Source organism: Sander lucioperca, chromosome 10 (assembly GCF_008315115.2).
Source record: "Sander lucioperca isolate FBNREF2018 chromosome 10, SLUC_FBN_1.2, whole genome shotgun sequence".
In the NCBI taxonomy this organism is placed as follows: Eukaryota; Metazoa; Chordata; class Actinopteri; order Perciformes; family Percidae; genus Sander; species Sander lucioperca.
The window spans coordinates 23488754-23554369 of record NC_050182.1 but is presented as its reverse complement, the minus strand read 5'-3'; the positions used below and the strand labels follow the sequence as shown (position 1 = coordinate 23554369).

General features: G+C 41.3%; 3 protein-coding genes and 1 long non-coding RNA gene across 8 annotated transcripts; 2 read left to right on the top strand and 2 right to left on the bottom strand.

Moving 5' to 3' along the window:
- The first annotated feature begins 5033 nt into the window (after positions 1–5033).
- atp1a3b (ATPase Na+/K+ transporting subunit alpha 3b) lies at positions 5034–26573 on the top strand. Of its 2 annotated transcripts, none has more exons than XM_036006650.1 (23): positions 5034–5304; positions 5439–5531; positions 15861–15938; positions 16579–16638; positions 16898–17101; positions 17323–17436; positions 17781–17915; positions 18054–18171; positions 18406–18674; positions 19095–19293; positions 20042–20286; positions 20391–20583; positions 21596–21771; positions 21884–22020; positions 22107–22257; positions 22937–23105; positions 23231–23385; positions 23525–23648; positions 23845–23990; positions 24090–24220; positions 24367–24468; positions 24590–24681; positions 25011–26573. In XM_036006650.1, the coding sequence occupies exons 2-23, from the start codon at positions 5526–5528 to the stop codon at positions 25037–25039; spliced, it is 3033 nt and encodes a 1010-aa protein (XP_035862543.1). In that variant the 5' UTR covers positions 5034–5304; positions 5439–5525; the 3' UTR covers positions 25040–26573. The 2 variants fall into 2 exon arrangements, with proteins under 2 accessions (XP_035862543.1, XP_031155574.1); XM_031299714.2 differs by having other exon boundaries at positions 15822–15938.
- Positions 26574–29243: 2670 nt separating this feature from the next.
- Positions 29244–32944, bottom strand: rabac1 (Rab acceptor 1 (prenylated)). Of its 2 annotated transcripts, XM_036006651.1 has the most exons (7): positions 32819–32944; positions 31667–31801; positions 31184–31396; positions 30821–30918; positions 30257–30358; positions 29877–29980; positions 29244–29839 (listed from the first exon to the last, which is right to left on the bottom strand). In XM_036006651.1, exons 2-6 carry the CDS (start codon positions 31786–31788, stop codon positions 29892–29894), a joined length of 624 nt encoding a protein of 207 aa, XP_035862544.1. In that variant the 5' UTR covers positions 31789–31801; positions 32819–32944; the 3' UTR covers positions 29244–29839; positions 29877–29891. The 2 variants fall into 2 exon arrangements, with proteins under 2 accessions (XP_035862544.1, XP_031155579.1); XM_031299719.2 differs by having other exon boundaries at positions 29244–29980.
- A 573-nt stretch (positions 32945–33517) lies between these two features.
- Positions 33518–48786, top strand: dedd1 (death effector domain-containing 1). 3 transcript variants are annotated; one of them, XR_004104895.2, is made up of 8 exons: positions 33518–33737; positions 34026–34204; positions 35054–35571; positions 35817–35945; positions 36820–36957; positions 45262–45636; positions 45942–46045; positions 47701–48786. XR_004104895.2 is itself a non-coding variant. In XM_031299721.2 (7 exons), exons 3-7 carry the CDS (start codon positions 35097–35099, stop codon positions 45953–45955), a joined length of 1131 nt encoding a protein of 376 aa, XP_031155581.1. In that variant the 5' UTR covers positions 33518–33737; positions 34026–34204; positions 35054–35096; the 3' UTR covers positions 45956–47220. The 3 variants fall into 3 exon arrangements, 2 of the variants coding, with proteins under 2 accessions (XP_031155581.1, XP_031155580.1); XM_031299721.2 differs by lacking the exon at positions 47701–48786 and having other exon boundaries at positions 45942–47220; XM_031299720.2 differs by lacking the exon at positions 47701–48786 and having other exon boundaries at positions 45262–47220.
- On the bottom strand, positions 47691–50706 carry LOC118495999. Its single transcript, XR_004898458.1, has 2 exons — positions 50330–50706; positions 47691–47825 (listed from the first exon to the last, which is right to left on the bottom strand). It is a non-coding gene; the product is annotated as an uncharacterized LOC118495999 (long non-coding RNA).
- Between the last annotated feature and the right edge of the window lie 14910 nt (positions 50707–65616).

The following is a 65616-nucleotide window of genomic DNA, read 5'->3' as shown; positions in this document are numbered from 1 at the left end:
ATATCGTGATTTGAGCTAGGTCTATAAAATCCAATGTGATCCCAACATTGCACAGCAACAGTTTGGCTGAGGTCCTTTGCTTTTTAAATATTGCAATGCAGTCATGCACAAAGTAAATTCCATAAATATATGGTCTTTTTTTGGTTTGGTGTGGAAAAATGAGCCTTTCCTGCACAGATCCCTGACTTTAACCCCATCAGACACCTATGGGGTGAACTGGAATGAAGACTGCAAGCCAGGCCTTATTACCAAACACCAGTGCGCAACCTCACATGGTGTTTTTGTGGCTGGATGGGATCAAATCCCTGCAGCCAGATGTCAAAATCTTGAGGAAAGCCTTCCTAGAAGAATGGAGGCTGTATTAACACCATTTTCATGCCCGTGGTTTTGGAATGAGTTGCTCAACAATCACATATGAATGTAATGGTTATTTTGGCTATGCAGTGTATTTATATATATATAGATACACTAACACTTACTGCACATATACTGACTCTATTTTAGTCTTGCCCATACATATTTTCCTCACCAACACACAGAGTCCATGACACTAACGCCTCATGACATATGATATTCATCAGCAGCTCTGACTCATACAGTACACCTCAAAGGGATAGTTCAGATTTTTTTTAAGTGGGTTGTAAGCACTGTTATAGTAAAGCAGGCAGAAGCCCCAACACGGAAGCTAAGAAACGTACTGCTGTGGTCAGGACCAGCAGAAAAACATATTTTAGCCACCTATAAAAGGCCTACTTAAAAAAATCTATATCAGTTTAAGTGTATGCCAAATTTCGAAAATGTTCACCACTTTACCTTGCCATCAAGCAGCCCTTTCTGATAGGGAACTGAAGCCATTATATCCATCTATGCTCTCTTCAAAGCCACCACACTCCTTTGACAAAAAAACAGTAATTTTACCTCGCAGAACACAGGAGTTGCTGTTTTAACGCTGCCTCCATCAGTTAGTTGTGCATCACAGATCCACACTATCACATTGACATCATACTTTCCAAAAGCACTGACTACGCATACTATCACACATGCACAGTGCCTTCTATCTCTCTTGGTTGAGTCGTGTATGGACAGCTACGCTTCAAGACATCTTGAGCTTCATGTAAATTAGTATGACACAGCACTGTCTACAAGCGCAGCATCCACAGAGCCAGAATCACTTAGAATAACCAGCTTTCTCTCTGTGTCATCCGTTTCTCCCTCTCTTTCTTTCTCCCTTGTATTCTTTTCTGCCTGCATCCCCCTCACCCATTCTTCAATTTCTGACTCAGCAGAACAAGTTCGAGACAAGGTCACCTGACTGCTGTTGCTGTGGAGACCTGTTTTTTTTTCTTTCTTTTTTCCGGCAAGGCAGGGAGGTCTGTGTGTGTGTGTGTGTGTGTGTGTGTGGGGGGGGGGACATGAAGGTATGAAAGAGGTTAAGAAAGGATACTACTGCCAGCCATTTTGGTTGAAATGAGATTGAGAAGAACTTTATTAGCAGCAGCACGGTGACAAAGTCGCCCTCATGTGCAGCACTGTGGGCTTCGGGATCAAAATCTGTTAATCCTTACAGTTTCCTATATGCTAAACATGTCTCAACACTTCTAGGATGCAAACATTTTGTAAAGCTATATAATTCAATATGCACTGCATATGCATGAGTTAACAGTCACAGGAAAACCGTCATACTGTAGACATTAGGTGGGCAAAATAATAGAAACTGTTAAAGTTGCCCTTCAAAAAATCTCCATCCATCGAATTAAACCTTCAATTAAAGACTTCATTCACACACAAAAAACAATTATGAGCTTTACCAAACTGTTTTTTTTTATTGAAAGGCTTTTTAGTTTATTTGGTGTTTCTGCTACTTTACATCCCTTGTATAGCTTGATTTAAGCCTAATACCCATCCCCACATTTTGGTGATGGTTATATAACATGAAGTATATTAATGTTGCTTTTCATAGTATTAGCAGTGACATTTCTACATAGTGATAGCTAGTAGCCTGCCATTCATATAAGCTGTGCAAAGTGTTATTTGGAAACCAGACCTGGGTATCACAGTAATGTAAAGTAAAATTGTCAACATTTGCTTTCACATCCTGTGAGTGCTGTATTGTTGGGATTTGCCACACTGGGAACAGAATGTGTATTTGAAAGTTTACACCATGGTAGAAGGTTACAAAATATAAACAAAAACATGATAGCTCACTGCTAAATTTAATTAGTGCTATTATTAGATGGTCAGCTGCAATATTTCAGATAGCTTAAAGGGATACTTCACCGATTTAGCATTAAGCTTTGTATCAGTAGAAACTTGGCAGTATTTTCGAATGACCGCGCTTCCCTCCCTCAGACGAGAGTTCTCTGTATTGTGTGTCTGGAAAAAAACCTCTGATGACGCAAAAATCGTCGTTTTGTGTCATCGTAGGCATTTTTGCCCAGAGGCTATGGACTACAGCCAGCTAGTTCTGCATGTTTTCAACTCGCCCATAGGGGGTGGGACTGTCACTACCCGATGCGAGACAAGTATCAGCCATCTTGAAGCTAAGCTAACAGGCGCTCTCTTTTCAGCAGCAACCTTGCAATTATGTGCATTCAAACTACAGCACGTGTACTACTGGGATACATTGGTACAGATCGGAGAATATGCAGGAAACTTTATTACAGACGGAATACTCAACACATTACGCAAGCTTCGCCTGCTACAGAGACCAGCACCTCAGCCTGCGGTGTTGCTCGATGCCGCTAGCCAGGGAAGGGGACATCGAAAGCGGTGTGCGAGAAAGCGGAAACGCGGAAAAAGGGCAGGAGTTCGAGCTAGGTGGAAAGCTAACGCTAGCCGGCCACCTGTCCCATCCATCCTGCTTGCAAGTGTCCGCTCATTAGATAACAAACTGGACTACATCCAACTTCAACGAAACTCCCAACGCAAGTTCAGAGACTGCTGTGTTTTTGTGTTTGTGGAAACATGGTTGAACCGGACTCCGCTCTCCAGCTACCAGGCCTGCTAGCCTTCCAAGCAGATAACGATGCTCTGTCGGGTAAGACTCATGGAGGTTGGCTGTATTAACATGGACTGGTGCAGAAATGGGGTGCTTGTATCCAACTGCTCACCGCTGGTGGAGTTTGTGACTGTTAAATTCTGACCATTCTACATTCCACGGCTGTGTTTATACTCGGTGTTTACAGCCCACCAAGCGCTAATGCTACCAATGCGTTAGCTGAACTTTACGGAGCCTATAATGTGTGTGCACTAAATGTAGCCTGTTTCGTATGTTGTTTTTATATATTTTAAATGTGTAACACCACTTGAGCCACGGTGAAACGTTATTTCGTGTATATGGTTGAAATGACAATAAAACACACTTGACGACTTGACTGCCTCTCTGTAATCGGTAGGCGTGGCTTGGGAGTGGCCTCGTAGGGAAGCGAAGCAAGTGCATTCTGGGAGTTGTCTTTCATCCACATGAGCCAAAAATACATTTTCTGGCTTTTCTCGGTCTTCTAAAAATCACATTACTACTACATAAATGACCCAATTTAATACATATTCATCTTAAATTAAAAAAAAAACTGCACTATAGCAACATGTTTAAAGACTGGTGAAGCTGACTGTAACTGTAACCTGGAGCTAACCCTGTTTTGATGCTCTGGAGTTTCATGGTGCTGCGTGGTCATCGTCTTGGCCTACAGCAAGGAAGACAGTGAGGCATGGCAACAATCTGCTGCAGGGACAGCAAGCGTGACTCTCAGCTTTCCTTTGCAAATCAGGCATGCTTTACATGCACGAATATGTGTGCTAGTGTGCATATGCAACTCATGGACTCTAAGCATTTGTGCTCTCACTGCTGCATTGTCCCTTTACTGAAAACCACAGAAGAAAAACGGCTTGCAATGGCAACTCACGGCCAGCCTCATCTCACTTGTCCTCTGTCTCTTTCTCTCATGCTCTCTGTCTTTGAATTTTTTTTAGCATTGTTACAGAAAAATACAGAATCTGTCAAATACTCATTTTCTTTATCATGTTTTGTCCTCTTTGCCCACACTGTCCTTGCCCTTGGCATACCTCCCTCTCTGTCTCTTTTCTATAATTTATATATAACTGTATATCTTTCTGCCTGTCTAGTGTTTAAAGAATGTAGTCTGATTTGTTAGACGAGATTATTCCTCTCTCGGTGTATGGATACTTGATGCAGCCAATCCCACGTCATCAGTAGATAACATTTTTACAACTGCCCGCACAAATGTCAAGTAGAGTAGAAGCTCCAAAGACCCCAGATTATAGTGCTGAAACAAACCAAATTTGATTCTTTACTTCCACTGGGGTAGGTCTATGCCCATGTCAGTATTTTACCTTTGCCAGTGAGTGCAAGTCTCTTCACATCAGCTAAAACTGCTGACTCTGCACCGTCAAAACTGTACACCTGATGCACTGGCAGTCAGGTTGACTCCGGCCGACAATGCCCTGCTGTGCAATAATACATCAATGGCATTACTGTGAAGTGTGAAGTAATAAGATTAAATATGATTCTGACTTCATGTCTTTTTATCTGCATTTTCTCTCTCTCTCTCTCTCTCTCTCTCTCACACACACACACACACACACACACACACACACACACACACACACACACACACACACACACACACACACACACACACACACACACTGACTTTATTGCTGCACCAAGGCCCACTACTGAAGTGACGAGGTGCACATCATGCTCATGACAGGACCAACACGGCCGAAGAGACATCCAAGGATGCTTATCACATGCATTAATGCACACAAATCCACTATTTTATGTTACATAAATACATTGCATGATGAACAAACAAATACACAACAACTAGGATCTAACCTTGTGCGTCCATTTATATGAAATTCAGCCTAGAGATTCGCGATGCTGCTGGCTGCAAGCCTCGGAATTCTGCAGTAAAGCAGGAGGGGCAGAATGGGCCTTCTATTGGCCCGCTTGAAGACTGAAACGAAACCAATTGGTCAGCCATGAGACACTCCGAATAATGATTGGCCAGCTGCGTGAGTCGAGTCACTCCTTTGCAAGGCGGCGCTTCTTCCACTGGCGGAGTGGTGTGGCTACAGGAGTACTGCGGTAACCGGCAGAGCCGCGGAGGGAGATCAAGTCCTGAAAAGGTAGCAGTGCGGCTCGGTAGCTTCGCCGGTCTTTCACCGCAAGTATCAGAGAGCAGAGGAAGGAAACCCATCCCCGCGTGATGCTCCGCTTGAGACCGCATTCCATTTGAAAGACGTCTTACGGGGGAAAACTGTAGTCTAACCTTTTGGAAGGTTTGAGAGACCGTTTATTTAACCAAAGAAAAACATTTTGTCAGATCTATAGGCTAGATAACTGCCATGACGTATTTTTAATTTTTCATTTAAGCAACCCTGAAAACTGAGCATATTCTCTTTTATTTTTCAAGGCAAGCCATTTTGATATAATTCAACGCGAGGGGCTGACACCTCTCAAGCCGTGCATCACCTGAGAGGAGAAGAGTGACTGCGTCAACATGGGGGTAAGACTGACGATTCCAACTTTTTAACTGCGTTGTAGCCCCCCCTGAAGTGGCCTGAGAAATGAGCGGTAGCCTGATATTTTACTCATAACGAGGAAGGGCTGATGTGATGCCATTTTTTCCTTTATGGGAATCTTGTTTGAGTGCCATTGACTCTAATGCGGAACTATGTTTTGCCCTGGTCTCCTAGACTGCGACAAATTGATGTAGCCAGTAGCTCCTGTCTAGTGCGTCTATAGAAAGCAGCGGAATTTAACCGCACACTTTAATTTGATATTTAGCCTGGTTTTGACTTGAATGCAATTATTGTTTTACTTGAATAAATATATTGACATTTTATTGGCTGATGTCATTTTCTCTCATTCACTCGGTCAATTTAAATAGGCACCGAGATCAAATATGAATGGAAGCCGATGCCAATGTGTCACAAGTACTAGAGTAGGTGTGTGGTTTAGAGGTTGTCAGTGTGTCATATGTATTTCAGGTCTCTGATAGGCCTTACTTTGACTATAACCTTGCCAGCCACGGTAGGCCTAATCGGTTTATTCTTACCGAGAGCTCTCGTGTGGGAGAGAGGGAGGGGGGCCCAGTTAGAAACCTATTCTATACCTACCATTGGCCTGTGGTTCAAAAAAATGATATATATTTTTTTACATTTGAAGGCACAAATTTAGCTACATTATGCTATATGACTTCCTCAGTGATGAATGAACACGATGTACTGTGATGTCCTTCATGCCCTCGTTGCCCCCCGTCATCCCTCTCATGTCATCTCCTGCTTTAAACCCCGCTGGCACTGCCCTCTCTCCGGTCTGGTCCAGCACAGGAGAAGCATCTGGCGTTGAACCGGGGAGATGCTGTGCCCATCGCGTCCTTACATTGGACGCTATTAGCGGAGGAGTCTCATCCTCAGCACCCTCAATGACCCATGCGTCATAATGCGGTTACCGGGAATAAGCGCCTCACCAGCTTATTTCCCCTTTAATTTGTGACATAACGGATCTTGATAATCACCGACAGTGAGCACATTTACACACTATAGAATAAAGAAACGATGCGTGCAGTACACCAGGAACACGATGTGCTTGTTACATTTAGGCTACGTTTGCCAGTATGAGGTTTCCTATCTGCTGTGCGCACCGTTATACGTTATCTAGATAAACGTCAGGCAAATTAATCAGAGGAGGCTAGTGGAAAAACACAGCGCTCTCGGAAAATGTCAAGGCGCGGACGCAACTCTCGGTGTGAGCCATTGCGCAATTTCTGCTCCATCTCCATCCTGCGTAAGGAGTTGTGGTTTTTAATTTCCGACCGCGGTCTGTCTGCTGAATGATGCGGTGGCAGGTCTCTGCAGACAAGGGACCGTGCTGTGCTGAGATATAGCTGCAGCTGTAGAGGCAGTACAAGCCGATGTCATTGCAGTTACACAAGCATCTCTGCCGGTAGAGACGTTCAAGATGTAGGATTTAGGGGGGACTGCGTCAAAAGGGATGGGACTGCTTGCGCATGTAGGCTACTGCTGCTGTGTGGAAGGGAATGGTGTGTCACTTCGGAAGATGCCGCAGCTCTCCAGAAATTGACATTATGAAACAGAATAAGAGCGTCATGGCGGTCTGTGAAGGGTGTTTCCTTGACTTTCACTCGATGCCTGCTGAGGTCACCCTGAAAGACAAAGGGGATGGATAAATGGATGAGGGGATGGCGTGATGGATGGATGGATGGATACGTGTACCGAGTATCACACTTCCTTCTCGCTCTTTCTGTCTTTTTTTTCCGTGAATTTTGCACTGGCGCACTGTGCATTGGCATTGCCAGCTGTCCTTTCCCAAGGCCGCAGGGGGCATAGCTTGCGACGTGCCTTCTGCGTCAAACCGGGGGCGGGGCCTCTGGTGTGGAAATTCCCTGTAAAGAGCTGTGATAGGCTGGCACGAGAAGCACACAAAAAAGAAAGGGCTTAGAAACAGCAGTGATGCTATAGAGCAAAGCTTGGGCATGTGTCAGGGATGCTAGGGAGACAACCAGTACATTTTGTCTGGCACAGAGATATAATCTAAATTTGGCAGAGTATCTCTAAGAAATGTCTTTTCACTCACACACCACTCATTGCTCATCCTTCCCTCTGCATTGGCGCAGCTATACATGGCTGGTGCTGATGAGACTATAGGAGGAGATTTTCACCTTCAGACACGTGACACTGATGGGGGAGGGTGCCACTGAGAGAGAGAGAGAGAGAGAGAGAGAGAGAGAGAGAGAGAGAGGAAGGGCAGTAGTGGCCGGTCTGCAGGTGTAGAGAGAGAAAGAGAGAGGGATTTAAAATGACAGAGGATGGTGGGGGAGAGCTGCCTGGCTGTGTCTTGTTACAGGATAATGACCTGAGGCTCACTTTACCATGGCTCCTGTTTCCTCTTGCTGTGCATTGTGGGATTGGTTATCAGGGGACAGGCGACAGATGGGATAGGGAGAGGATGTGGTTGGCTGAATGATCTTCATAGGACATTGACTGAAGGCTGAGCGTGATGGTGGAGAGGTGTGGTTTAAGTGGGCCGGTGCCTCAGGAGTGATGGGGGACTATAGAGAGATGAAGGTGTAGTAGCAGCACTGAGGCTTTGTCAGAAGGTCATACAGGCTGGTGACAAGGGTGTGGTTGAGCTGCTTTAAATGCATTATGGCTGAGGAGACGCTCCTGTTAGTGCCAAGATCCCTATAGGACTTCGATTAGACTCACTAATTCCCTGTGTCATGATGTAAAGGTTTCTAGAACAGCCTGTTCTTTTATATTGGCAGTGGCACTAGTGAGGTGTGTGCAGTGATAGAGAAGATGTTAGAAGGTGTTAGTGGACGGTAGTTCAGGAGTTGGATGTGTGTGGCCTCTGCAGAGGCCCAGCCCTCAGTTTGGTGCAGAGTACTGCACATCCCTCCCCACTGCACCTGCTGCCTGATGCTGATAGGCTGCACTGTACCACAGCTGATCTGTCCCACACGTTGCAGGAACCAATAGAAAAGCACGCCCATACAGGATCTAATCAATGATCTCTCTGACCGCACAGCCAGCTGGGATCTTTTTGCCTTGTGGCCTAGGGGTCAATTAAGGTCAATATGGTGACCTTTGAAATTATTCATCATTGTCCTCTTCAAGCCTCTTGTCGGTCTTTGATCAATAAAAATCCACTATACTGATGGCAATGTCCTTAGTGAGAGTACTTCTAAAGGATAGAGTGCAGATTTCTTTTGTGCCTTTGCAAAAAAACAAGATTTAGCCTCCTTGCTAGTAGAACAGGACAAAGCCTGAGCTGTGTGCTCAGTAGCAGCTTGCGTGATGCTAATAAAATGTAAAGGTCAGTGCTTTCTCCTTCATACATTACTTTGAAACAGGATTACAGTAGACACAGTGATTGACTAACAGTTTTCCACTACAGTTTTCAGTTTTTTCAGAGGGGTTAGGTTGCCTGACTACAACAACATGACTAATTCTGGGTGTTGTCCTGGAGATGTGTCTATGTTTGTTGTGTGACTGTAAATGTGTGCATGTGTGAATACATCAAAGTACAAAGTGCAGGAGGAGTTACAACTTGAAGTTTGGGTTGTGTTTGGTTGAGGAGAGAGCACAATGCATATGTTTGGAGAGCTTAAGAGAGTTCTTCTCTACCTGTCTCTTTGTGTTTATGTGGTTTAGAGATTAAGATTTTCTCTTAGTGCTCTTAAGCAGCCACAATCTTTTTATTTCTCTATATACTTATACAATTCAATCGGATTCATTTATTATGTGTAGTTGTTTAATTTTAACTGCCACACAGTCGTAAGAGAACGTCCCCCGGGGACTGTTGTACCAGAACAGTTTTACGCCATCTTTTCCCTTTCTTCTTTATGTCTGATATGTCTCTATCTGAAACCTCCTCCTTTTGATGTCTGCTCACTCTGTTAAATAGAAAGATAAGAAGCCTTCGTCTCACTCTCAAGGCTGATACAGATAAGTAAAAAAAATACTATTTTAACAGTCTCTTTTATAATGCAGTCAAATCCTAATCATCTGTTAAAAGTATGTTAGATATATAATAGTATATCTAATCCATTAGTTTACTCAGTACTGTTAGAAGACATTCACCAACAAACCCAAGACCTAATGATGAATGTGGAACTATTATTTATGCATTTGATTTTTTCCTAAGAGAGAATTGTAGAAAAAGAAGAATTGGAAAGACAAAGAGAGGATGAAGCGCATGGGCTAATCCAGTGTAGTAATCAGACTAGCTAATCCCAACAGCCCTCGGTCCACAGCCTGAGCCCCCCACTGTGGCCCAGAGCCCAGAAATCCTGCTGCAAGAAACAGCAGATGGCCCGATGACCTTGCAAGGTCTCGCACGCACACACACACACACACACACACACACACACACACACACACACACACACACATATACACACCACATGCATATTAGCATATCTACAACTGCCAGTGTTGTGTCAAGTCATCTTTGCTCACGTCCCAAGTAAGTCTCAAGTTATTTTTTTGGGGGCAAGTCAAGTCACAGGTTATGTCAAAGCAAGCTGAGTCCTTAGTTAAGGCAAGTCCCAAATCAAGTCACTTTTTTTTACACCCAAGATAAAGCACTCTTACCTGTAGTATCCAGTCTTTATAAAGAGAAATGACAAGATATTAGTAGCCCATCTAATAAAATGATTGGCTAGTTTGTATAGCTAGTACAAAAGGTATGACAATCAATTTAATCAAGTCATCAAAACGGTGTCAAGTCTCAAGTCCACATCTCTGACAGATGCTAAAATGAAATTACAAACAAGCACTCATTTTAACATGCAATATATGTTTGTTAAAATTGTATGTTCATAACTTTTTACCTTTTTACATTTTGAGGGTCCATCCCCCCACACACTGTTAATTTAACAATTCATAGAGAGGGAGAGCAACATGTGGTGGAGATCCAGTTTTAATAAATTGAATTGTCAACGATGCATTATTAATTTAAAAACATAAATTGCATGCAATACGCTGTCATTTATAATACTTCTATTCTGAATGTGCATAGGCCTTTCTGACAGACAGACCTATGCTGGCCAGTGTGCAGGCGTTGGACGGTGAGCTGGATGGCCTCCGTGCCTGCGTCGGTTTCCAGCGGGATGTCGGTAGCTTAGCTGTAGTGTCCTTTCGCCTAAACCTGGCTGGATCCTGGAGTGCGGGCGCCATTCAACCGGGTGACTCTTTTTCTGTGTGCCGATCTGGCGGCCACATTGTGCTTTATGATGAATCTTGCACAAGTTGAAGGAGCTGGAATTGTACCTCCTAAGATTTTATGTGACAAATAAAAATTGATTGATTTAATTGATGCACACAATGGCACCATTTACCATTTCTCGTGAATGAGCTAAGCAACGGGCCAGACTGAAGACAGAGGGCCTTCAACCTGCAGCCTCAGTCGTCTCGCTGAACTACAAGAGAAGATGACATGGATGAGACCTTAATATACATCATTGGCTTAACATTTTGTAAAATAGTTTCCAAGAGCCCAGAGCACAAGTGAAATTAGCAAGGATGACACAATAAGGCCCAATGTAGCTCTCACGTGGTCAGTGCAGAGTAGCTGATGAGATCCATGCAATTGGCTGCTCTGTACAAAGAGGAAGTATAGACTCATGATGAAAAATACTGTGGCGGATGAAAAATTATAAAATGGAGCAGGGTGGTATTTATTCCACCTACAAACCACTTCCTCATATGAGTTCCACATGAAGAGAAACAAGCATTTGTGTATACAGTATATGCACATCAGCTCTTCCTGTTAAAGGAGTCCCTACGCGTGCGATTAAAGGGGAAGAAAAATATGCTACATGCCAGTCCCAGTCAAACCCATGCCTCGACCCTAAGTTAAAATGCTTGACATGATAGTTCTCTCAGGTGCCACTGCTTATTTGAACAAGACTCTTAGTAGGTAAATGATGTGCACAACAGAGTTGTATCATTTGATTTCAGTGTAGTTTTATGGTACGTAAGAAGTCCAAGTTTGACTTGAACATAGCCAGTTCTCATACACTGCCACTCTGCATTTCTTCCTAAAACATGGAGTGGCAGCTCTTTCCTTCTCAGGACTATCTTGTTGTATTATTTCACAGTCACTGGGTCTCTCTCTCTCATTCACTCAACATCTCCTTCACATCCTCTTTCTCTGCCGCAATGCGTGTAGCGGTTGCACATATGGACCGTAGCCAACAAAATGACTCACCTCTGCTCACACAGACACACACCAATTCCTTGAACCAATTGCCTGTCTTCGTTATACAGCAGTGAAAACAGTTACAGATGTATCAATTTTTACTCGTCCCGGATCCCATCAGGGGATCCAAGGAGTACTGGGCCACTGCTGAGCTTCATCACCATGCCAATGGCCGTGCCGGTCACCATGGTTACTTGCCCTCCAAACACAGTCACTCATCAGAGTTGTTTACATGAGGAAAAAATGCAAGATTTAGTTTGGTTAGCCAGAGCAGGCCTGCAGAATAACGTATGATCAAATCAAACACACAACCAGATACGTGAAGCAATTGACTTTGTTGAATTATTGATATTTTAAGCAGATTTTAATAAGCCAATATGTAACTGGATGTAAATAATTGCACTATGTAATCCATAGAGGAGCATCCTGACAATGTCAGAGATGTGTCTGTCCATCAGTCTGTTCGTCAGTGTGCATTTGTGGGAGAGCAAGCGTCTGTAATTCCAGCCACATGTCTCTGTTTCCTTTCTCATTACATTACCCAGAGCTGTGTGAGACAGCTAGACTCCCACAAAGACACACACAGGCAGGCGCACTTTGATGTTTCCTACCAGATGTAAGGATACTTAAATTGTATGTATACACAATATAGACTTTATCTTTCTCTGCTGAATAATTCAAATCAGGGTGGAGATAACAGAGACGGATATATAGATAGAGCAGTAAATACCTCTAACTAACTACAATATTAACAGATTAAAATGTAGACAGACATATAGTTAGCATTATGCTGTAGGTGCAACAAAGACAAATCTTATCAGGCAGCAGGGTGTTGAATAAAAGGGGCAAAAGGAGAAGCTAACACACGCACACAAACAAAGCCAGGTATGCACTTAACATACTCAGCATACTGTAAACACAGACACAAGATAAATCAGCAAGCTCTCTCTTCTTTTTGAGTCATGCTGTTATGCAAAATATGAAATGAATAATGAAAATGATCCACAATGAAAACTACTCATTCACATGTGCAAACGTACACACAGAGACGGAGTGGGAATTTAATCTATTAGCATATGACAACACATGCTCAAAGTGACACACACACACACACACACACACACAATTAATAAGGTTGCACAATCTATTAGAGTGGGGTCACTCTTGGTCAAACACTGACACAGACAAAGACTGCTGGTCAATATCTAATTAGAGGCATAAGATAAGGGTGACAACAGCTCTTCTCTCTCTCACTCACTCTGTCCCTTTCTCCACATGCCTCTCTCACTCTTTATCTGTCCCTGCTTCTCACCTCCCACTGATGTCTCCCTTTCCATGTGCCCAACCGTGTCTGTCATCCACCCCCTTACCATCCATCTCTCCATGTCTCTACTTTTCACCACATATCGCTTTGTTTGGCACTCTCCATCTCCATACCAACCACATCTATTGTCTAGGCAAGTGTGTGTGTGTGTGTGTGTGTGTGTGTGTGTGTGATAGGGAGAGAAAGAGAAAGACCTTTGTGTGTCCCATAGGTGTGTCCATATTTTTGTTATCAATTTCAGTGTGCAAAAGAGTCTCACAAGAGCAGGTGCGGCGTTGAGCAGACAATGCTCTCTTAATGTGTGTGTGCAGCGTTGCTCGTTATCTGTGGATAAAAACTAGCCACAGCAACAATATTATACCAACAAATGCATACTTACACACCTGCCAGTCTGTCATCTGTGAGATTATGGTGCCTATTTGACCGCTGATTAGAAGTAAATCTGTAACTTTCTATATTATTCAACACCTTGATTGCTAAATAGACTTATGGAGCTGTCATACATTCAGTTATTCTCCAACGTATAATACATACATATAATATATGCATATTTATGCCAACCAACACCCCCACACACACCCTCTTTCTCAATCACACACACACACACACACACACACACACACACATTCAGGGTTTGTCTCAGAGGGGATAAGCAGCAGTACTTTTCCACTGCATCAGTCTCTGCTTTATGTAGTCTTTGCCTCACCAGGCCTGCCTGGTCTTGCTGTGGCAGGAGGTTTGCTCACCTGCTCTTTTGTTGCAGAACTATGTGTGCTTGCATGTGTGTGTAATTGAGTGTGTATTTGCAGTCAGGTCAAACAGCTCCTTCCCACAGACATGCTTGAACCAATGGTTTCATTGTTTGCGTTGAATTCAGCAGCGGCCTTTGAGCAGCCTACGCTCTACTATTATGCAAGTGAGAGTTGTCATTCACATGAAGCCTTTTTTTTATAATGACAAACCAGAAAGACAGGTCTTTGTCACAACATACAAATTTCCACAAGAGTTTTGCATAACAGCAGTACAATTACAGCTCCCAAAATGAAAAAGTTTATCTTTGTTAGTCACATTTTGTCGCACTGCAGGTGTGTGTGTGTGTGTTTTGGTGTGGTTCGGGTGTGTGACTTTTTGTGGAGGACTTGGGATCTCAATTCATACTTTCTAACTAGTGCTTTTGTAAATATTCAAGTTTGATTAGTGACTTTTTACCGATTTATTTTAAAGTAAACATACTAGTATTATGTCAAAGGACAGATCAGTTTGCTCCTTTGTAGTTTATATTTTTAGTATGATATCAGATGCAAACAAAGTAGTTAAGCAGCAGTTACCGGTGCATGCTGCACTCCTAATAATGGTACTATCTGGTTGTACCACTAGAGGGTGCTCATTTTATTTCAGTGAATTTCAGCACGCAGTTGGGTTTTTGACTTTCTGTGAAGGAACACACAACCAGTACCTCTTATCTAATTTAAGATATCAATTAAATCAAAAAATTAAATCTTCTTTTTTGAGACACATACCTTAATTAGGAAGATTTTTGTCATTGATTATTAGTTGATAGGTATTGATGTTTCTGTCTTATTCAGGGTAAATTATGTGGCTTCCATATCAGCTGGACTTTGCTACTCTGTGAACCCATCAGTGTATATCTGACTGTATTGATCTGCCATCAAGGGCAGTTTCCTTGATGACTTGGTTGTGTCAGTGAAGGGCCTGACCACGAGGACCCAATCACACCTCCTGGGAGGGATTGTTTCTTGCCTCTCCATGTCACCTCTGACCTTTAATGACGGACGTTTGTAATGATGTGGCCCAGCAGTCAAGCTGCTCTCCTTCCAGACAGCAGGCTATCGTTACAGTTATAGACCTAGAATGACTAGAATGTGCAGTACTGGAGAAAATCGTGGTTATTAATCATCCACTCGTGTCTACTTTAACAACATTATCTAATTTCTGAGGGGACAGTTATAGTAAGGACAGTACCTGGAACAACAGACAGTCTCTGATGTAGCTTATCTGGTATTATAGTGTAGAACATACTAGAATCTAATCAGAAAGCCTTTGGTGAGTATAAACTCTGTTTTTCTGCTCTCTCTCTTAAGTCCTTCCTGCTAGATAAATGAAAAAGACCAAGAAGTGATTAGTTCAAACATACAGTTTTGATGTGTCCATCAGGCTGTTGACATCAGAGCGACAATTTCTTTGATCAGTGGAGATCAAATGGATATGGCAGAGTAGACAAGAGGCACATCCTTTAATGTGTGGTGATAGTGTTCTCTTAATGTAGATATTTTTGTTCAGAAAAAAACAAAGCTACCATGGTAATGCATTTATCTTTCACGTCTTAAATAATTCTTACGATAATAGGTTTTTATATATTTATGCTCTTCATCTAACATCCTCCTCATAAACTGAGAATGATTTACAAAATACAGGCTACTTCACAAGGCCACTTCACAAGGGTACAACATTATTTACTGTATAGTGCAAGACAGAAACCTCATGGGGAATTCAATAAAGCCCGCTGGCTTTATTTTGGTTGCAGTCAGTTACTGGTACATACTGTTAGAATGCCAGACAGTACAGCGCTCTGAACAATAAAGCATTTAATGCATTTTAAGTATAGTTTTTTGGATAAACATGTATAAGCCCTGAGACCAAGATTATACACAAGGGCGCACATGCTACTATCTCCTTAATCTAGTCCGAAGGCATGTATAAAACATGTGTGTGTGTCTGTAGTATGGGCGGTCAGACAGTTACCGCGTTGCCACCACACAGGACAAAGCTGACCGATCCCCCAAGAAGAAGAAGGGGGGAACCAAGGACATGGATGACCTGAAGAAGGAAGTACCCATTGTAAGTAAAGCTTTTTCTTATCTCTGAATACTTGTGGAACTGAATGTTGGCTTGAGACCCATTCACTTTTGATCCAGTCAGTCAAAAGCTGATTAATTTGACACATACAATTCCCTCATTATTTCTCAAGATTTTTATATGCAATCCATGCATTTTTAGGATGTAAGTAAATGATTTTCAACTTTTGAAGAACATCTTCTTTGAGGATATAGTAAAGGAGAGTGAATTGACACCAACTCTTTTGAAAAGAAGTGGAATCATTCTCATGCAGGCCAAAACAAATGTATTTTTGCTGGTAAGAGGGGTGACTTGTTATCAGGAGGTCGTCACTTTGATCCCACATCCCAGTGCAAGAATCAGTCAACTGGGTCGCCAAATCTGGCTGCCCTGATACTCTTATCTCTCAGGTGAACTGCATGCATGGAGTACATTTCCAATTACATTGTATGCCATTAAGTCATTGGATGTTCTAAAATTGCTACAAAAAGCTCAAAACTCCTTTTCATTACATATTAGCATATGGCTTGTTTCAATTTGGACTATTTTCTACAAATTTTCCTTGCATGCAAAAAATGGCAACTACTAAACATACTGATCCATGCAGAGTATTGATTATCTCTGTATTTTATTTTGTTTTCAGACAGAACATAAGATGTCCATAGAAGAAGTATGCAGGAAATTCAATACTGACATTGTCCAGGTGAGTCGATTATATTAATTTCTCTTTGTGTTGCAGCTATGGTTTGAGACTGTTTTCCACTAGGCAGCATACTTCTATTAGTTTATTACAGACAATTGACAATCCAAACCAAGAGTCCCCTAAACCCCAAAGACATACTAAAGAAATATGAGAATGTTAACAAACTCAAACAAACTGTGTGCTTTTGTCGGCTTTGCATCAGTGCAGACCTGCCTTTCTCTGCTAACTACACATCCCAATTCTTCTGTGCTCCCTCCAGGGGTTGACCAATGCCAAGGCAGCAGAGTATCTGATCAGAGATGGTCCCAATGCTCTCACCCCTCCTCCCACCACCCCGGAGTGGGTCAAGTTCTGTCGCCAGCTGTTTGGTGGATTCTCCATCCTGCTGTGGACCGGAGCCATCCTCTGCTTCCTGGCCTACGCCATCCAGGCAGCCACTGAGGACGAACCTGCAGGAGACAATGTGAGCAATTCACACACATGGGGATCTAAATAAACAAAGAAACAAACACACATGCATACACACACTGGCCCATCTACACACTTCATTAACACATCCATCACACTTCTGACTCTGAATTACAAACACAAATGACACCTCGGCAAAGCGATTTTAGCATCACACCTATTGGATCCAGTGCCACTCACATATGTTTGTCTCTCTATCTCTGTCTCTCTCTCCAGTTGTACCTAGGTATTGTGCTCACAGCTGTCGTCGTCATTACTGGTTGCTTCTCATACTTTCAAGAGGCCAAGAGCTCCAAAATCATGGAGTCTTTCAAGAACATGGTGCCTCAGGTAAATATGTGTTTGCTCAAAAGAAACCAACGTATGAGTAAAAGCTTATTTTGATTTCCTCTGGAAAGGGGACATTGACCAAATAGCCTTTAAAGTGAATATTATATATTATATTATGATGTTTGGAAGACAACAGAAATTATGGGTCGGAAATACCCAGTTATTTACAATTACAATTCATTTTGCCTACGGTATTTTTACTCAGAAAGTTATTTTCACATAAAGGGATGGAAAAGCTCTTTGCGTTCTGCTGTAACTCCCCATATTCTGAGAGACCATGTTTCTCTAGTGTCAATGCGTGTGTGTGTGTGTATTTTCTAACCATCACTGATATCTCCCTGCAGCAAGCTTTGGTGATCCGTGAGGGAGAGAAGGTAACGATCAATGCTGAAGAAGTGGTGGGCGGAGATCTGATTGAAGTAAAGGGAGGAGACAGGATCCCTGCTGACATCAGGGTGGTTTCTGCCCATGGCTGCAAGGTGTGCACGCACACACACACACACACACACACACACACACACACACACACACACACACACACACACACACACATATTCAAATTTTTACTTCTTGTTGTATGAAACTACATGTTTTTTACTTTTTCTGTGTCCCATTAGGTTGATAACTCCTCCCTAACAGGCGAGTCAGAACCTCAGAGCAGGTCACCTGACTGTACCCATGACAACCCCTTAGAGACCCGAAACGTTGCTTTCTTCTCCACCAACTGTGTGGAAGGTATGGTCACCATAGCAATAGTATGACATGCTTGTATAAACTTGTGTGCCTGTGGTTTGAATTAAAGCCACTAATTTGAGCCAAGTAATAACATTTACACCTAACTTTACTCTTATACTAAAATGTAATAGTAATTGTTTAACTGAGATTGTTTTTGTTTATAGGACTAATCACACAGGTACTGATGTTGCAAATTTGATTTTACATTATATTTCTGTTCTTTTTCCAAACCAGGCACAGCTCGTGGCATTGTTATCTGCACTGGAGACCGCACAGTCATGGGTCGCATTGCTACTCTGACCTCTGGCCTGGAGACTGGCAAAACCCCCATTGCCAAAGAGATCGAGCACTTCATCCACATCATCACAGGTGTGGCTGTCTTCCTGGGCGTCACCTTTTTTATCCTGGCCATCATCCTGGGTTACTCCTGGCTGGAGGCTGTCATCTTCCTCATCGGCATCATCGTGGCTAACGTGCCTGAAGGGCTGCTGGCCACAGTCACTGTAAGTGGACATATAATAAGATACTGGCCCTTTTCAATTGCTCCTGAAATAGATACTTTGGTATCATGTGGTATATTTTTTGCAATCTGTTGTCGTTGCTCATTAGTTTCTTTTTGGACACATGACATTTTCTTAATTTTATTTCCTTTCTTTGTGTTTGTTTGCTGATTGTATGCTCACATTGTCTATACTTCTTTTATTGTTTATTCTTCCATTTCATGGAAACATGTTCATATTCCATTTAGTTAAGGCTTTTTAAGTATTGCATAGCCTTGGTGCTATTTTTATTGCATTTCTCTTTCATTTGGAAAGGTCACTTTACTTGGCATCAAGAAATGCTATTTTGGAGCTTCATAGGTGATACATACAAACACAATGATAATTAGCATTATTTAACATCATACATGTATTTGTCTGCAGGTATGTCTGACCCTGACTGCCAAACGTATGGCTAAGAAGAACTGCCTGGTGAAGAACTTGGAAGCTGTGGAAACTCTAGGCTCCACCTCCACCATCTGCTCTGACAAGACAGGCACCCTGACCCAGAACAGGATGACTGTGGCCCACATGTGGTTTGACAACCAGATCCACGAGGCCGACACCACCGAGGACCAGTCTGGTTAGTGAGGACAGGGCATATAGCTGATGAAATATGTTACTACTGTTGAATAAGGCATGGATACCCGACCCGAGCCCGACGGGTCCCGACGGGTCCCGACGGGTCCCGACGGTACCCGACAATGCATTTAATGCATTTGTTGTTGTAAAATGGTGCTGCGGCTCCTTTAAGAGAGCTCATTTCGTGTGTAAAGTGGGCAGAAGAGAGAAAGAGGAAGGAGACGTGTAGATGCGACCGGAGCAGAGTTGGTGGAATAAGTTTAAGTTTTGTACACAGTGTGTGCGGTGTCCGAGATAAACCCCAGACTGATAGCCAAGTTCATTCATCTGCTCACCAGAAACGGGATTTTAACCCCGACGTTGTATAACGTTGGCCTTGGAGGTAACGAGTCTCCCCTGGTTTTCTGATCACGGTCGGAATCGAAGCAAGCAGGAAAGGTTAACACATTGAACATTTTAAATTAAACAGCTTATTAACGTGTGCTTGTTGCCCCGTGTGCGCTGATGCGCTCACCTGTTGACATTTCCGAATGCCTTCCTATAGTTGCTTTCCACACAAACAAACGTACATGTGTCATTAGTATGAGAAAAAAAAACGCTGTTGGGCTCGGGCCGGGTTTGGTCACGGCTCTGTCGGGCCGGGTTTGGACATAAAAATTCGGCCCGATCAGACCTCTAATGTTGAAGGGATAAATGATCACTAGGAATCATGAAGGTTAATAATACTCACTCTTCTGTTCCCGCTCCAGGTGCCTCTTTCGACAAGAGCTCAGTGACATGGCTGTCTCTGGCTCGTGTCGCTGGACTGTGTAACCGCGCTCAGTTCAAAGCAGGACAAGACTCACTTCCCATCCTGAAGCGTGACGTGGCCGGCGATGCCTCAGAGTCAGCCCTGCTGAAGTGTATCGAGCTTTCCTGCGGCTCAGTCAGGGCAATGAGGGATAGGAACAAGAAGGTGGCTGAGATCCCCTTTAACTCCACCAACAAATACCAGGTAAGTAACAGGTTGCATTACAGCTGTGTACACAAAATTAAACCCACATATGCACAAGCACCCTGTTCACTTCATCACATTAACTTTCTGTTCTCCTCCTCTAGCTTTCAGTGCATGAGACAGAGGATCCCAATGACAACCGCTACCTGCTGGTGATGAAGGGAGCCCCTGAGAGGATCCTGGACCGTTGCACCACCATCCTGGTGCAGGGGAAGGAGCAACCTATGGATGAGGAGTTGAAGGAAGCTTTCCAGAATGCCTACATGGAGCTGGGAGGACTGGGAGAGAGAGTACTGGGTAAGGATAGATAGAACTGGAGAGAGTGCTCCTAAATGGTCGAACGAGCTCCCCATTGACATCAGGACAGCTGAAAGTCTACACATCTTCCGCTGCAGGCTAAAAACACATCTCTTCCGACTCCACCTTGGCTAAGAAGATGATGGTTACATATAATAGTAATAAATTGCACTTACGTGTTGCACTTACACATGGCACTTAGTAGTTTGGCTTATTTGTGCTGTCATTGTTGAATGCACTTGTTGGAAGTCACTTTGGATAAAAGTGTCAGCTAAATGAAAATGTAATTTAATGTAAATACCATGACCATGGCCTGAGGTTCAAAAGGAGAACATTGGGATTTTATTTAGTCACAAGTAATTGGAAAATGTCTTTTCTACTTTGTTTAGTAATTCCCCATACTATAATACATTTCCATTTAACAAAAAATGTAACATTCCTTTAATTTAACTTAATGGGAAACAATTAGTCATTACTTAATAGCTTATTTGATCTATACCCTTCTAGTTTATCTCCAGAACGAAAAAGAAAAACGGCTCTGTTTTCACCTTTGTGACAACTAATTTTTTGATATTGTCTAAGGTTTTTAATGGTTTCTCTACCACAAAAGGTAAATGACTATTCTCAACCCAAAAAAGAAACTTCTTTCAGTATGAAAAAAATTAAAATCACCCAAATCAAATTTAGAAATGTTTTTTTATGCGACAGTGACTGGACAGCTATGATATGTTACTTGAAGGACACCAGTTGCAGTTATAGTGGTGTGCTTTCATTAGCGTAAAAACCCCATACTTGACATTAGAGGTGACAGCAATTTATTAATTTTGACAAATTCCAAAATCTGCAACAGCTCAAGATAATACGCAAAGCATTTTATTTTTCAATTTAAGATCTATTGAATTATTAAAACTAGGCTTAGATTGAATGTACTTTTCTGAAGTAGGGATAGAAGATCTGGGTTGATTCACATCACAAATCAAACACTAAATCACACACTTATTTTTCTCTCCAGGTTTCTGCCATGTATTGCTGCCAGAAGACCAGTACCCCAAGGGCTTTGCCTTTGACACGGAGGATGTCAACTTCCAGACAGACAATCTTTGCTTTGTTGGCCTCATGTCCATGATCGACCCTCCCCGTGCTGCTGTGCCTGATGCTGTTGGCAAATGCCGATCTGCTGGTATCAAGGTGAGTTAATATGTGATCTCTTTATTCCTTACAGTGTTTTATAGTAACGTTCTGTGTCAAAATGCATTTGTGAGATCATGTAATGAAATGTCATTTTTGTTGCTCTTGTTAGGTCATCATGGTCACTGGAGATCACCCAATCACAGCCAAGGCCATTGCCAAGGGAGTGGGCATCATTTCAGAGGGCAACGAGACAGTGGAGGACATTGCAGCTCGTCTCAACATACCTGTCAGCCAGGTCAACCCCAGGTAAAGAATGATCACACAAGAAAAAACACATTGTATACAAATGATGGTAAATTACGAGACGTCAACGCTTCAATGTCTGTGTTCAGGGATGCCAAGGCCTGTGTGGTCCACGGTACAGACCTAAAAGATCTGTCTCAGGATCAAATGGACGACATCCTGAGGAATCACACAGAGATTGTCTTTGCCAGGACCTCCCCACAACAGAAGCTCATCATTGTAGAGGGCTGCCAGAGACTGGTTAGAGCATTTTGAGATTGTTTTATATAATAAAATGCCTTATTGACAAAAAAAGTTTGGTATGACTTAAACAAGTAGGAGTCAAATCTCTAATCCAACCAGTGGTGTCCTCATGCTTTATATTGGCTTGAATAGAAGACAATGTTTTTTTTTCTTACAATTACATTGTGGACTTTCAGTGACTAGACTGTCACAAGTCGCATTACACTTTTACAACAGCAGATGGCGCTAGTTATCTGTGGAATTAGGATTCCCTGACTGATAATTTTTTTTTTTTCACTGAGGTGGTTAGATTAAATTTGAAATGGCAACTTTTTTTTTTTTTTATCTTAATTTGACTAAAATTCAGTTAATTAATTCTAAAATTTTATTTGAAAGATGTAAAAATGAAATGACATCTGTTCAGGTCTTGAAAACATTGAGGATGTTTTGCAATCAGTGTTGTTTAAAATGACGCCAGTATAGTTTATTCATGAAGTATTGACTTGTTTAATAAACGTGTGGTCATATGAATGAAGAGTATTGATCTCTGGCTTTGGCATAGATTGTAAAAATAAGTAGGTCTCTTTTAAAATCAAGATACCTGGGTAAATGAGGGATGAATACATTTAACAGATATAACTTTTCTATAAATGTATGCTTTATGACCTCATCACTCACCCTCCTTCTTCTCTCCCAGGGTGCCATTGTAGCTGTCACAGGTGATGGTGTGAATGACTCTCCAGCGCTGAAAAAGGCTGACATTGGTGTTGCCATGGGAATCTCTGGCTCAGATGTGTCCAAACAAGCCGCAGACATGATCTTGTTGGATGACAACTTTGCCTCTATTGTCACAGGAGTGGAAGAAGGTGAGAAGACCCCAAGGACAGAACTGGAACATGTTATGCTTGATTAGTGGATGTACATATGGTTTCAGAGACTCAAACAGTAGGACTTAGTACCTGATGTAACCTGTCTGTTTTTCACCCTTCAGGCCGTTTGATCTTTGATAACCTTAAGAAGTCCATTGCCTACACCCTGACCAGTAACATCCCAGAGATCACCCCCTTCCTGTTCTTTATTATTGTCAACATCCCCCTGCCACTGGGAACCATCACCATCCTCTGTATTGACCTGGGAACTGACATGGTGAGAGCTGATCAAACACTCACTGTCTTTTACGACAAACGCAGCTCTACGTTTTCACACAGACATCACTGAGTACAGCTCCTGTTGATATGACCCATCCTAATGTACTAAAAGTTCCCATGTCTCCCTCTTCCCTCAGGTGCCAGCTATCTCACTGGCTTATGAAACAGCTGAGAGCGACATCATGAAGCGTCAGCCCAGGAACCCAGCCAGGGACAAGCTGGTGAATGAGAGGCTTATCAGCATTGCCTATGGACAAATTGGTAGGTGAAATGAAGATTGGTGCTGCTGATCCAAGCTGTGAGTCTTTGGTCGGGATTGACGTTTGATCTTGGTTGCCTGAAAGTAATTTTGTGTTAAAATCAACTTTATCCTCCTTTTGTATTGTTCACAAACAACTGCCAGATTATTTCTGGACCTTTCTGAAATCTTTCTCTGTCTATATGTTATTTTCCTCAGGTATGATCCAGGCTCTGGGAGGCTTCTTCGCCTACTTTGTCATCTTGGCTGAAAATGGTTTCCTGCCCAGTCGACTAGTAGGCATCAGGCTAAATTGGGATGACCGCTCTACCAACGACCTGGAAGACAGCTATGGGCAGCAATGGGTAAGTGTGTAGTTTTTGTATGCTTAAGTGAACTTTTAGGTGTGTTTCTCAGGTTTTGATACATCGTGTTACTGTGTATCTGTCCTCTCCTTCCCTCAGACATACGAGCAGAGGAAGATTGTTGAGTTCACATGCCACACAGCCTTCTTTGTCAGTATTGTAGTCGTGCAGTGGGCTGATGTCATCATCTGCAAGACCAGACGTAACTCTGTGTTCCAGCAGGGCATGAGGTGAGTCCGACAAGTGTACTGTGATATACTGTGTCCTTTCAGTAATTTATCTTTTTGGCATAATATGATCTAAAGAAGGAAGGACACGTATTTCAATTTTTGCATCGTCATTTCTCCTCTTTAATATTTGTTGTTTCTCAACCCAGGAACAAGATCTTGATCTTCGGCCTGTTTGAAGAGACAGCCCTGGCTGCCTTCCTGTCCTACTGCCCAGGCATGGATGTGGCACTCAGGATGTATCCTCTAAAGTGAGTGCCATTACCACATGTATCACATGAATACATATGCAGTCACTCTGATATTAAGACATATTGTGTTATCTGTTCTGGATTATTTGTAATCCTTGTTGTTCTCATGTCTTGCCCACAGGCCTAGCTGGTGGTTTTGTGCGTTCCCCTACAGTTTTCTCATCTTTGTTTATGATGAAATCCGAAAACTTCTCCTCCGTAGGAACCCTGGAGGTTAGTATTTTTTCCTTTTTATTAAGCGCTTTACCCCTTAAACCAAAGGCTAGGTTGTGCTGGACTATTTCTGTGAGTTTGGCCCTGTCACTGGAAAAACGGTGACGACAAGACTCAAGGTAGTCACTGTGCCCGACCAAGAAATTGTCCAGCTCATAACTCCCATAAAACCACAACACGTAGTTAAGCTAACTGACTGGTGGCAGTAGTGTACTTCCCAAAATATTGAACTAGTACTTTAACTAATGAAACATCTTTATAAAATATGACTTGAAAACATTGAATTAACTGAACTTTTCTCTTTTTTCTTTCTCTCATTTGCAATCCAGGTTGGGTGGAAAGGGAGACATACTATTGATCGATGGAGCATCTTTGCTCAAACCCCCTACATTTTCCACTTATTTCTCTCCCCTGTCACTCCATCCCCTGGCAAGACACACCTCCAGATGCCCCCCTCTCCCCCCCTTAAAGACAAAAACCGCTTTGAAGCAATTTTCATCACAACCGCCCCAAAGATTAAAAACAGCAAAAGCACCTTTACAACTTTCTACATTGACCCGCCCCCCTTTCTCCCCATTCTCCTATGATACTCTTTGCATGTGTTCTCTCACTGCTGTGTACATAAACCAATATATCTACCAAACGGCAGCTGCATATTGTGTATGTAGATTTGAATGAGCTAAGGATACAAAGGGAGTGTCTACGCTCTGCAAAAAAAGGGCCATCCAGCTCCTTCCCTTCCCTGTTCTTCCCCTGCTCTCTTGTCCTCGTCTGTCTCTATACCTTTGTTCCCCTCTCTCTTTTCCCTCCTCGCCAACCCTTTGCTTGTCCTCCAATCACACACACAAATATAAAGATCACACAGTGAGATCCCACCGCCGACACCACTTCGACTGCCACCTCTTGCCTCCGTCTCCTGTCTGTGGAGGACCAGCGGAGTGGTCATCTCCCTGTCGTTCTCACTACGTCCATTTTCCTTCTCTTGAGTTCTCAACAGCCACAGTGTTGTTGTTTTTTTAATATGTGGGGTACGGGGGGTTTCGATGATTTTACTTGTCTTTTTTATTTCTATGACGGGAGGGGGGGTACGTGAGAGCTGCTTTTTCCTCATTTAGGCCTAACAAAGCACACCCCATGGCGTCCCCTTCTCTCCCCCTCTCTCTCACACCCCTCCCCTCCCCTACCCCTGCCCCGTTTGTCTCTGTTTGTGTGCACTGTGTGAACCATTGTCCTTGTTAATAACTATTACAGTACACCCCCCCTCCCCCCAAGTTGGTAAATACAACTCAATCTTTCTGTGTGCTCTAGGAAATCTATATAATTCTATACTGAATTTAAATGAAACAATAAAAAAACAAATGATGAAAAACAGCTCAAGAGATACATTCATGAAGAATAACAATAACAATATTGGTGAAATAGGAAAAAGCAAGAGATATGTGTCTCTCTTTTTTTCCATTTGGGTTTCAGTTATTTTTGCTGTTTTTTCAGGCGGCTATTCTAAAACTGTAACAGCAGAGCAGGGCTTTCGGTTGTGTTTTTACAAAAAAGACGCAAGACATCAACCAAGGCTTTCAAGTTCCTGTCACTGCAGGTATGATGTGGTGCAGTGCGCTGTGATGTGGTGAGTCGTGATGATGAGACCATGCGCCTGGGGTCTGTTACCAGCTCTGGTTCAGTGCAGTTCCTGGTATAGCCCGGTCAGACCCGGGTCTGTGTTCATGTTTGTGTACGAGACCAGTGAAGGGCCAGCGGTCTAAGGCTGGGGTCTATCTCAGATGGCTGCAAGAGTTGAAATTCAAGAAGAAGAAAAAAAACAGAACTAGTAGAACATTTGTGTCAAATAAATTAAACCAACACCAATAAACATCTAGAACATTTAATACAACCTAGACCTGTTTGTGTGTCTTTCTTTCTGTATCTGTTTTTTACTCATTGAAAACTACACTTCACACTTTGAATAATATGCATGTCTTTTATATCCCTTAGTTTTTCTCCTTTTTTACTATTTTCTTGAAAATGGCTTATAATATGCATCACTCATCAAGGTTGCATATTATGACAAAATAAAAGGAATGTAATGCCATCCCTTACAATAGACCTGCAACAAATGCTGTGTTTGTGAAAGCTGTTACATTTTGATTAAGCCTGCACAAAAGAGGTGTTAATCCCTATGGTAGCATTTAATTCATCATATTGTGATAGGCAGTATTACTGTCGATTGTATCATGTTAATGATAATAACCCTTCTCACCCCATGTATATGGGATAGCTTCCAACATGAATTAAGAACTTAAAAGTAATTTTTATTGACTGGAATATATAAGACTATTATTCCAACACGTCTTTAAATATGAGATTAAATTATCTGACAATTACATTTGGGTGCAAATTTGAAAAATATGTTTATTAACATTTTTTCACAATTAAACACGTGTGCACATTGTACAGTTCCAAACTTACAGAAGTGTACTTTGACCACTCAAGTCTACATTGTGTCACGTGATAAAAGCAAAAATGTAATAGACAAACAGGAACAACAAACATAAGTCAAACGAAGTTAAATTAAAAAAGAAAGAAAAAAACAACTCTCGTAGGCATTTCATACAATCATTCCAAAAATTATATATCAAATGACTGCTTTATCAATTAAATTTAAGGTAGTCTCATTGTATTACAGTTTTAGCTCACATTACGAGGTTTACATTAGTCAACGTTCAATCCTCCTCTTCATTCGTTAGCTCCATACCTTTCACGAACAAATTAAACGCTCCCCAAATCCTCTCAAATAATTCTTGCTTCCCTTTCTGTACATATGTTATTTTTTCCAGAGGAAAGGTTATTAACATTTGCCGAACCCAATATGTAACAGTCGGTCTGCTTGACTTTTTCCAAAATAATGCAATTGATTTTTTTAGTATGCAAAAGACACAAATCTATTATTTGTTCACTTTTTGTGTACTTGTGATCCTTGGGGTAGAATCCTAAAATAAAAAAAACTGTGTTCATCTTTTAAGATAATCTTTTCTATTGTTTTTTTAAAATTTCCTCCCAAAAAGCTTTGACCTTACTGTATTGCCACACAGTGAAAATAATGTACCCTTTTCCGTCAAGCATCATTTGGGTGTAAATTTGTTGATTTAAGTCGTAGAACACTTTGGAAATGAAAAAGTAGATGATGGGATGCCACCTAGTGTTGTGAATTTATATCCACTTCAACCATCAGACTGCATAATGTTAAAGTACCATAGGAGGAAGAGTTGGCAGCAGCCCAGGGTAATGCACCAAACCTCTGTGAATGTGTGAGCCTTGTCTGACATCAACATTCATGAGCTTCAGGATGAGTCAAGAGGAGAGTCTTTCAAAGGAAACAATGTCAACATTTATGATTAATAAAGTTATTTCCAAAAGGTTACATTCCTGCAAATAAAGCAAAGGCAGTGCATTTTTATCTTAAGGGAACAGAATGTAATTGTGCTACCTCTCTGTGCCACAAGGGTCATCTATTTTAAATGAACCTCTTATTGCCCCCCTAGTACACAAATCAAATAAATTATACATAATATACAGCTCTATAATATGAGAGATAAGGATTGGGTGGTCTGAGAGGTCACTTTGCCACATCCTGTGAACATTTAGAACATGTCCCTTTTAGTGACACAAAAACAAAAACTTTCTGGCACTGCTCTACCACTGTGCAATGACAAATGCAGTGTCTCCTGCTCATACATACATACACACTTGCATGCACACCCACTTTCTGTCGCTCTCACTGACAAACACACTCACGCTCTCTAATTTCCCCTGTGTCTCTGCAGTGAGCTCACTGCAGTGCAACTCTCCTCTCTCCCCCCCACGCCACCCTCCGTATAATAGAATATCGATCGCTCGCCTTTGCCGCAGTGTGTAAGCGAGTGTGTCTGTGGACGAGTGTGTGTCTGACTGGGGGCCCTCCAAGGTCATTGCCATGGCAACCTGAGTATGGAGTCCTCTTGCTGAGCACAGGTCACAGGGGTCACATGAAAAGGGGGACAAGAGGGGGGACCATATGGGGGGGCAGGAGGGGGTTGGTGAGCGCTGTAGTGTTTGGTGTGCTAGAGATAGAGAAGAGGAGCCACAAGGGTTGGAACTGTCCTATTCCACTGTGTATTCAGATCCAACCAGAATAATGACAAAATGTACACGCCACTGAGTTCACTACAACTCCTGCCATGGATGCACAAACAGGAGACAACTGTAGTTTTGCCCAAATACAACAAACTAATTAAAAGGCAAAATAACAAAGAACTGCATATCAATCTTTACATCAGAGGTTTATTGCACTTCCAAAAATGTAATTTCAATACAAAAACACCCAGCTCAAAATGTAAACAAAAGAATAATGAATTTAAAAAAATAAGAAATAATTCAGGTTTAAAGAATGACCTTTACATCTGAATGTTGTAAGTAGAGCTGATAAATATGCACAAAGACAGTCACCAAAGTACCATAATATCCCTAATACCAAACGCCATTACTATGTACTGACCTTTTAAGATGTCTTCTCATCAACCTATGTGAAGTACCCTATCTGAGATACCAAATGTGTTTTTGTATTCTGTTGAATAAAACATTTAGTATTGATCATTATACGAGATTTTTAAAGCTTTAAATGGCACTTTTCCTTTGGAAAATAGATTTTTTTTTGTATTAGTTTAGAATTGCAAACATTGAATTTATTGTATACATTATCGTTACATAAGAAAGCAGCAATCTTGTCAGATGGTGTAGACACAGAAGCTATTTCTAAAGATATCTACATCGCAGATAAAGAATATAAGAGATTCATAAAAACATACAGTATGTCACTGTGTAACTGACATTGCAGGGAGCGAGAGGCTGTTTGACCCAAACCAGAGGCATTCAAAGTATAACATATGCAGGGAAAGGCATAACATTTGTATGTGCTTAAATACTTATTAAGAAATTATTATTTGTGCATATAGCAAGTTATGTGTATGAATGAGTTTGAATAAAAGGCAATATAATCTGTAACAACTACTTTAGAGGCAAGACAAGGTGCATTCTAATACAGGGAATACGGGATGCACAGATAGCTAAGGAACAGATCCAGGAGCAGCTCTTCCTCAACCCCCCTGGGCTAACGTGATTACAGGGTCAAAGTGATGACTGATCGTCGACCAGCACCTGCTGATGGTTCAGCCTGCTTTTCACACAGGCTCCATTAGGAGCTCTTCAAAGTCGGATCCCTCCAGCTCACGGAACGCAGCATGAGAGCCAATCACAAACAGCGTCGCTCCTGAGAGGAGACGTGACAAATGGAGAAGGGAAAGGGAATGTAATGGGAAAAACAATGAGTACGAAGGTTTTTCTTAGACAAAGACGGTCTAAATGCATTTACGAATACATTAAGGGAATGCAGCTGACACTCTCACACAGAGACTTTCATTGAATGTAATAATATGATTTACTATGGAAATAATATCACAAAAAACACATAGGAGTTACAGTTTGCAACAAATATTTCCAAGTAATTCCTGCATGCCCAAAAAAATAATAATGTGGTTTGGCTTACCCAGAACCCAAAAGACTGCAGCTCCAGCTCCAGCCAACCAGAACACAGGTAGAGAAACGGCTCCGGCCAGACTCATCTGGTGAGGGACAGTCAGCTCCTTGCCTGGTTGACAAGAAGATGACCAAAAAAAATGATGCCATTGATTACAAATATTTTGTGCTACCTCTTGCAGGCTTGAGTGGTAATAAATATAAAAAGCTCAAAGATATATTTGATTTTCTTATACCAGCCGCAGATACGCATTTATTCTATTCTTAAATAAGTTAACTTCTTTCTTTACCTGTCTAAATCACAGAGAAATATCATGCAACCATTTAATTTTCATTGAAACAAAAACAAGTTTCTAAAAAAAATAAATTAAGCACATATTTTCTAAACAAATCAATAAAAAAATATTTTATTTTATCTGGAGAGGCTTGACTTATCTTAGCAGACACGTACAAACACAAAAGTTCATATGGGAATATGGTTCCAGTGTGCATGGTGATTTCAAGAATTCACTATATTTCGCAGGTACACAATTAATGGATTGCAACTCAAGGCATGCCTGACAGCTTTACTCACCAAGGACAACCAGTTTGGACTCCAAGGACTTGAGGTGAATTATGTAGAAGGCACCAGCGAACACAGCCAAGGCAATCAGCAGCATGGGAGAGCTGATACTGAGGAGAAGAAACATTAACAGTCCAATTAAGTTGGCGTTACTTATAGCAGCATTTGTAGATTTAGTTTAGTTTAAAGCTTAAAATATTGTATTTTACTTTTCAATCAACTCTCACGCAGATTGTTCCATTTTTCTTTTCTAATATACCCAGTGGCCAAAACCCTCTAAGAAAGTCCATGATGTCTGTACTGGGTACAGACTGTAAGTAAGAACATTCCCACTGACAAAACAACACAAAATGATTTCCTCTTTATTTGCCTTACATGCAGTAGAGGATTAGACCCAGGAAGATGAAGGTATAGTTGCTGTTAAAAGTTTCCACGTTTTTCACCACCCTCTGACACAACTCTCCAAAGTTGCGGGGTTTTGAAAACTTGCGTTGGTCCACGAAGCTGGCCCATGGTCGAATGGACACTCGACGCCTGTCGATCCACTCTTTAGCCATACCGACTGAGAGGCCTTTGGGGAGCCAGAGCCTATGAAGTAAGACAAAGACAATAAGGACTGAATACATAGAGAAGTATTACAAAATTCCTTAAATATCAATAAGGAGAGACAATTTCACATAATTTGTTTGCATTGTAGAATAATAACCAATAGTAGCAGGAACTTCAGTATATTTAAACAGGGTTGAGGAAATTTAAGCAATATAGAATCACAAGCCCTCATGATAATAGCATTATCATTACAATTGTGTGATTAGTTAAGCAGACATCAGACTATAAATACAAATATGTATCCTTTACTTTGCCAAGATTCCAGCTCCACCTGTGCCAGTTGGATGAGCATCCTCAGCACTGAACAGGTCTCCAGCTTTGCTCTCCATGTCTACAAGACAGTTCTCCCCCGTTGGAGCTCCAGATGGCATCTATAACTGTCTGCTGTAGGGCAATGGCAAGACAAATCATTTGAACATCATTTTCGTTCCTAACTATTCATTTATTTTTGTCTACAGTTAGGTTGGCATGATGTAGCAGATGCTTATATCAGGCACCAACACAACAGCCAGATATAGTAGTGATGGGTATCAACAAAGGTTTTTGTCGAAAACTCGTTTTATACTCTGAAAAAACAAATTATTCTGAAGCATCATTTAGTGAATCACTGGTATAAAAAAAAATGTCTAGCGCTACTGCTGACACACTTACTGGATTAATCAGTTCTTTCTTTATCAGATAATTAATCAAGTCCAATTCAGATAAATAACTCATCAATTACTGTAAGGCATTTATTAAATACAAAACACACCAAACATTAGCTGGTTATAGCTTCACAAAGGTGAAGCGTTGATTACTTTATGAATTTCAATTAGTTGAAATCTGTATTGATAGAGTAATCAGAATGGTTATTAGGTGGAACTGTAATTTGTGTCAATAGTGTCATGAAAAAAGAGTGACACAATAGTTAACAAGAACAGTATAACTAAATCAATAAGCACGTGTAATAAATTAGTAACTATTTGCTGCTGCTGCTACTACTACTACTACTAAGGAGACTAGCTTAGCCACAGCGCAGTATTTGGATAGTGGAAAATTTTAGTTAACAAAGGGCTTGGTCACTGCCACATCACTAGGATACTAGACAGGACACTGAAGAAACTATTGCCAGCATACATCCCTAAAGTATTCATTTGTAAAGTAACTTGAATAGCGTTACTAAATTCAGTACATATGTATAGTTAAATAAAAACAGTGTGTAGCGAAGATAACTTTGCTGGTTCAAAAGATTTTAACAGCTAGCTAGCTTCCACGCTAACGTTCATGTCCACATCAGGTGCAGGCAGATACATATTTACAAACGTTACATCGCGCCGGTGGGTGGATATTTCAGACGATTAAAAAGAAGACCAGACCTGTTTGAAGAAGCAACTTTATAATCGTATAACCACGTATACTTACAGCACAACTTCGGTGGGACTGCCTCAGACCTTTTTGTTGCTGTGCTGGTTCACGGATGTGATGTGGATGTTATTTAACTTCCTGCTGTCTAGATGCAAAACACCGCCACCTAGTGACGGCAACGGAGACTACTCATTTTCTGTAGGGGTTTTTATTATTGATAAAAATATTATTATTTTTTATTTATCACGTGTCTTATTTTACTATCAGATTTGAGTGTGTCCAGCTTTATATAACAATACTTCCTAATAATATCATAAAAAATACATAGGAATAACATTGAAGACTTTTTAAAAGCTTTCTTGAAACTGAAATGATTTTTTTTTATATGAGCAGACTAACGTTATGACATGATTTCAGCTTTGGTTGGAGGTAAAGAAACAGTGTTTATCTGAATTCTGAGAATAAAGTCAGACTTTTTAGTGTAAAATCAGATTAATGACAAAAACTGTGAAGATAACATATTTTCTATCAATTTGGACAGTTTTTTTTTTTTTTTTTTACTGGTTGTTGGGGTGTTTAATGTTTTATGTTTGACCCGAAAGGTTCGGTTTGGTTGCTAACACATTGAACTCTGATAAATCTGTATTGCTTTGACATGTTTTCATATGTGTTTGTAGGCGTTTATGTATGGAAGTCGACACAGCTATGACTATATGAATTAAATCAGCCGACTTGGGATCGGCTGTATGTTTTAAGTTGTACTGATTCAATTGGGCAGCTCGCAGAGAACATCTGACTGCAGATCAGTGAAATAAAAACGTGACCTTACGTCATTTAGCATAGGCGGAGGGCTGTAATTGGTCAGCTTTTCAGTGTTTTTGTGCTACTGCCTGTACGGAACTGCACGGGAGTTGCCCAGACCATCCAACGCTAATGACTAGGAAGGAACCTCTATGCTAGGAACGTTAGTTTTCAGGTATATTAAATATCGCTTTCAAAATACATTGAATACTTTTCTCCCCGTTTGTATTTACGTTATCACTGGTATCACCCAGGGCCCGTATTCATTAAGGCCTGTGTGTAGCTACAGTTAGCTAACGTTCTTAGCCAGGAAGTCAAATCCGTTATCGCAAATGCACGATACATCTGTTATATATGTCATAATACACCAGATTTAGCTGTAGTTTTTCATTTGAGTTTGGTAATTTAGCTAAACATCTGTTTAAAGTGCATTTTGTTAAATGTTGTTGTTTTTTTTCAACAGACATAATTACGTAACGTGCCAAGGGGGTAATTTGCCGACGTTTGCTGCTTCGTGTTTGAGGAACGCCTTGTCTCTTTGGCTTCCAGCTGCTTTGAAACGAAGACAACGAAGCACAGTCATAGCTGACAAAAGTTTGCATTGCATGTTTCAAGACAGCGTCTAGCTAAAAACAAAAACAGGTAAGACTGCTGAGCTTGCTAAAACGGGCTTTGAAACATGACTAAAGAACGGGCGTGGCGCTGAAAGGTTACCTTAACACTAGCAACAAACAAACCGCAGACGGCTTGCTGTTGGTTTTTGTTAATTGCTAGGTTACGAGGAATGTGTCTTAGCTGGTCTTGGCTGTCATTTGTTCTAGAAGTGGTATTTTCAAGCTTTTCCAGGAACCTATCTCTTTAACAACTGACTATACGGAATATAATTTAGGATTACACACAATAGCATAGGGCTACAACTAACGATTATTTTCATAGTCGATTAATCTGTTGATTGTTTTCTCCATTAATCGATTAGTTGTTTGGTCTCTAAAATGGTGAAAAATGTGGATCAGTGTTTTCAAAAGCCCAAGAGGACGTCCTCAAATGTCTTGTTTTGTCCACAACTCAAAGATATTCAGTTTACTGTCACAGAGGAGAGAAGAAACTAGAAAATATTCACATTTAGGAAGCTGGAATCAAAGAATTTTTACTTTTGTCTTTAAAAATTACTCAAACCGACTAATCGATTATCAAAGTAGTTGGCGATTAATTTAAGAGTTGACAACTAATCAATTAATCGTTGCAGCTCTACAGTAGCATGAAATAGAGGTCAAACAGCTTAAATAAAGATGTAGTTTCTACAGGAAAAAGCAAGTACAATTTAATGTACTTACATTGCAGTAGAGCACAGCGTTACTTTATTTATGTTGGTGGTTGGAACGAATCACATGTTGTTATTTCTTAACTCTACTGTTGGAGAGTTAGAGTTTTACATGTCTAATGCATGGTCTAATGTAATGGTTGTATGTTTGTGTTCTTTATCCTGAACAGTTTAACGCAGGTGGTAAGGTGGAGAGGGGCTATAGGCAGACCCATGGCCGCCGTGCATTACCCAGAGTGCCCACTCAGGGACTCACTTTACTGGGATGAAACAGAGTGCCTAAACTACTATGGGATGTTGTCTCTCCATGAGGTCTTTGACGTAGTTGGTTGTCAGCTGACAGAGACTGACATTGACGTGTTGTCATTCCTTTTGGATGAAACCTGTCCTGCACCACACCCTCTTGACCCAACAGGTTGGACAGTTGAGCCCTGTGGCAGCGATCCAGATGACTTGGGCGTGTCCCCGAGTCCTGAGCTGCTAAAAGCCTGGATGCGATTGAAGCCTCAGGGCTCCCAGCATCACTTAGTGGCCTCGTATAAGCCCAAGAGTGGCCTTGAGCTGTTGTTGGAGCTGGAGAGGCGAGGATACCTTAGTGATGGCAACCTGGAGCCACTGCTGCAACTACTGAGAGTCCTCACTCGCCATGACCTGCTGCCTTTAGTGTCCCACAAAAGAAGGAGGACAGGTGAGGATGAATCACAGCGGTGCTCATTATCACCTAGAGCCAGGTTCTGTTTGAGGTTTCTGCCTGTTAAAAAGGAAGTTTATCTTTGCCGCCGCCACGCCAAGTGCTTGCTCATGGGGGAATGTTGAGTCTTTGGAAATTAAAGAGTGTGGTCTTAGACCTGCTCTATATGAACAGTGTCCTAAGATAACTTCTATTATAGTTTCACACTAACCAAAATACTTGTCATTGTTTTTGTTTTTCAGTATCTCCAGAGCGAGTTGGACAGAGGTATGGAATAGAGAACAGAGAGTTGGTGTGTGCCTCTGGAATGCAACATAGCTGCAGACAGACAGAAATACCGCTTCCATATTTCACACACCAATCGAGAATTGGTAAGTGTACTGTAGTATAATATTTAGCTCACTGGAAGTATACACTACAGTGTTTCCACAAACATTTTAATCAGTCAAAATCAATCAGTTTTGGTGATAAGGCACTAGCATCCTTTCTGCCATGGAAATTTAGTTTGTTCCATCCTGCTGCTGTTGTGCTAGAAATGTACATGTACACCATTTAAGTTGAAATGGATTTTCCCAGGGAGATTTATTTCATGTGTTGTTGCGTTCTGGAATGTGGCACCTAAAAATCGTAGCGCGAGCAGGAGTCTGAGCGTGCTGCTAGGCGTGCTATAGCATGAAACAGCAAGATAAAGCTGACCCCTTTTCGTCACGTCTTCATTCAGACGCACATCCCACGGTCTGTTTTCTGTTTTTCGTCCTTCTGTTCAGAAAGCACGGCAGTACACATTCCTCCACAGACGCGTTTGTTTACTGTGGTCATGGAAACGCTCTGATTATCTCTATATTGTCCCCTTGAGGACTGCCGTTTGTTTCCTCCACCGTAGGAGCACACGTTCAGTATGATCACCAGGGACGCACATTTGTGCCAGCTGGGCCAGACGTTGTCATTTGTGTTTGCGTACTTGCATGGACCATGTTTCTCCCCTAGGTCTAATATTGGTGCCTGGTTACATACCATATGTTTGTGGTGAACTTTACATGGGGGAAAGAAAGGATGTTTTTTTTTTTTTTATCAGATATCAGCAGAAACTGATAAACATTTAACAGAATTAGGGCAGAATTAGCAATTAACAGAAATAGGGCAGACAGGTAAAGAAATAAAACATGACAACAGCAAATCTCACAACAAAATGCTCATGTCTTATTGTCTGAATTTCACAAACTGATTCCATGCATGTTCTGTCAGGTATTTACCCTCCTATGCCTGGGCCATCTGCAAGGAGGAAGAAGAAGAGGGGAAATGGCTGGAGCCGCAAGCCCAAGAAAACTAGCAGACAGGGCCCGTCACTGCCTCCTCTACCACCACCACATAAAGCGTCATGCAGTAAGTGCCACCCCAGTATTCTTAACCTGTCTCTCTTTTAGCTTTTCATCTCTCCCCTCCTTTCTTCATCCCGCCATTTTCTCTTACAGATAATTCTCCATTCCATTCTTTTCATTAACAGTATAAGCTCTAATTTCATTTGGAATCTGTTAACACCACCTATCCTGTTTTGTCACCCTAATTCTGATGTTGTTTGTCTATGCTAAACCTCAGCTTGAGATAAGGAGTTTGTATACCAAGTCTGAATGTTTTTTCAAACTGTCTATAGTGGCTACTACTCCGTTCCAAAATTATAACCACTGCCCCAGCAATAGAGGAGTTGTTTTAAACGTACGTATGTTCCTTTGTTGTAGATCAAGGCACCATGCGCTTGTTGTTTGAAAATAATAAACAACTCGCATAGCCTACCAAAATGTTGTAGGCCTATTCGCACGGAACTAGTATTACCTGGGGACCTCTCTGGTAATTTATTATAGGTGCAGAGGTTGTCTGTTATATTTATCTCTCGTGAATCTGCCATGTCCATAATTTGTCAAGTAAAACTTCCACTGCAAATTACCTACCATATTTCGCCAAACACAGAGGTTACATGTTAATATTAGTCCTGTTCGAATTGACATCTCTGTGATTTGGAAATTATAAATTATAAATTAAAGTTTTGACAGAGCCATGACATTATATCCGGGGATAATGTCAGTTAATTTATTAAAATACAGACTTTGCTTATCCCGTGTGAACGCGCCACAAAAATAATCTGTGTTTGGCCTTAACTAAAGCTAGGACTCCCAATCGTTCTATCTGGTTTCCAACTTCCCTTTAAATAAATTACTATGGTGTCATTGTCACAGAATCAAAATGAAGGACACATTTGCCAGGTGTATCAATGTTATAGATTTATTTATTTATTTATTTATTTTTTTTGTTAATCCCAGAGTCCCATTTGCCGCAACTCTTCCTGACAGCAAAAGAACATGAAACTAAATATTGCAGAACGTAACTATGTATTTGCTGATGTCACGTGGGTATAAAATCTGTCTCTGCTACATAGGCCGTGACCTTTGAGCTATTGTTGAACAAAGTATGATTTTTTTTTTTTGTGTACCACACGTGCTACAATTATGTTTTGGTCTGACAACTTAGTTTAATGTCTCATGGCACCAGAAAGTCAACACCTTATTCACTGTCTGAGCAGCGGATGCTGACAACAATTGATTCAACTGTTGGACAGAAATAAACTAGCTTGCACTTCGCTTTCAGTTGACTGACATCTCCTTTATACTCAAGCAGTTCACATGATGTTTTCATTGTCACGCTCTGACTATGTATAGACTTACCGTATCTCCTTAACTGTCTTAATTAAACATGCAACATCATGGGGATTTCGTCGCCCTATCCATTTCTCCATCTTGACATTCTTTTCCCTCATTTCATCTTGTCTCTAACCCATTGGCCTATGTCCATCTGCTGCTATTGATAACAGTACAGACTGGTAGGTTGTCTCCTGTCCTTTTCTCTACTCTATACTAAAAGAAGCTGTCCAGTCACAACTAGATTCAACCCTTGTTCTGCTTTATTGTCAAGCTTGATACAAAGTTGTCACAAGTGTTGACTGTCAAACCTCACATATATTCCTGAAAAATTCTCTTGAGCAGTTGTTTGAAACAATCTAACTCCACTGGAAAGCAGCACTATGTAATCCATTAGCAATGTCCTGTTCCACATTTCAAGTATTGCCTTTTTTTTCCAAAATTGTCTTTTAATCAGTCAATGCTAGTTTCTCTCAGCACAATAAGATTGACATAACACTTACATCAATTGCCTTTTTTTGTGAAGTTTGCTTAGTCACTCATGCAGACCTTCTTAAACATTTCTTTTGAACGTCCATCATTGCCTATTGGTCAGAAATACTTATTACAACAAAAGACTGATGATTCATACTCCATGAGGACAGCCCTCTTAGCTATTCAGGATGCGTGATGTGCCTGTGACTATAAACCTGTCGCTGTCTTGACTCCACATTTGATTCCACCAGGTTGACTCAGGATTGTGACTCAGATCGAATAACCTAAGACACAATGGATCATGGAGACAGAAGGGAGACTGAGGAACAAAACAAAAAAGTCTGTCACTCCACTCAGTCCATACATACTGCAGTGTGCGTGATCAACTCAGTCATGTGCTCTCTCACAAGTCTGGGCCGATGCCTAAGGTAAAAGAGGCTCTACGCCTTGTTACAACAGGGGTTGGTGCTGCCAGTTTGCTCTGTATTCGATGCTTGTGTACATAATGTAGCTGCCCCCTACCCTATCCCCCTCAGGAAACGTAATTTGCTCCTCAAAAAAGCATCCTGTAATGTTCTTTAGTGTTGTGCTCTGTGGATGATTCCTTATCTATTTCTGACAAGGGTTGTTGGTGTCAGTGTTTCACAGAACTGAGTCCTCAGCAGTAAGCCTTAAATACTTCCAAAACGTTTTCAGCTGATTTCTCAACTTGATTTCTCAACAAAGATCTCTGGACAACTCATTTGATCTCACTAAAACCACAATAATGGGATAAATTATATGTAGAGAAAGTATATTTTTAAATTCTGTGCGGATAATATCCGAGCTTTCACAAACATGTCCAACTGACCGCTTCTATGTCTTGGTAGGGCTGTCTGTTTTCACTATAAATGTACATAGTACATGTGTTGACATACACATTTCTGTTACTACATGACTATAAAGTAAGTTGATGAAAGCCCTGCAATAATTGTGAGTCTTTGTTACCTAGATAGCATTTGAGACCCTAGATCAAAACACTAGTTTTGCAGTCATATGACAATAGAAACGAAGTTTATGATAGCTAATATTTGTATTGTGTTGTATACTATATTGAAAAAGAAAATAAGTTATCTTGAATGTGGCTGCTAAACATTGCAAATAAAGAGAACCAATCCTTACCAGCCAAGTTAAGCCGTTGATATACTTGCTTTTAACATTACCAAACGCATGACTGCTGCCTCGCATATCTCATCGTTTGATCCGTTGGCTGTGGAGGTACTCAGAAATAACGCTACGAGGTTGTCTATGCGAACGTATGGTTAAAAAGCAAGTGTATCTTCGGCTTTAAGGAACTCCCAAGACTTTAACTGAGCAGCTAAGCCCTAATTGTTCCACTGTACTTTTTTTCCAATTTGAATCTGGCATTATTCTTAAATGCGGTCAAATACTTGGCTGAGCGCAAATAGCAGAATGCTCACTGTGACGTGAGGTCTTCCCACATTAGAGGGTGGAGTTTGCAAGTTGTGTTATAGGAGATATCAGGAGATACAATCAAGGTGGTGAAATTTGAGAGAAAGTCAACACATGCAATATTAATACATAAGTAGGGACATTATATATACATTTATGGTATATTTGTTTCTATAAACCAAACAAAGAGACAACAATCAATTGGTTTTGTCAAGTTTATCTTTAGGTTATCGGTGGTTAATGTTTGAATGGTTTGGGTCTTGTTAAATGACAACTAATTAATAGACTGAAGAGCCTGACTTAGAACAATAAAGCCCAGTCTTTAACCTGCAAACACAAAATAAAAATATGTTGGACATGTTTGTGAAGGTGCCAGTTTTTGCCGCTTGTGGGAAACGGTTTGGGGCCGTCCTTTACTCTCACACTATCTTCATTACGAGTGGTTTTAAGCATCTGCCTTACGATTCAATCAACTCAATTCTTACTGGCTAACTGAAACTTCACGTAAGCCAGCTCTGGAGTCTCAAGTTAAAAGGAAAATGCTTATTCTGCACAGCTACTTGTCCTTTCATAAGGACTGATCCCGTATTCCATGTCAGAGAATCTAAAATGGCTGCCAACAGACATCCGTTTAAAAAAAATGCCCGTGTAACCTTTTGCTCAAGCAGTTCTGAGGAAAATAACCCAACAGTGCTCTGCTGAAGGAAGCTCCTGCTGTATCTTATCTCTGTGTCCCGTGTGAGCCTTGGATGTGCGTTTGTCAAGAGGGAGCAGAGATAGATAGGGCGGTTCAGTCCAATGCTGGCCCCTAGCTTTTAAACAGACCTCAAATACTCTTTCTTGTCATGATTCATCTCTCAGATCATTTTCAGTGAAGTGTCTAAATTATATTCTGACAATGACAACTGCGGTTACAAATGCCCATAAGGTGTCTGTACCCTCAGCTCAGTAGTGGTTTTGTGCTATCTAAATGGGGTGCTTGTGAAGGCCTTTACTTGGTCTAATAGACATATATGATTAATGTTATGGTTGGAGCTTAAATAATGGGTTGGTGAAGGTGAGGTTAAGGGGATTGGTCAAGGTAAGAGTAGTCCCAAGCATCCCACTTAGACACTACCATGTTATATTATAGAGCTACAATAAAGTTGAGCTGATTAACTTGTCAGTACCAACTATTGCCCTGACTCAGACTTCATTACAACTAAGAGAAGTGAGTGCTGTGCCATGCCTGCTTGATGTTGAAAAAACGACCCAGTCGACAGATGTCCAACCCACTTGTGCTTGTCTCTTTCTCTCTTTCTCTCCTTTCTCTGTGTTCGCAGTTCTAAACAGACCAACCTGTGTGTCAGGAAAACAGTATCCTCCTTACACACAGTCAGAGGGAGAGAACGAACTCTAAATGCTCAAACTACGCAAATTGGTACAGAGAGTGATTTTTGTCTATGGGGAAAAGAGAGTTCTGTCTGCCTGTCTCTCAATACTCCCCTAACTCTCCACACTCTTGGTCAGTCGTTCAGCAGAAAAGCGGATCGATAAAGAGTTGAAGCTCTCCGTGCCAAGTGACTCCTCGTAAATGGGTACTTAAACTTTTTTTTGGAAGGGGTGGGGGGAGGGGGGGTGAGATGGAGGAAGCCAAACGGGCTTGGTGTTTAAAGTGAGAAAATGAAAGCTGTGCCTCCTAATGTCCTGTCTAAGTGGATGTCTCTGTGTCTGATGAAGCGTGAAGTGCTCTGTAACCCTAACAAAATGACTATCATTGTGTTCCTGTGGTTTTAAATGGCCTTCTCCTCAGTGCCACTATCTCTACCTCCATCCTGCTCAGTATGAAATGGGAAAGCAGAAATGGAGGCCATCCATAAATACAGTAATTGCATGAAGGGCGGTTGTTTATCATAGCCACAGCCCTCACACAGTGAAATTATCCAAAAGGTCGAACTGTTAACAGCGCTTTAACTTAATATTTCACTGAGTCCGTACTGAATATTGTTTAAGAGTGCAAAAAGTTAGGTGACATACAAATAGATAGATGCCCTATTTTGTGATAAATCAGAATACCGAACTGCTTAAACACATCCTGTCACTGCTCATTTGTCAACATGCTTGCAAGGATATTGTACAAACAAAATGTTTTCAAACCCCCACCTTCTTTTGCAACATTGAATCACAGTGCATGCGTTTTTGACACTGATTAACAAATTAAGACTTTATCAGAGTATAAACAAATCTGCACACATTCATAGGTTATTGTGCTGTCATAGTATTCTTGCAGACAGCAGCAGGTTTTTCATCCAAGATTTCTCTGTATTTTGCTGCATTCAATTTACATTACCTTCTCGAGCAATATAGGGCCTGCTGCAAAGAAGCATCCCCACAGCCTGATGCTGCTACCACCACCACACTTTATCGTGGGGATAGTGTAATTTTGTTTGTGAGCGGCGATTGGCTTATGCCAAACATGGGGGACTTTGTCAGAATATAAAAGCACCTACCTTTGACTTTTTATTCAGAGATGTCTTGTAATTGTGTTTTCACTGTTAATCAATGTTGCAAAACAAAACATGAAAAAAGGGGGATGAATTTACGTTCTCTGAGGACAGTCATGATCTGTAACAAAAAAATGTATCAAATTGTATCTGCATGTATTCTCAATGGATTGACCTGAAGAAAGGTAATAATCTCAGTATTTAAGACATTGTTATAGAGACAGGGTTTAATAATTTGTCAAATCACAAATGTCTTATTCCTGTAAAATGTCAGTATTTCATATTCTTGTACCATAATGCATCTATGAAGAAAAACATTTTGCCTTCTTTGTACGAGCAAACTAAATTGTAAATTGAATGATCTCCATCTGCAAGTCTTATCCCCAACCCTGCATATTTTAAACATTTCCTAAACCTTATCGATTAAGCGTCCCCTTTGATCCAGTCCTTTTTGTTTTTGTAGTTCTCTAATTACAGCCTTATGAAGCATGAATGCAAATGCCAGTGTTTGCCAGTGCTCTCCTATAAATGTTAAGACATGCAAAATCAATGCCTTAATTCAACATTTGCATTTCTAATGTTGACATTTTCCAAACTTTATCCCTCTGGAGTCTTGTGCCATACCCCGTAGCCCCAAACTAAATATGAATGAAGAAGGAGTAAACGTGACTCTTGAGTTAAAACATTTTCAGTGGAGTCATAGCTACCGTATAGTTAACCAGTTACAGACCTTAATAAGTGTTCAAGTCGGGTCCTTGGTGCTCTCTTGTAATGATTCTGTACCATGACTGAGACTCCATCATTGTCTTCCCATCAGTCATAAGTATGAGCTTCAAACACTATTCTATAGACCTGTTCTGTTATGTGCTAATATGCTTCTCACACCTCCAAAAAGTCAACATTGAAAGGCATTTTAACATTTTGACAAGCTATTTATTTTGAGTGCAGTCTTTTTGTTTCCTCTTTAAAGGTGGAGTCTGCGATTCTAATCCAATACACTTTTTGTCAAATTCAGCGACTATCTGATCCGTTTGTGCTCATGCACAGGACAGGGGAAAGGCCATAGATGTATAAAGACAAGGCAGTGGGAGCGAGAGGGACATGCATATGCTAAAGTTCTGAAGTAACACTGAAGGGAGGGATGTATTTATTTGGGTGTTGAGTTCAAATACCAACAATCATTTTCCAGAATCGCAGACTCCACCTTAAGATTTCACCTTAAAAGTCTCTTGTTTTAAACGTTTGATGGAGAGCAAAAAAAGAGGTTTGGTTAGGCTGGGTTTTGTATACCTAGAGATGCAATTATGGCTGCTTGGAAAAATGTTTCCACGCAACTGTGCAATGAGACATTGATGAGAATGTTTCTAGTGAAATGGATGTTATTGGTAGTAGATGCTGTTTACCTCTACTGAAGGGGTTTGAGTGGAAGGGATGGATTTTTGTTGCAGCAAAAGTCGTCAGCAGCTGGTTTCCACTCGAAGCTCTGGAATAATGACATGGGGGACGATCTCAGCGGTGCTCTTACTCAGTACAGTATGTATCCTCTGATCTTTCTCGCTGCGCTGTTGCATGACCACCAATCCTGTTACTGCGGAACTCCAGCAGCTATCTGTTCTCGGTATTAAACATGTTCATCAGAATGAATCTGCTGTTTTTAAACACCGGGCTGGAACAAAAAGCCACTCCATGGCTTAACACTGCTAAGTTGCTTTCATTACTGCCACCACGATATTTGCTCAGGGTGTCAATTTAATTTCAGTTTATTCATTACGTGAACTCTATAGCCATGATTTTTGTAGACCATGCAGGATGTCGCACTGAAAATTCTCATGCATCAGTTTCTTTTGATCACTGCAGTCATCTAGCTAACAGCTGACATTAATACTTAATAAATGATGGAATTGCCTGGGAAGAAAAGGGACTCGACTACTGGTTCAGTTGCAGAGTATTTCTCTCAATGCTCCAAAATGTCATTTTCACCTGAACAAGCTAAACGGGTCACAGCAGTATTTAGCACAAGAAAATGCACACAGTTGGTTTGGTCTAGCTCCAGTGCCTCGCATAATTAGCAGTTTTCTTTGCTCTGCTGCACCATTATCTTTGCCCTTTTGACAAAAAAAAATATCCTGAAGCATTTCAGTGTACAATTTCCAGTCCATTTAGTAATCAGTTTATTGGGTCACAATCTTCCTTTGGTGCTCTTGACCCAACCCCCCCCCCCCAAACCTTTTTATTTTTTCATCCCTGCTTAATGTAATGCACCAACTTAGATAAGCTGTTTTTAACAATTTTGTCTTGTCCTTGTTTTTCTTCTGTTTTGATTTCATGACCCCTCCCTTTCTGTCCGTTACTGAACATGGGCTACTCCAATTTGACTGTTCACTTCTTTTCACTTTTTCCATTTTTCCTCATACTCCACTACTGTCTTCTTTTTCTCTCTTTCCTCCCCCCTTACCTTGCTATATCTTTGCCTTCCCTTCTATTTTTTCATCTACTTTTCCCTTCATTATTTCACTCCTTAACTCTCCCCTACCACATTGTCACCCCTATTTTCTACCACTGCTTCCTCCTACCTCTTCCATTATCAGATATCCGCCTGCGTGTCCGGGCCGAATACCTGGAGCATGACTCGGCACTCCGTGAGGGTGTCTCATCGGACAAACGGCAGCCCCTGGAGCGACAGTTTGAGTTGTTCAGCCAGGCCAGCTCCCTGCTTCGTTCCAGAGACCTGGGTTCCATCGTCTGCGACATCAAGTTCACAGAGCTGGACAACCTGGAGGCCTTCTGGAGTGACTACCTAAGCGGAGCTCTGCTGGAGGCCCTGAAGGGAGTCTTCATCACTGACTCCCTGAGGATGGCAGCAGGCACGGAGGGCGTCCGTCTGCTGATCAGTGTGGACCAGGATGACTACGAGGAGGGCCGAATGCTGCTGGGAGCTAGGAGAATGTTTTCATCTAGTAATGGTGGGCGCACAGAGACTCACTGGGCTGTATAGGCTGATAAGACTCTTTGGGGTGTATTATATTAGCTTTGATAAATTGAATAGTAGGGAATGCTGCGAATTTGCAAAAAGCATTTGCAAGGCCTCCTTCTGGAAGTTGCAATCCATGTGTTAACCACTAGATGGCAGCTCTTACCATTTGTTTGTGTTCATAACTGGCCTTGCATTTTCAGAATTGTCAGTTTTTTGTTGAAACATTACCATTATTTGTGAAAGAACATGGAATAATAATGAATCAATGTGCTTTCCTTTGGGATTCATGCACAGGTGCTACTTTGTAGGACACCAGGATGAAACAGGATGTATCAAGATTGTTCTTCTTAGTCTCAGTAAGAACAGGAGCAAGCAAGCCTGTGCCAAAAGATCAAGTGGTAAGCCCCTCATAACATTATTAATCTTAAATAAGGTTAAGACAACTGATGTGCCACAAATAATAAAAAAATACCACAAATAACTACATACTGTTGACACTGTCAAATGCTCACGGTCAAGGTTGAGACTACGCACGGACATGCATGTACACAGATTAAATGGGCCACAATTATCCCAAACTTGTAATCAAGTGTTTGTTGCCCTTTTTTTCCACATTTACGCATAGACCGTGGGCATTCAGATTCCAAGATGTCTCTAAATTCTCTTGGTTTTGGACTTGAAGAATAATGATAATGTTAACTGGCACTTCTTTAATTAAACTAATTTCAAGGACAAAGAAACATGCCAAAAAGTTTCTGATCTTTAAAAATATGTGAGAACTGAGCACAGATGGAAAAGCGGGCTGCTCTCAGTACAGATTGATCTTTGTGTTGAACTTTGGAGAGCGGAGCCCACGCATATACACCTAGATAACAAACACTGGGATCCTCAGCCCATGTGTGCCACGATAACTCGACCTTTGATTGCTGTGGTCAGTGGATACGGCAGTTGCCAGTAGATGACAGCAGTGATTAGGGCTAGGCCTCAGCGGACCATGGAAGATTCATCATCCCAAGCTTGTCAACAGCAACTCGGATAATGCGATGGTGGCTTGTGTCCAGGCTTCAAGCTAGGCCTCAGCAAGTGCTTCTCTCAGCAAGTAAAGCACAGGACAGTGCGTCGGTCAATAGAAGTGATGTTGGGGAGATCAAAATCAAAAGTGCACATCCCAGCTCCACTCAGCCCTGCTATGTAGGCCCAGTAGAGTGGCTCACGGACAGCTGTCTACTCACCCTGCTGGAACTAATGCCTGGACTTCACTCATAGAAGACGATCAATAAGGCCCCTCCTCCAAGTCCCTTCATACTGGCACGACTTAAGCAGGCAGACTTGCTACTGTCTGAGTGCAGGGCAAGGCAGAGGACAATGGACACATTTCCATGTTTACTTTAGTGTGTTTTTGATCTTGCATTTGTTCTATGTGTGATTGTATTAGTCATAGAAGATAAAAAAAAAATAATTCAGGGGAACATTTTTGTTAAAGAAAAACATTTGTTTGGTATGCCAATTCTTTTTGTTGAAATCTTTATATATGATATATTTGGTGAATAATAAAGTTTTGATGGCCTAAAGCTGTTTTTGCACATTGACCTTTATTGAACCAATAACTAAAATTGCTAAAATGTAAATCTTTGCTGCCAATTTTGTACAGAGGAGAACATTCTGGAAACACACATCTTAATGATTGCGTTACTCAAATTTCCAAATAATGTCACTCCAGCACCAAAGTTGTCCCTGTCAACTAAGAAACACTGTACACAAGCTGTTATATACATAAAGTACTTGTTAAAACACTCCTAACCAGACAGCTGTTACAGTTTTCAAAAATGATATATTGCAAGAAAAAATATATTATGTGCATGTTTTTCAGCTGTTTTGCCTGTAGGAAGTTTAAATAAGCCTTATACAAGTCAACATAAACCCCTTACACCTAGCACAACTTGTCATCTTCTGAAGTCCCTCTGTCTCATCTTGTATCTCTTTGTCTAACATTTTGTTATAGTGCTTGTTTTTGTTATTTTCCCTCAGTTTTCTGAATTGCCATTTATCCCAGTCCTTCGCCCTCCGTACCTGTATTAGTGGGAGTGTGCCCTCCTCCTGCCCCCAAACGGTCTGAAGAGGTCCATCGAATGCAGGTCACCGTGGGTCAGATCCTTAATTATTTCTCCTTGCTCTAAGCTGTCAGCATGATGAAACCCAAGAATGGTGTGTGCTTGTACTATTCACATGCTTAAAGGCCCAGCAATTACAGTGTACGTAATTACATAAAACTGCTGGTTTGCGTGTTGAGTTGTAGAATGTAAGACACGTTTTTACACTTAGAATTTCTGCAAAACAATATGTAAATTATTTCCAGTTAAGATTATGTGTTTTTGAAAATATAATTTTCTGTCCGCAAGATAACTTCCTATAGATAGTACCTAAAATTATAGTTTAAAAAAATCATTAAGTACACCTGAACAAACTGAACATTTAACAAACAGTAGTGTTAGTTATAGTAGACATTTAGCTGCCATTTTTAGGCACAAAAACATGTCTTTGAAACAGTGAAACAGCTGATGTTAAGAAGGATTCTTACCAAAACTAAAATGAGTGACACCTATAGTAAAATCTATTTCATGGCTTCCTAAGCTATTAAATGGATATTAAGGTTCATTTAGTTTTCAAAAAATCTTCATAGCCTTGCTCCCGATTAAATTGCCCACAACCTTACAGCTAGTAAGTCCTGTCCTGTAAATTTAAGATTGTGCACGTTTCTTTCTGCTTTTAAAAGAAAATTGATGTCCTTTCCCGTATGACATTATACTTAACATTCATGTAGTAGTACAAAGATTATGGCAACTCCTCAAAATCTAGGGCAAAAATAAATAGGGAGAATGTTATGTCTTGTGTCAAGTTGTATATTTTCAGGATCAGAGTTGTGATGATGCTAAATCAATATTTATGCTAACAAGGAATGGCAGAGATGAGTCAATATGTTTGTTTAAATGTAACATTAAGAAATGTTTATACGTGTTGCTTGTTTATGAGATTGAGTGGGGTCTTTGACTCGCTGGACCTCCTTAGACATAATTAAGTGCTCTGATGTAGACCAACACGGCCTTCAAGCCATTAATAAATAATGTAAATGTCGGCTAAAGGGCACTTTGAAGAGTCATCTCATTTCAGTCGCAAGCACTGTGACGGGTGACTTTTTCTAATTAGTTCGTAATGGCATTTTAGACCAGTGAAGAAACCTCAAAAAGATTTGCTATTAACAGACAGAGGAAAAAACTGATTTATTTTATGATTTATAATTTATTTTAATAACCAAAGTTTTTAAAATGTAAATAATTTATCTATTATCTTATTATATTTCTTCAATCCATTGTGCACACAAACCGCAGCCATCGATGCTATGCAACAAAGCTAAATTAATTGTAATTTTTATTGACATTTCAGGGCCCATTCTTGTTGATTCAGTTCTGCTCTCAGATCTCTCGTGTCTCTTTTGTTTTAAATATTTAGGGCACTGTTTTAGCTGTACTTCCTTGTCACTTGTTGACTTAAAGACACTATTAGGTCAGTTAAGAGCACTCTGACACCCCCCACCTCTTTAAAAATGCTGCTGAGTGTACAATGAAGTTTTATTATTGACTTGCCATCATGGAGAACAATAAGCGGGACGAACCCTCAGGGGAAAAACCTGATAGGGCCGTTTCTACACTGTTCAGAGTAGGCCTGTTTGATGGCCAGCTAAACTGCCCCAGGCCTGCCTTGGGGAAAACTGAGATTCTTGAAAGCCCAGTTCTTACCACACCCAACCTTAAAGCAAGACCAGTGATGTGATGCCCACAGGGAGACCCAGGCACTGAGAAGTCTGCAAAACTCCAGAGATCCAACTCAAAGGATGCTGCCGTGTTGCACCTCTGAACAACGACTCCCACTTGGATGACCCTGCCACTATGAGAGATTTGTTTGTCAAAGAACTTGGGGCGCATATCTGGAGCACTCAGGAACATAATGCTCACAAATATCCAAGGACAAGATATAGGCAGAGCATCCTCAACAAGTCCGACCCTTCTATCCAACAGACTGCCCTCTCCCAGAGGAATTAGATCTCTGAGGCATCTCCACGAGACTCCTCAAACAACTGGACTGCTACCATCTGGACCCAGCTTTACACCCACTGACATATCTCCAACCCTTTTATTTCATTTTGCTTTAAAATTTAGGAAAATGATGCTGAGGCTACTGCATCACTCGTTATGGCTATACCTGAACCTCTCCCTCTTTCCAGAAATGTGTCTCCCAGAACAGATCTGTGCAGTAAGTTTTCCACAATCTTCCAATCAGTCTGGATGTTTAAAGGAATAATTTCACACTTTGCGAACTATGTTTCTTGCCAAGACTTTAGAAGATCGATACAACTGTCATATAAATTATCCAAAGGTAACAAAATCTGCCTACCAGCACCTGTTAAGTAATTAACATGCTATATTTCGTTCTTTTAATATTAACAATTTGAGGTTTCACAGTCGATTATGTGGGGTACTATTACTTGGCCAGATGCCTTGAGTTCTTTAAATAGTAAGCTTTAAGGGTGGTGGTTGGTGGATTTTCTTTTCTTAGGGTAGCTGTTCACCCCTGTCTGCAGTCTTTATGCTAAGCTAGCTGGCTGCTGGCTCTAACTTAATACTTACAGACAGATATGATAGTGGTATCAGATCAGAATGGTATCAGAATGTCTTTATGCTTTAAGTAACACCCTTATTGTCCAAAGCTAGTGATCAAGGCACAACAAGCCACAGCTGAAGGGATGTTTTGAGTCTGTCAGCCGCAGCAGACCCCAGAATCCTCCCATCTTCTCGGCCTGCTACTGACCCTCAGAGCCCACACCCCATCACCACTGCCACAGTCACCCCTCCTCTGCGGCTTTGGCACAGCAGCAGCTTTCAGCCAATAGGCTCCCTTGATGCCTCGTTGATATACATCCAGGTCAAGGATTCCACAGATGGGGTCAAATATCCCGTTGCTATGGTGACGGAGCTGGGGCAGGACAGTGGCAGCCCTTGTGCTGTAGTAGGGTGGGGACCAAACAACCAGGGGGAGCATAAGAGAGAAACAATGATTGAGCCAAAATTGCAAATAATAAAACCGTAGTGGTTTTTTAATGAATTGATCAGTTTCAACATGTGTTTTCACTTTCTATTACCTGCAGTAGGGAATAACTTGGACTCAAATATATAAAAAAGCCTCTTTTTTTTTTCTTTTCTTTTTTACACCATAGCACACTGAACATTTGGTGAGGTGACTTCGGTTTATTGCCTAAAACACTTCATAGAGACATCAGAGGTGGTCTTGTGTTCCATGGTGCAAATTGTATTGGGGTGCAAAAGCTAATGTAATGCTGGGTTGTGTTGCAGGACACTGGTCATCATCCTCATGTAGACTTTATTCCACTGTCCGCAGGTGTTCTTCGCACCTCTTTGATTGGATGGAGACTCAAGTCATCTTGTGGTAGCTCAGGCCTAAATCAGTCTCCTATCGAAACGTGTCATCTAAAGCTGATAGACACTACAGCCTTCTGCCGGCCCACTGGGGCTGCCTTTATTATATGTATACCCTGCAGCATATGGTACATCTCTCTGATGGGGGAAATTCTATGGCTTTTATTGAGGAGAGAAAATTAGATTAGGTGATCTTCTCGAACGCCTTTTTCCTTGGTTTACTTCTGCACCGTGTTGTTGTAAAGCTATAGTCCGTTTCAACAGATTTCAAAAAACATTTTAAAAAGACAACATATGGCGTGCCTGGGTAGCTCACCTGGTTGACCGTGTGCCCCATGTACATGCTCAATCCATGCCGCAGTGGCCGTGGGTTCGACTCCGACCTGCGGCCCTTTGCTGCATGTCATCCCCCCCCCCCCCCTCTCTCTCTCTCTCTCTCCCTCCCTCCCCTTTCATGTCTTCAGCTGTCCTGTCAATTAAAGGCCTAAAATGCCCCAAAAAATTATCTTTAACAAAAAAAGAAAAAGACTACATATGAGCACATCTTCCCAAATACATGAATGTGAGATGGAAATTGTCAGGCCACTTGCTTTATTTATAATTATTAAGCCAGAAAAATAATAGATTTTTTTTATTGTATGTATTCCTTATTCAGTTTTGTAAGAATAGATTATTTTCCATTGCACAAAATCTGGTGTAACTTTCTTCATTAAGTTAAGTCCGACCGGTTGCATTGGTAAATCAAATGAATCATGCAAACCAAATGAATGAAGGTGTCACTGTGTTAGTAAGTGTGTGAGCAGAAAGGACCTCCACGATCCTCATGCTGAGCAGGAAGGACTGTTTTCTATGACCTGCAGGTGACAGTATATAGATGAATTACCAATTTAAGCAGGCCTCATGTTCAAAGCAGCAGAGCTCCTGCTGAATATTCACTATCAGAAACATCTGTCATGTCATGAAGTTACAGAATTTATAGTAAAACCTCCCGTAACACATTTTTTAAATCTAAACTTGCAGAACTTTATGGTTGTGTGTACATACTCATTGTCATTATTATGCAGGCCACTCAGCAGCTGGGTCACACTGGCTCCTTTAAACATCTTGCCCCTACAAAGTAAATGGGAACTATCACACTTGCAAACTGGCATCTTTAGAAGAACATAACATAAGAGGAATTTTGAAATGCCTCTGATTGCTAATTACCTAAGATGTGTCATGGTCCCCACCTTGCACTGAAAACGACCGTCTCGCCTTGCTCCCTCATTCCCTGTCTCATGCACGCGCCTCTTTCTCCTCAGCAGCACAACCACCGGGTTGCCATGGAAACCGCTGAGAGACACATAGAGGGTGAGAGATTGAGAGAGGAACGGGGACAACGAGGGACAAGGAGAGAGAGCGAGAGAAAAGGGGGACATGAAAGGTTAGGGTGTTGCCATATCCCTCCAAACCTCCCCCACCCCACCCCGCCTCACCTCTAACCCCTCCACCCCTCAGTTTAATGCTGAGCCCCCAACCCAGATCAGCCGCCCCATGCACTGGCCCCTCTTACACACACCTCTGCCCCCCCTCCCGTACCCTCTCCCCCATCTTTTTGCTCTCCATCCCTCTCTTGTCCAGACAGGCTGCTCGCATGGCGGGGATGGAGACGTTCACCGATGGAAGCGCTGGTAAATTTTCACATCCACAAAAAAAACAAGGAAATGATTCTAGGTGCGCGCGTGAAGGGGTGGTTCAGATATGCATCCTGCAGACTTAACTTCTTTTCCTCCATGTGTCTTTTAACCATTCCTCTCCTAAGCTGTAATATACACTCCCCCTTTCCCTTTCTCAAATCACAATCTTTCTGTGTCAATTCAAAAGGCGAAAGATTTAAATCCACTCGCAGGGGAGCCCGGCACTCCTCACGGCAAATTCGTCCTGGGGAAAGGCAGTGGAGAGAGGGGCTAGAAAAATATCGGTCCTAATGATTTTTTGTGTGCGGGGATGGTCTTGTTCTTTTTTATTGATTAGATAGAAATTAATTCACGGGGGCAACCCTCGTGTTCTGACTCTCTCACTCTCCTCTCTCTCTCTCTCTCTCTCTCTCTCTCTCTCTCTCCTGTCCTCCCTTGCTCCTTTGCTCTGTGGACGAATAGCGTTGTGTCTTCTTGCCTGCTCTGCATGTTGTATTATAGCGGGAATATTTGATTTGGAATATGTTCTGTGTGTTATGCATATACGTAAGTCACGCTCCAGCTCTGCACCTGCAGTGCTTTCTCCCATCATCTGCGAATGTTTGTATTACTTGCCTCATATGAACGAAGTGAGTGACTGTGTGGTTGTTGTCACTGTTGCTGGATGCATGGATTGGTTTGTTATTCTGCGCATAATGACGCTCACATTTGAATGTATGCACATGTGGTGGCATGGAGGTTTGGCTTGAGGAGAGAAATTATGTTTAAATAGAGAAAGCGATTTACACTATATAAACTCCTTTGACTCCTTTTCAGTCCTCTTTGTTGTTGACTCCTAATTGTGAAAGGCCACTGCTGATTAGAGCGCTCTTTACGCACAGGTGGGTGCACAGGCCGGTGTGTTAATGGGCAACCTGTGTCTTAACTTGTGCATAATGTAGCCTGTAACACAGCAGTTTACGGCCAAATTCACCTGTGCTGTGAGGGGTTTAATCAGTGTGGTCGATATTTGCTCGTCGGTATCCCGATGGCCGCAGATAGCACAATAACAACTCAGCACGGTGAGGGCTGATACGCCGCCGAAGGGAAATCGATGGACAGACTGAGTTAATTATGAGAAAATCAATTAAAAGGAGGGGATCTATGGGCTTTATAAGGCCGAGCAGAGAGCTCACACCGGCAGAGAGGAGAAGAAGAGAGCGGACAGTGGACACCTCCCTGCCGTTGCCTGCCTCTCGCTCTGCCTGGCTGCTGGGCTCCCGCTGTCCGCTGGCTGCCTGCACGGTCCCCGATGATCATTTACCAAACAGCTCTGCAGCGACATCGTCTAAAACCGCGTAACAAATTCCTTTAATCTTGTCATTTCACCACCAGAACATCGCTTAAACATCTTTGTGATAGCATGTGGTCGGTTTGCACTGATAGACACACACCTTAGAGGGGGCAGTGGTCCTGAATGATCACTGCTGCGGTTTGGTTCAGATGTGATTTCCAAACACATTTCTGACCATTTCTGCTTGACCTTTGCTCTCCATTAAAATAATACACACTACAAGGATGTAGCCTAGCTCACTAGTGCCTCTACAAGCCCTCACATGTTCAGAACAAAACGTGTTGATGGGAATTATTCTGTTTCTACTTTCAGCTGACGACACTGTCACAAGGCCTGAGTGTCCCAGGGTTGCATATTTGATTTTGGGAGGTAAATATGTAATCTAGAGGTAGATTATACTGCCGGTTTTAGAGCAGAGATGTTGCACGTCACAACGCGAGCTTTTCAACGTAGGTAAGGTAAATTTGAAACTGTATCACGTGCCATTGTGAGCGCGTATTTCGTCTCGTTATAGATTAATTTAGTAGCGCCCTTGTATAATGAAAAACACACCAAGCTGTAGGTGCGAGTCACCATTATAAAAAGCAGCCAAACATGAGAAGTGTGAGCCACAGTGCACACACTTTAAACCCCATGAGACCGAGGCACAGCACGTTGGTCAGCCGGCAGCTCTCGCTGAGAATGCAGCTCTAAGGCAAGAAAAAGAGATGTTTTTTTAATTTAAGATATGTCATGTCATGTATTTGAGTAATTTATTTTACCCCATTTTGCATATTATGCATCACTCTTATTAATAAAAGGATGTTTCATTAAAATCACTTCTTAGTTGCATATTCATGCTTGCTCCATAGAGAAATAAGGTTGGTGCTTTATTCACGCGAGAGCCCTAAACTTACCTATATTGCGTCTTAATATCTAATAATAGTTGGTCAAATAATAATGCTTTTTTTCATGTGTCTAAACGTTTCCTTAATGTGCGATAATGATAATAAGGCTCGTCAATAGTTGGTGTTTTGAGTTGTAGCCTCTTTATATCATTATATGCGTCCTAACCATTCAATGTAATTTCAATGTCAATATGCCAACATGTGTGTGTGAGTTTGTGTGCTTTAATAGGCTATTCCAAATCATCTGCGTAATTGAACAGTAAATATACCAATAACTTAACTTATAACTGAAATGTTGCTTGAAATTAAATTAAAACCCAGAATTTAAAGCGAATAGAATTCGAATTCTGTTGCAGTTGTGGTGAGAACTTTAAACACTGTTGCTTTGCATTTAAAGTCTACATTTCCAAATCGCTCCGCATCCACAGCTGAACTCAAAGTTATTGATCATATCGAACGTTTTTTTTAAACTTCATTTCGCTTTTTAAATCGACAGTCTACAGGTGTTCATGTTTACGTTTTGCCAGAGAATATGTAAATTTCCATGCAGATGTTTTCTGCATATTAATATTTTAAGGCGCAATATTCCGAGTTCTGATCCTTTTTCAATATTGCAGCCTATCCTGCGGAACTTGTTACGCCAAAAAGTCTATTTATGGATGTATGCATATTATTTAAATAAAATGTCATTACTTATTGTTTCTTTTTTCAGTGTTTAAATCGGTATAGGTAAACTGAGAGTATGATATACAGCCTTCAGGGTGTTCAAAATTTCGATTTTAATTTTGAGCTTATTTAAAAAAAAATTGCAAAAAAACCTCTGAAATATTTCGCAACTCTAATTCCCATATTCAGCAGGCCTTTTATTTTACTTGCACCTTAGTGTGTGTAATTCACTTTTATTGGTCTAATCATGTATTTGTTACGCATTGTCAGGCTGGTATTACCAGGAGTAATTGTTTAAAATGTCGTCTTGTGCAAATATAAATAAAGTAAATATAACACAAGAGCAGCCAGCATTGACGCTGTTTGAGTTTATCGCATTAAAAGACAACAGAAACTCGTACGGACGCGTTTCTATTGGAAACAAATTACACATAAGACAATCGTTACAATACAGGAGCTATTTAGAAAATATTTAGAAAACATTTCTTTTTCTTTTTTTTCGGATAAAAATGTGAAAAGTGAAGAGGTAAAATAAATGTAAAGTGCAAGTTGACTTGCTTGTAAATGTATCAGGTATACGAGTATAGCCTAATACCTGCAGTTTTATAAAGTTTCCATAATAATGAAGGAGTCAAATCAAAAACAGAATATATTCAACGGCTGTTAATTAAGTGATGGCACCTGCACATTTCGAAAAATAAAACTGCAAGCAGATATCCCGATACAGTATTTTCATAAAATTGTCTCATTAGCCTATAATTCTGCATGGATTTTAAAAGCAGCGTGTTCAGGGAAAGTGATTATTGATATTTTTTAGATTATCCAAATGGGATTGAGATGCATGTTACAGTGATAAGCCTGTATATGAGCTGGGGCAGTTTTTTTTTTTTTTTTCAAAACTGGCATCCTGACACCCTGTCACCTTATCAACTTGAAACAGACCACACAACCGATACATTCAATTTTATGGTTTATGTTAAAGTCTATGCAGCCTGTCTGAAAGCTCATTTCATAAAACGGTTTATTGGCTCAGTTTTGGCGTCTCAAAGCGAAATCGTTCTTGTAGGCTTTGATGTAGTTTTTCTTTACATTTTTTTTGTTACTGCCCACTTCCAGTTGATATCAAGCACCACAGGCCATACAAAATTAATCAATTTTCTGCTCACGACTCCCTTTCCCAAATGGTGTGGCTGCTCTCCGCGGCCCGGTGCACAATGCGGTAATGACCCCAGGTCAAAGGTTGCTTGGCCAGTTCCTCAATTAAGGCAGAAAGATTGCAGTTGCACGATTCATCGTTTTTGTGACAAGAAGGGACCAGCAGTGACCGGTATATACAGAATATATAAATATAGCATTTACCTAAATATAAAACGTCACCCCAAAATGAAAGACACGTGTCCTGCCAAGTGTACTGCGTATGGTTTCAATAATTTCTGAAATAATTTGTCTACTTACGGAAACATATTTTGAAAACGTGTGTTAATAATATATATTAATTTAAATATAATGTCTTTATATTCAAGATGTATCTTATGGTTGGTGTAAACATGCTATATATTACACATAGAAAACATCAAGGATGACCAAAAAGTCAGACATATTGTCAGTGCGGTGCTTAATGTCAATAATATATTTTCATCTAGGCTACTTTGCTATTGATGGAAAATGAAGAGAAATTGTCCAAACGTCATGTTGTCTTTTTTTGGGGTTTGTGAGTACATATGTGCAGACGACTCTGTCTGTGTCCTGTGGAAGGATTTGTTTTTTCCCACATAGTCATGTATCAGTTGTGGTTATTGAGTGTAATCAATGGGCAATTCACGATCATCGCCACATTGATTAGCTGATAAATGGTGGTTGAATTAATCATCCCAAAGGATCCTGTTGTCGATGGCGTTGCGTTTCTTAAGCTGACCACTCAACCAGTAGCAGCCGCACAGAGTGAAGCTTCACCAGCATAGGCTTTAATACGTGACAAAAGAGAAGTGATAAATTGATCAAAAATGACCACAATGAAGCAGGCCTCTTGTGAGGCTACACATGTCCATTATGTGAGTGTGTCTGCGGGTTTGTGGTTGGAATACATCAAGGGCTTGGGGTCAAAGTTCAGCTTCATCCCAGACTGATGACCCTGCAGACAGACTGACCTTTGGGGGTCTAACAGCTGGGGGAGAAGGTGCCGTACTGGACTGGCCAGGAAGAGGAGAGAGCATAGGGAGAGGGGGAGAAGATGGAATTAGAGGAGGTGAAATTTAGGACAGAAGGGAGGAAAGTAAGAGCAAGGGAGAGTCTAAAGAGGAAATCGGCAGGAGGAGGGACAAAGAGGTGGTAACCACACTGGACCTTGAATATATCCTTGTGGTTTCTGTTGATCTATTCTGCTGCGGTCTTCCCTGGTTTTGGTGCTTGGCTCTGGTTTGAAGCAGTGAATTAACACCTGACCACGGCTTCTGACCCTACCCCCTTCCTCCAGCTACCCTTTCCAGATTAGCAAATATGTGCTATCTAGCCTAGACACACACACACACACACACACACACACACACACACACACACATACAGCAACACAGAATCACAATCACACATGTACACACATAGCTACTTAATGTATAGAGAGTAAAAAAGAACAATTCAGCGCGTGTACAATGTCCACACAACCTTTGCACATCCCATCGTCTGTCCACCATCTAATTCCCCCGAGTGAAGCCTCAGTGTGTCACTGCTTGTCACCGTAACGGTCAGTCTGTAATGACTACCTCCCCCACACAATGACCTGGGAGGCAGACCCCCCCCCCCACACACACACACACACACACACACACACACACACACACACACACACACACACACACACTGACCCTCATCCATTTTACCTGCAGGACGTAGCTCAGCGTCGGCCCCACTGCCACAGCTTTGGACCCCGTACATGCTCACACCCTGGCACCCTGCCACACCCATGACCTATAGCTTTTGTATACGCCAGTTTACACCTGAATCCTGTAGATTTCTTACATCTTAAAATGAAAACATACATACCGTTTTCATTCACAGTGGTGAGCACAAGAGTTAAATAATGTTTTCTCTTTTAAGGTATGATTTGAAGTGTCAGAGGAAGTCTGGAGTCTGGATAGTATTTAGAATTTCAAAAGAAAAAACAAAACAAAATCACTGTAACCTCAACTATCTTGTGGAACTACTGTTTTTAGTTGCATGACTACAAGCAGCGATGGTGGCAGCTTTCCTTTCACATGGGTGCAAGCTGTGGATTTAACAATGTTTAATTCTGCAAAAATAAAAACAAAATTACCAGCATTTACCATCTATACTGGGACAATTGCACAACTTTTATGTGACAAACAAATGCATCAGATGTATAAACAACAGCTATCTGAAATTCAGTTCTAATACAGTTTACATTAAGTTGTGTAACAGAATCAGTACCACAGTTTTATTTATTTCTAACTGCTATAGTGCTCCAACACCGCAAATGCATTTCTCTACTTATCAGCTGCAAATGTGCAAAGTTCACTTTCATTATTGTGTAATGACTTTTTTTATAATTCAATAATATACTCTGTAATAAACTAAAACAATCTAATACACATTTTACTAAATATGAAACAGAACTAAGGTAAAAATGTAACCAGCACGTGTTTTTTTCTTGTAAAATTATTTAGATGATTACTGCATTATTTTATTATTGCATTTATTTTCATAACTAGAACCCTTTTTTTATCAACTAATTAATTAATCAACCACGTGTTCCAGGCTATTGTAAAGGTTATAAGAGTGATTATTATGGTTATTCATCATATGAGCCCTTTTTTTTACAAATACTATCAGATGCCAGATCATTCTTTACATTATAGTGACGGATGCCAGTACCCACATATTTTCTCTCATGCCCAGCAGGCATTAAAGTCCTAATTCTTGACAGTGTTAGTGCTGTGCGTTACCCATTGAGCATCGCAGGACCACATCCCCTTCCCTCACATCCCATCTCACACAGCCTCCCTAAAGCTATTGTGCCGGATTGATGGCCACTCCGGCCGATAGGTGAGGGGGGGTCTCGGCTGGGTTGGTCAGCAGAATTTGTAGTGCCCGCCCTCCGCCTGTGAGTGTCAGCAGAGAGCAGCCAGTGTGTCTGGCTCGATTAGGTTTCCTTCCTATCTTCCCACTGTGTCAGACAGAGGAGGAAGGCAGCAGAGAGGGGGAGAGCAGCGGGAAGTTGTCCAGAGGAGAGGGAGGACAACAGAGGCAGGAAAAATACATCTTTTTATCCCTGCTCTCTCCGTCAAAAGCCCTGTGCAGTTTCTCTTTCTCTGTCTCGGGCTCTCCTGTTCTCTCCTCCTCTATCCTGCCCACCTCTCACTTTGTCCTACTCTCACCCAAACCCCTAATCCTCCTCCTTTTACCCCACACTCATTCCTTAATCCTAAATCTCTTCTTCCCTCTCCCTACAAGCTCTTTTTCAATTGTTCTCCCCGTACCTCTCTGTTACCCACCTCCTCCCTTTTCTCCTTTCTGTCTATCGCATCTGAACATGCCACATCTCAGCATAACCCTTTTACACACTCCAGATGACTGCAGCACACCTTATTTTCTGTTCTTCATCTCTTGGACCTTTTTTTCAGTTCCCCCCCCCCCCTGTTGTTTTCTTTGTTATCATCCACACATCCTCTTTTTGCCACTAAATCTCTGCTGAGCCTCTATTTTTTATATGTTGCTTGCTGGCCTCTCGTGCTAGATTTAAATGTAGACTTAACTAATGCCATTTTTCTATGTAGCAAAAATTGACAACTGTGCAGTTGTCACATGGCAGAGATTTTTTTTCTCCACCAATTTTAGACACTGCGGCCATTTTGTTAGATGTGATCAATTTTCTGTGATTTGGCTTTGGTGATTTCCAGCCCGTCAGTCTCTCTGTTGTGTGAGGGTTCAGCAGTGTTGCCATTTATAGCTCAACGTTTTCAGCCTTACCTGAGGGCCAAGTTTGAAGTTTTGGTTGTGGATATTGGAGCATAATCAGTGACTGATTTACCATTATCAATTATATAACAACATGTTATGTTTTTTTCCTCTTACAAGCTGATGAATGAAAAGGAAAAAAAGCTAAATTGATGCTAAACCACAGTGAAAAAGTACTTTCGCTTCCACAGTTTGATTTTTTTTGTTGTGAGAGTGGGCTGTAATTTCACCCCTGAGTTTAACCACACAATGTTTCACAAATAGTGTTTCCGTGCCACCTCAGCACCGCTCATATTATTCAGATAACAAGTAAGCCTCTGTCATGTCCTACAAAATAGGATATGTTTTCTTAATCTGTCAATGGCTCCGGCCCTGAAAGACTTCATTTTGGCTGAGCAATGAAAGGCTCAAAAACATCAATATGGCTGAGCAGGATAAGAAGAAAGAGCCATATTCCAAGTCTGTATCACATTCCCTCTATATCCTCCTATTTGTATGGTGCAGATATTGGGTCTCAAGCGAGAAATCAGGATTGCGTTCTCTCAGAATGGCAGCATCCTTCTGTTGAAGTGGAATAGGAATGTTATACGGAACCAATGCATCCAGACTTGCCTGGACAGTTCAACAATACCCCTTCACGCTTTCTCTCTCTCCTCCGCTCTCTTCCTCTATGTCTCTCTCTCTCAATAAGTTTCTCGCTCTCCATCTCCATCACAACCACAACAGTGTGGAGGACGAGGTGTGGATTGGGCCTAACTGTAGAGTCATGTCGTCCAAGCCATGACTGCCTGCCTCTCATGCTGGGTCAACCATGGAAATAAAGTCTGCGAAGAGAGGAAAAGAAAAACAAAACAAAAATATACTCCTATTCATACGCCTCTCTCACTTCCATTCTCTTTGTGCGTTTAACGTGTGAAAAAGGATTGCTGAAAGGATGTCAAGAAGAAAGAGATAGGAAAAGACAGACAGTTATCCTTGCTTTGCCTCGGCTGTCACACTACAATGTGCATGGTTGATAACTAATTCAAAAAACATGCATGTAGCTTTTCAAATAGCTTATACGTCTGAATGCAATTTAAAGGGTGTTTTTATGCAGCTGCCTGTGGCTGATCAATGCTGTTCCTCTTGTCATGCTGTAAGAATATCACATTGGTATACAGTAATTCAACGCTGGGCAAAGGAAGAATTTTGCATTGTCTATGGATAAGGTTTGGTTTGCAGAGTGTGATGTATATGGATGTGGTTGGGGGCTGTATTGAAGTCTGTAACTGTCAGTGCGGAGAAGAGAGCAGTCTCAGCACTGCAGACAGTGATTTCACTGATGTACAGTCGCTGCTTTTTCCTCCTGCCTTTTTTCCCCCCTCACTCATCCTATTTTCAGCCTTTCATTTTTTTACACAAGGGGAAAATGAGGAAGAACAAAACCAACATATGAAAACTAAAACATGACAGAGAGGGGAGGGGAGGGGGGAGGAACAGAGGAAGGAGAGGCAATCTCAGAAAACAAGAGGGCTTTCAAAAGTAAGGGATGAAAGCTAGTCAGGCTGTTATTTTTGAAAAATGATCCTTGTGTAGTGCTCCTCTTAAGAGCCAGGTACATATTATTTTATCTTCCTGAGGAGACTCAGCGAGGTGTTTTGGCACCAAAAAAAAACCTGGCAATGGTTTTCTTTCAAGTTGTGCAATTTATTGTCCATAATGTGATTTTGACAGGCATATTTTAAATCACTTATCAGCTAAACGTACCTTAAATCAGATGTTTGAATTATATTAAAAAGTAACTCATAAAATTGTGAAATTTCCGCATGCATCTGCTGTTTATTACTACAATATCTTGACAACCAGTTATTGAAAAATCTCTTGTACATGTCAAATATATATACCAGTCGAACTGGCAATGTGCCACCGTGTTACAAGCAAACACGCGTTCTCCCTCTCGAACATGTACTTCCTCTTTCCTTAACGGAGGCTGCTGGCTGGCTGGCCAGTGGCTGAAACCTGAATTAGAGTGAAGCTGACGTCCGCACAGAGTCATTTTGAGTCCCCCCTTTGACCCTTAAAGCCAGGGATCCCACAGAAAAGATGAGGCATGTGATTTGATGTGATGTGATGTCTGGGAGGAGAGGAGAGAGAGACTGGCTCTTGGCTGCTACTGAATCAGAGAACATTGTCGGTTTTGATGGTCAGTCCAATAGTTAAACACCTTAACTATCAGACTTGTGAGATTAAAAAAGCATCACTGCTCAGAGTTTTGCTTTCTTAATCACACCAATGGGCAACAGGCCATATTGTTTTGGGAATATTTCTAATTTTACATGAGATAAGATTTATAATGAATGTGTCTGCTATTTAAACGCAGCTTCAAAAAGCCTTTCAGTGTGTTTGTGTGTACAGATCTCAAGAAATGTTGCTCGTTGTTACTGCAGCTGTATGTATTGGAATGTGTGTGTGTGTATGTGTGTGTGTGTGTAACACGTGTCTCCTGTATCAATAGGTTAATAGCTGAGATGTCAGTTTCAGTGACTGGCTGATTAGTTGTGTGTTCACTAATCCACACTGGGGCGGGGAACTATTGGCTTTCCCATTGATTTTAGCGTGGTGAGCAGGCAGAAGATAGAGAGAGGGGAGATCTATTGATTGACCCCAAATTAGCCCCCCCACCACCCGCCAACCCATTCTGCCGTTCCCGCACTCATCCACAGCTTCCTCATTGGGTGCCCAGCCTGACAAACATTCGTTATGATTGGGCGCTTCAACAGGGAGAGAATGTCTTCTTTTTGATGTCGTTGATTTGGAAGTGTTCAACAGTGGGTTGTTTGTGATTTGGCTGTCAGTTGATTGGCTTTCTGGTGAGGATGAGTGCTACACTGTACTGTCTCTGACCATAGGGAGCAGCTGGTTTGGATGCCTTTGATGAACCAAATAGCGGCACTTCCAGAGGGAGGGTATTACTTTTGTGTGTCTGATCACAAACCGTAACCTTATTTGTAACCCTCAGATCTGTTACGAGAATATTTGTGTAAAAAGTGTGGATTAGGAATCTGGCTGTGTCCTTCCACCCACATCCTTCAACTTTTCCTTTTCTCCTCTGTTGTCCTTCATGACTGTCACCCCACTGCATCATATTCTTCCTTTTTACTGTTCTTTATCTCCATTCCAGTCCCTCGCTCCCTGCCTTTCTCAGCCCCTCCCTCCAATCCTGCTTTCGTGGGCCTAAGCTTTGAGCTTTTTTCTCCTGAGCCTTTCCTTCCCATATATCACTCCATCTCATCCCTCTCTGTCTGCCTCTGATATTCCTCTTTAGGCCTCCGTCACTCTCTCCCCTCTCTCCCCTGTGTCTATGTAAGCAAGAGAGAGGAGGTTGTTAAACATTTTTCTACCCTCTTAATTGTTTTGACTGGGCCGATTGGCATCCCGATTAGGCCCATTGATTTCCTGGCGCTAAGTGCATTGATTTTTAAATTTCTTATTGATCCCCGCTCTAAATCTCCTGCACACTCACTCACACAGTCTCACCGTTCGCAGGGGCAGAGATGGAGAAAAGGACTGAGAGGAGAGGAAGAGGGAAAAGGAAAGAGATGGGTGATAGGTAAATACACTGAACGGTGACAGTGTAGTGAATTAACAGAGTGATAGGAGGAGAAGAAGAGCAGGAGGTGAGGAGGGGAAACAGAGTTATGAGCTGTAAGGGATGGTCGATGAAAAAGCTTCCCAACACAGCGCAGGTAGATCCATGCAGAGAAGAAACAGAAGAGCAAACAACACTGATTAATAAACTATTTTTTAAATCACTACACCACATTTACAATACATTGTCATCATTTAAGCCTTTTTTTATCTTTAACACATCTGGCTGTATCCCAGCCAAAAAACTATAAAATGTAAAGAGAATCCATAATTTTGTAATTACATCAAGCATCGGGAGGAACTGACAGTGAGTTGCCGGCCTGGTAGCCGCCCGGACGGAACATGTTCATCTGTGAAGAATAGTCACTTTATGGGTGAACAGAGGTTTATGAGGGATAGACAGATATTGGAAATGTCAGTGATGGAATGGAGTGTTTTGTCTTTGCCTTGCTATTTCACATGGTCTGCAGAGTCTACTGGAGACGTGTGTGTGTTATTTCTGGCTTATGACTGTGTTAGGCTTTAGAGGCCCACTGGACTCTGAATCTTACATGCCCACTGGTGTTTCTCTGAAGGTGGTGGACCTAATTGGCTGTATCCGTGTGTGTGTGTGTGTGTGTGTGTGTGTGTGTGTGTGTGTGTGTGTGTGTGTGTGTGAACTAAACTGTGTCTCCTTTTGTGTGTGTGCACAAGAACATATGTGTTTTTACATCTGTTTGTACATTTATGTGTGCATATGTGTGTGCATTTGACCTTTTCTTGGCTTAAGTGTTCAAGTGCTCAAATTCAGACATTCAGTTGATAGCATTTTCGTTTTGTAGCCTCTGTACTTGACCAAATTGTGCTAACCTTTTCTAGTCATTTGCTGCTTTTCTGTCTCAGCGTGTAGTTGAGTGCCTTGCACAACACACAATATATGGACCATATACAGTATAGCATTACTGTGTTGCAATTACAATTTACTCTTTGTAGATCCACTTAAGATAAGTGCTTTCAAATGGCAAGCGAGGAGAAGCAACTGTTGTCAGCAACACAGAGAGAAAAAACTTCAATAGCGCTTCCATCGTCAGGAATAATGTATTGCTGTGCTGCAGTGACATTAAATGTATGATGTTTTAAAGAATGCTCTTTAATGACTGCATTATTATGGATATGGTGAAGCTGGCAATGACAGTGACGATGACACTGACAGAGGAGATTGTTTTGCTTAAGCTTTAAATGTTTACATTTTCTGTCGGCAGTTTGCATTTGCAGAAAATTTAAAATAACATATTATTTTATCGTAGAGTGTGTGTTGGCTAGACAATGAGAGATAAAGTGTTT

Coding starts and splice junctions, on each gene's coding strand:
- atp1a3b (XM_031299714.2), top strand. Junction 17,916..18,053: donor TTTCTGCCCATGGCTGCAAG/GTGTGCACGCAC, acceptor GTGTCCCATTAG/GTTGATAACTCCTCCCTAAC. Junction 23,991..24,089: donor ACAGCTATGGGCAGCAATGG/GTAAGTGTGTAG, acceptor TCCTTCCCTCAG/ACATACGAGCAGAGGAAGAT.
- rabac1 (XM_031299719.2), bottom strand. CDS start 31,788: ATGCCATCTGGAGCTCCAACGGGGGAGAACTGTCTTGTAGACATGGAG. Junction 31,397..31,666: donor GGAGCTGGAATCTTGGCAAA/GTAAAGGATACA, acceptor CTTACTTCATAG/GCTCTGGCTCCCCAAAGGCC. Junction 30,359..30,820: donor GTCCAAACTGGTTGTCCTTG/GTGAGTAAAGCT, acceptor CTTGTCAACCAG/GCAAGGAGCTGACTGTCCCT.
- dedd1 (XM_031299720.2), top strand. CDS start 35,097: ATGGCCGCCGTGCATTACCCAGAGTGCCCACTCAGGGACTCACTTTAC. Junction 35,572..35,816: donor CCACAAAAGAAGGAGGACAG/GTGAGGATGAAT, acceptor TTTGTTTTTCAG/TATCTCCAGAGCGAGTTGGA. Junction 35,946..36,819: donor CACACACCAATCGAGAATTG/GTAAGTGTACTG, acceptor ATGTTCTGTCAG/GTATTTACCCTCCTATGCCT.